At 44.9% G+C, this 71,395-nt stretch overlaps 1 protein-coding gene and 1 long non-coding RNA gene across 3 annotated transcripts; both read left to right on the forward strand.

The window, feature by feature from the left end:
- Positions 1 to 5,208: 5,208 nt before the first annotated feature.
- Positions 5,209 to 40,743, forward strand: PDGFRA (platelet derived growth factor receptor alpha). 2 transcript variants are annotated; one of them, XM_064449437.1, is made up of 23 exons: positions 5,209 to 5,231; positions 12,894 to 12,954; positions 14,355 to 14,669; positions 17,690 to 17,953; positions 18,680 to 18,810; positions 20,174 to 20,345; positions 20,449 to 20,638; positions 21,153 to 21,268; positions 21,749 to 21,875; positions 22,834 to 23,027; positions 23,460 to 23,554; positions 23,654 to 23,786; positions 27,950 to 28,054; positions 28,752 to 28,862; positions 29,128 to 29,281; positions 30,401 to 30,567; positions 31,724 to 31,839; positions 32,414 to 32,536; positions 33,150 to 33,261; positions 35,048 to 35,147; positions 35,269 to 35,374; positions 36,064 to 36,299; positions 37,357 to 40,743. In XM_064449437.1, the coding sequence occupies exons 1-23, from the start codon at positions 5,217 to 5,219 to the stop codon at positions 37,502 to 37,504; spliced, it is 3,291 nt and encodes a 1,096-aa protein (XP_064305507.1). In that variant the 5' UTR covers positions 5,209 to 5,216; the 3' UTR covers positions 37,505 to 40,743. The 2 variants fall into 2 exon arrangements, with proteins under 2 accessions (XP_064305507.1, XP_064305508.1); XM_064449438.1 differs by lacking the exon at positions 5,209 to 5,231 and adding an exon at positions 5,604 to 5,728.
- A 10,757-nt stretch (positions 40,744 to 51,500) lies between these two features.
- On the forward strand, positions 51,501 to 54,544 carry LOC135313263 (uncharacterized). The gene is made up of 4 exons (XR_010372879.1): positions 51,501 to 51,579; positions 51,723 to 52,803; positions 53,630 to 53,730; positions 54,085 to 54,544. It is a non-coding gene; the product is annotated as an uncharacterized LOC135313263 (long non-coding RNA).
- The last annotated feature ends 16,851 nt before the right edge of the window (positions 54,545 to 71,395 follow it).

Raw genomic sequence — 71,395 nt, forward strand, 5'->3', positions numbered from 1 at the left:
GACTAACCTCAAGCTTGTGTTTGAGCACAGGAAACACACAGTGCTACAAGAAGAATGACAATGTGATTCACAGCTCCTCCTAATGCACCTCCAGCACCGTCTTGTTAAGTAAATGTAAAATGAATGCCTGAATTTAATGACTAAGATAAATTACTAAATTAATTTCCAGGTCTGGAGCTTTTGGCTGGCTGTGTCGACACGGGTGCTGGTTCTTGCAATTTCTAATGGTGGGTTAGGGGTTGACCTGTTTTGGAAAGTATTGGGTGAAACTCGTAACCTCCACCGCCTCCACACAAACCCCAATTCTGCAGGTTCTTTTAGGAGGCATTAATGGCCTTCCCTCCTCTTTATCCTTGGGATCTGTGAGACCCATGCTCAGAATCTCTCCATGTCACAGGAACAGAGGGATGGTGTTTTGCTTGTTGTGGTATGTTGGAACATGTAACATCCAGGGAGGAGAGGGATTCTTTTAGAAATCCAGTGACAATTTAGAAGCCTTGGCCATAGCTCCAGTTATTCTACAGCAAATCATCCCAAAGGGATGTATTGTTAATCACTAAGCATCAGAAGAAAAACCTGTTCATGGGATGAAGCAGAAAAATTACATCCTGTGTCTGGAGCTGGGTAATACGGGGTAGTCAGTAAACAGATATGTTGGGTCTCTCCTGAGTTTGCCCCTTTGTGACACACAGCCCACCTTGGTGCTTCTGTGCCCACGGGAGGGATGTATGGTGGACATCGTCAGCCCAGGCACGTGCCAGGCCTGAGGCTGACATCGACCTGCACTGGCCTGTGCCCATCCTGTCAAGGATGGCTGACTGTTATGTCCAGGGCGGTCTCTGCCCCAGCCAGCTCCCCCGTGCAGATATCAGGGCTGGGTCCCCGAGCACAGCAGCCCGAGGGGGCAAAGCTGGTGCTAATAGTAAATAGACCCAGAACGAAAGCAGCCTGGTATGGCTCTGGTTTTGTCCTGCTGTAATCCATTAATTGCTGGAGCTTGAAAGAACAAAGGCAGAGATAATGGTCTCGGGAGTTACGAACCGAAATCAAACCTGGGCTGAATCAGCAGAGGAGGTCCTTTGATTTTAGAGGGAAAACTTCTCATTTGTGGCGCGGGAGGAATTGCTCTCTCTGCTTTACTTGCAGCATGCCACATCCCCCGAGCTGCCGAGACCGGCCCACGGCAGCCCGGGGCTGTGCTGCGCTGCGCTGGACCTGCAGGGACAAAGCTCTCAGATTCTCGGGGATGGGAGGACGGCCCCTCTTCCCCATCCTCTCCTAAACCCGGTCGATCCCTTAATTAACAACAGAGACCCCAAAGGTTGGCGGGGCGTGCGGTGCCCCGGCTCGGCGGGGCTCGCTCCTCCTGCGGGCTCCGGTGCCCTCTAGTGTCGCGGGGGGCGGCGGCGCTGCCCGGGGACCCTCGGCCGGCGGCGAAGGGCATCTCCGGAGGGGCCGAGGCATCGAGGCATCCGGCATCGAGGGCGGCTCAGCCTCCCCGCCCCATCGGTGCGGCGGCGGGGACCGGGGCTCCGCGCCCCGGGGTCTGGGGGGGTCTGGGGCAGAGCCAAGGGCGCGGTAAGGCGCGGTGAAGGGCTGGCTGGAGGAGCAACCCGTTTTCCCCTTGCCTTCTGGGCTGCCTTGCCTCACCCCTAAACCGGAATCGGGCCGCTTCTGGAGCAGAGCAGCGTGTTTATCCTGCCCCAGTCAGAAAGTCAGGGCGGGAGCAGAAGGGAAAACAAAGTCTGTTTTTTTTCAAAGAATAAGGCTTCCACGGCTGTTTTGGCATCTTTTAATAGTGGAAGCAAAACAGCTCGATGCTGCGGCAGCCACAGCTTCAGCGGGAAATGGACGGGCATGGGGAACTACCTTAGCCAACTATGTGGGGAATCAAAATAAAGGCCGGGGAGGGCAGGCTGGGCAACGTTAATTTCTTTTGTCTGGCTCCCTGCTCTCCCGGTGACACGGGATCCCTGCTATTCAGAGCCAAATTCTGTTGAACAAACAAAATGAGGGAATCTGGTGTTGCAGAAAGAGGGAAAGAAAAAACCCAAACTAGTAGGTCTGTAAATGCACACAGGGCCCTCCTGCGGGCAGCACACGCCTCCCGGGGGGGCCGGGGGGCTTGGCGGTCCCCCGATGTGCTCCCCTTCTGTCTCAGGAAGCCCTCACCACTGTGTTCTCGTCCCTCTGCGATAGATGCAAGTACAGATTTATACAGACAAGCGATGAGAGGCTGCTCTGCTTCCTCCCTCTCTCAGGGATTTGAGGGGGGTCTGCTCCAGGCTGGAGCTGCTCTTCAGCACGCAGGGGTTCCTGCTCCAAAAGGTAGAAAGGGTGAGCAGGCTGCGGCTGACCCCCGCACCGTGCATTGCTGCAACGTGGGTAACGGTAATCAAACCCAGACCTGCCTTCCCACCGAGACAAAAGGCTGCGGCCCCACGGCGGGACGTCCCGCGGGCCCCGGGCACCCCCTCTCACCCACCCCTGTGCTGCAGAAGACCCCTCGGACCCCACGTGAGCCACCTATTAGGCTGCCTAACAGCCCCAGCCCGCTAAACGCTACCCGGCTCGCCCTTGGGAGAGAGCCGCAGGAATGGGCTCATTACTTGCGGCAAATTGGGACTCCTCCCGGGTGGGGGGATGCTGAGCGGGGCGGCTCGCAGGCTCCCAGCCCCCCCGGAAACCTCCGAGAGCGGAGCCAGCTGCCCTGCAAAACCCGCCCCGCAAAAACCCGCCCCGTCGATGCCCGCTGCCCGGACCCTGACAGCGCTGCGGGCCTGGGGGGGGGACGGGACGACACCCACCCCGGGGGGGGCGGGGGGGGCAGGTTGGAGCATGAAAACGGGAGAGCAGCCCTAGCCCGCAGTTTTGTTTAAGATGTGCAGCTTCCATCTGTTGCCGCATAAACACGCGCTAACGGCATGCCTCATGCTCCAGGCCTTCGGGGGGAGGGGAAGGGGGCTGCAGTGGTGAAAATCCAACATCCCCCCGCCCCAGCCTGTCCTCTCGCTAACCCCGAGTCCCCCGCGCCTCCCTGGACGGGACCCCCCTGCGCCACACGGGGCAGGGGGAAGAGCTCAGCAGCCGTCCTGCAAGGTTTATTTTAACTACCACCTCCGCTGCGCGGGCCCGACCCTCAGGCACCGCAGGCACCTCGGGGGGGATCGGCCCAGCAGCAGCTGCCCGGCCCCGGCCCTGCGGGCAGAGCCGGGTCCCCCCACCCAGGGCGGCGGGCGTGGGGCCGGCGCGGCCCGGCCCTTAGCGTGGGGACGGGAGAAGTCACGTCGCGAAGGTGTCGCCGGTTCCCCGAGGGGCCCTGGGAGACGGGGCACCGCCGTCCCCGTCCCAGCGCCAGGCTGGCCTGGCAGGCAGCTTTGCCAGTCCCTGAATTCGCAAGTTTTATTTTTCGCTGGGTCTTGTGAGATCCCACGTGGAAGCCGTTAACGACCGCTCGATAATGATCATGACAAAGCCATTATTCAAATGAGGCAGGTAATTGCAACCAGAAGGCGCCTTCCCCTTCCTTTTGCTCCTTTCTTTTTGCAAGAGGTACTCTTGCATTACATCCCATCCCGAGGGTACCTCGCCAGGAATCACCTCCGCCACCCCGCACGTTAGACGGGATACGTTCACGCCGGTAAAGCAGGGCCCAGGGCCGGGCGGCATCGCTTCGGAGCTCACAGGCAGCTGCTGCCGCCGGTCTGAACCGCACATCCTCGCGGGGCTTAGAGCCCGCAGGTCCGACCCAAGTCGTGATAGGACCTTTCCCTCCACAAATTAAGGGGTGCAGGCTGCTGGGTGAGCTCTCCCCCTCGCCTCCCTCCAGGTGGAGAGTTCCAGGTTGCAGCGGGTTGTTTTCCAGGGTTGTTGTTTTTGGTGTTTTGTTTGTTTGGTGGTGGGTTGTTGTTGTTTGTGTGTGTGTGTTTTTTTTCCATGCTTTTGACTCACTGGGAGCCTGTTGTTTATTCACAAGCATTACGGTATCCTGTTAGCATTCCGACCAGGGTCTGCTCACAGCTCTGACTCCGATGATTTCCTGGAGGAACATGTGGAAGCAATAGCGGGGTTGTGCACTCACCCGAGCCCGAGGATGCACTAGTGGAGGGCGTGCAAAGGGGCCGGGAGCGCCGCCGGGGACCCCGCGGGCCCGGCCGGGGCACCGCAGCCTCCGCGCGCTTTTCGCGGGAGTCCGTTCTCCTTTCTGCCCCTGTTCCCTTCGGGGCATCTTCGTTTCAGAGTTTTAATTCTCCTTCGTTTAGAAAAGAGAAAAACCACCGGATCCTGGCGCTTGACTTTGAGGAGAAACTTTTCTTTTGTTTAATACTAAAAGGAAAAAATGGGGGGGGGGAGAGGGGCCAGACTCAGGAGGGGAGGAAGTGGGAGAAGCCCTGGGGCGCTGGGGCGCCGCTCTCGGCCCGGTGCCCTCCCCGGGAGGCAGGCGGGCAGGGGAGCAGGCAGGCGGGCAGGGGAGCAGGCAGGCGGGCAGGGGAGCAGGCAGGCGGGCAGGGGCCTCCCCCGCCGCTCCTTTCCTGGGGCTGCACTGCCCCCTCTCCTGCGGCCGCCGCATCGCCCCGCCGGCCCCGCTCGCCTCTTTCCGCACGGAGCCTGCAGCAGAAGGGCTGCCAGGGCAGCTCCCTCGGCCACCCCTTATCTCCAGCAGATAGCGACGGCCAACAAAGCAGAGATACCCGGTGGTGGCTCCCCGGCGGGGATCAAAGCTCCGTCTGGAGCGTGTTCAAAGAGGACGGGCTCGGCCGTGCGCTGCCCTCGCCTCCGCAGGCACCTCCGGCCCTCGCCGTGCCCCCCGCCTCGGTTATTACTGGGATTTCTTTGCGCTGGGCAAAGCAAAGGTGGAGAAGAAGAGAAGAGCTTTCCCGGTCCCGTCGGAGCAGCGGGGCTCGGGAGGGCTGGCTCCTGGCGAAGATTACCTTTCGTTGTGTCTTTCATTCACAAATGCTAGTGATTCGGCTCTCCCCCTCTCTCTCAGTGCCTCCTGCTTCTGGCTGGCTCACTGCCGTCCATCCAGCTCTCTAGCCCAAGCCCGAGCTCAGTGGTGTACAAAGGACACGAGGAAGCCGAAAATTCGTTTCCAGATCAAACTCCCATCCATAAACTCACACTGTGACCGCGGACACCGAGCTCGGCGCCCCACCGGCCTGGAGGGTCTGAGGAGGGAAGGCTCATTCATGAAATTGGGAGCACTCGGAGTTTGCATGAAAGTTTTTTGGGTTGGTTGATTGTAGTTTTTTTTTTTTATTTTTTTTTATTTTTTCCCCCTGCCGTGCAAAACTCTCCGCTTCCCCCTTTCCTCCCCCTCGCCCCTGCCATATGGCTAACCTCCCCCTCCCCTGCAAGGCTGGTGAAATCTGGAGGCAGAGACTGGCCCCCCTGCCTGCGTAAGAGCCTCCCGCCGTCGCGCCCGCCTCCGGCCGCGGGGCTGGGGGCGCCGGGCGAGCCAGGGCGGCTCTTATTCTGAAGGGGCCGGAGGGGGGGCTTCATTTCCTGACAGCTATTTACTTAAAGCAAATGATTAGTTTTGGAAGGATGGACTATAACATTGAATCAATTACGGGACGCGGTTTGTGAGACCATTACAGTCGGATCGGGAGGGAGGGCGAAAGGGAGGGAAAGAGCGCGGCTGAGAGGGGAAAGTCACAAAAGACGTGGACCTATTTTGGATATTTTACAATCTGCAGGACTGGGGCTGCGGATTATAAAGGAGAAGGTAAGAGGTGAGGGGCAGTTTCCCCACCTTTTTCTTTTTTTCACCTTTTCTCCCGCTTCTTTTTTTTTTTCCTCTTTTCTTTCTCCTCCTTTATTTATTTGTTGTTGGTTTGGGGTTTCCCCCCTCCCCCTTTTTTCCCCGATGCTCTGAGCCGGGCGGCGGTGCTCCTTCCCGCGGGGCGCGGGGGGCGGCGGGCGGGCGGCCCCCGCGGAGGGGAGCGAGGAGCCGGCGCTCGGCGGGCCGTCGGGGCGCGGCGGCGAGCAGCGCTAATGACAAACACATTGGGACGGCGGGGGCCACCGCGCCGCATTCCTGCCGCGGGGGCGGGAGCGACCCGCCGGGCCTCCGCGGGCAGCCGCGGTGCCCGCCCGGGGGGACCCGCACCGACAAAGTAAGGTAGGGTCGCGCTCAGAGGCTCCCCATCTTCTCGCATCCCTTGCTGCCTTCACCCCGCCGCTCTCCCCTCCCTTCCCCCACCCTTTGTTTTTCACCACCTTCAGATTCTCACTTCCTCACCTCACTCCCCCTCACCGGGTAGCCTAAATTGCCCCGAGACCCCGGGCGGGGGCACAGACACCCCCTCCCTCGCACTCCTCCCAAGGCAACACTGTCTCCATCCCTGCGCGCCCAGCCTTTTTTTTACACGTCTCAGAGGAAAAGAAGATGCTGAATGTAGGCAGGACTGGTACCTGGAGCCTTTCCAGCTTGCAGCCCCCTCTCGCAACGGGAACGCCAGCCCTGCCGCACGCCCCGCCGGACCGCTGGAGCCCACCGCCTCCTGCCCCGGGGGAGGGCAAAGCCTGCGCGGCCACCGTTTGGATTTTGTCAAGCGCGGAGGCTGCAAACTTGCCAGCCTCTGCCAGGCTGGAGTCCCCTGGAAAAGTCCTAAAAGCAAGTAGGAAATGGCTTTTTGGCCGTTCGCGGCATTGCTCAACATTTTTGGACGCGGATCCCGCGGCCCAGGAGCCGTTCCAGAGAACAGGACTTGGACAGCTTTTTCTGGAGCCAGCAGCGACACATCTAGCGAGGCGGCAGCAGCAGCCCCGGGGCGCAGCCGCCAGCCCCCGGGGCTTGCCCGCATCCCGGCGGGCGGCTGCGGGGCAGAGGCGGGGGCGATGCCCTGGCCCCCGCCCGCGCCGGGGGCACGTTTCCAGCGCCCCTCGACGGCATTTTCGGCGCGTCTCTTGCAGCGCTCCAGCTCCCCGGAGCTCCTCCGGGGCCCGAGGCCGCATGCCCGGGGCAGGCAGGGCATCGCCTCGGCGCGGGTGGAGACCGACGGAGCCGTCCCCGGGGCTGTGGGCATGTCGCTCTCCCTTGGTACCCACCCATCGAGCCGGGGCACAACGTCTGTCCCCCCTGCCGAGACTCCCGCGCCCTCGGGGTCTGTGCCTCGCCCGACTGAGAGGGCTGGAGAAGAAGCCCCGGGTGGCAGTGCCAGCAGAGTTAGCCAGCTCCAGAGGGAAACACGGGTTCGCGCTGCCCTTCTCCATCTCCCCTATCCCGCTTTTCTTTTTCCTGGCTACCTCGCATTAAGAAAAAACCAAAATCGCTCCAGCTTGGCAAAAGCTTTCCTATTGTTTCCCAGACAAACAGCGAAGTGGCTGGGAGCTGCCATCTCAGCTAGGTTTGCTTGGTGTCCCGGGCAGCCTTTGACCCGCAGTGGCTCTAGCTGTCGGGCTCCGCCGAGGGGCCGCGGACAGAGGGGTAGCGGGGCTTCCCCCCTCCTTGGGGGCTGCCGCTTGGGCTCCCCGTGGGCAGGCAGGGTCTGGCAAGCGCCTGCAGCCTGATGGGGGCTGGAGCGTGTGCATGTAACCCCCTCCCACCATCTCCACCCCAGCCCTGGCTGGCTGCAGGCGGCTCGCTCTTTCCCCGACAGGGAGCACCCGGGGAAGGGGGTGGCTTGTTACGCCCTCGGCATCTCCTAGGGCCGATGCAGAGCCCAGCTGGGGTCCCAGCTCGGCTGCCATAACTCTGTGCCCCTGGATGGGGCAAGAGGCAGGTTCAAAGCAAGGAAACGGGCATCAAAGGTTCCTCTGTCATCGGCTGATCAAAATATGAACTGTGGAGATCTGACTTTTAACTCTGGGTCTGGAAATGCTAGGGAAAGATTTCCCAGCAAGGGACTTCAGTTTTAGCTTCTAGTTAACAAAGAGCATTTTAGAAAGGCCCTCAGCCAAACAGTGGTTTAGCCAACCTCAAAACTTTGGGGGAAAAAAAAGTTTGAAGAAAAATGAGACCGCACAAAGCACTGGGATTTAGGAGTCCAGAGGCAAACCAGCTCTCCCAGCCTGCAGGCGTTCTCCCACTGCTTTAGAATGAAACCCCTTGTTCTGGTACTCCTCGCCAGGCACCAAGGGGCAGGAGGTGTGCCAGTCTGTCTGCCTTTGGACACTGGGGCCATCTTTGCTGTTATTTGCTTGTTGAAGTATGGGAAGTCTTCATGTGCTGTGAGCGTAATATTACATTTCAAGCAAGTATTACATTTCAAGCGAGCAGGAAGTAATAAATATTTTAATAAAATACCTCTCCACATTACTACAGTATCGAGCTAGGTTTTGAGTACAATGTATATAGACAGAAAAAGCCTTGCATACCCCAGGCCCTGCAGGTTATTTCCAGCTATACTGCTTGGTCTACAAATGAGGGTGAAATGTATACCCTTATACAAGCCTCGCCTCGCTTGCATCCTTAGATCATCATGGCCACAATGGCACTACTTCTGCATGTGAACTCTGAAAATTTTAATAGAAGATGTTAGCTTCACTTGTTTTAAAGAGCAGGGAATAACTTCTGAGATGTTATTTTTCCTGGTGGTGGCAAGAATTGGTGATAATTTAAAAAAAGCAAGCAAGTAAGCAATCAATCCTTTCTCTCCCTCTTGCCTTGTGCTCCTGCTTGACTCATCCCTTTCAAGCCAAAAAATCTTTGCATGGGCACCTAAGGGAAAAGTTTGCAACAGCTAGGCTTCCTAGCCCCTGAGGTCAACAGAGATGGATCGGTGTGTTCAGACACTGCTTCTGAGCACTTGAGTTGGGCTCTGAGGTGTTCTTTGGTCTGATCCTGAGAACCTAAGTGAGATCTATTCCTTGGAAGTACCAGTCTTTTTGTCTGTTTCCTGAGACAGTCTGGAAAATAGTCTTTGGACCGAGTGGGGAAATTTAGACTTTGTGGATTTCCCCCCCACCTTTCGTTCCTGGAGTGGTGGAGTCTGTCCTTGAGGGCTAGGCTGAAGAATCAGGGCTGACTGGAAGGCTCCCTGGGTAACTGCATGTCCTGCGTGTCCTGCAGAGCCCGAAGTGCACTGCAGGAGCCCAGCACTGGGCTAGTAGTGGTGTGTAGTCCTGCATACAGGCTATGCTGGATGCAAAGACTTATAAAGGGATGTGGAACAAATCTCATTTTAGGACAAAATTTATGCCAGTCTTTTCCACTGAAGAAACTTCCTTGTGTTGCTTGCACTTTTCCCCAGTAAAACCTTCAGACCCGCTGGTTACCACTGCAGGGCAGCTCTGCTCTTGCAGATAACTGAGTTTGCAATTTGGGAATTGAGAACCAAGAAATATTGCAGGAGGTCCTGGCTGAACTTTTATGTTCAGCTAGTGACATGTATGACAAGGAGGAAATGTTCCTCTCTTTTCCTGGGCTGGTGTTAGCTCTTCCTGGAAAAGATCAGTCTTCTCAGAAGGACAGACTGCCGCTCTGACAAGATCACCACCAAAATTATCCTGCCATCTCGTAACAAAGATAATCACATCATCGTGTGGCAAGCTTTGTAATCCAACTACTGTTGCAACCCTTATGTAAACACAGAATAATAGGCACCAGTTTGTTTTGTTTTTTTTTAATAGGTGGACTCGCATGAGATTAAAATATAAGAAATTTGAATTTTAAGTTGTTTCAGGGGACCCAGTTTAGATTCCATTAGCTACGTTGAAGACTAGCGCTTCTGCTCGACAAGACATTTGGCTCATTAATGTGGATCAACATTGCCATCCTGTGGCCAAGAGGATGAACTGTAGTGACTGGGCTGCTGGCAGGAGATGTCTGTTAGTCTCCGGTCTTCTGGTAGATGGGCTAATTATCTGTCCTGAAAGAGGTCTTTGATTTACAGCAGTATGAAAAAAATACATACAATTGGCTCTTCTTGGTCCACCAAGGTGCTTTCTCCCTAGGTCATGTAAAGAAATCACCTAGGAGTAGCATCATTTTCTAAACACGTATTTCCATTGGCTTTCCGGATGTTGATTTTACTTCGTCTTCTATGGTGCAGTCAATGAAACCCTTCTTGGTAGGAAGCCAGTGCTTGGCAGTGAGTGTTTGGAAGATTGACTCCTTGCTGATAACAGTTCTTCAGATGTTCTTTTCCTGATTTTTTTATCACTGAAGCACACAAAAGAGATATCAAAATTTCAGTCAGATCCTTTGAGAAGCCAGTGGTCAAAGTAGATGCAATGACTGTTTTACCTCGGGCAATCAGCCTCCCCTGCAGAGTTTGGCAAACCCTTCATGGCATCACATAGCTTTCACTATAGAAGACCATGTTTCTATTTTAGCTAGCAATGTTCAAGGTATGCAAGGAATTAAGGTTGGCTCAAACTTATGTTGTATGTCTGCTGTCAATACTGGTCTTCAGCTTGCGTAAATCTACCGCCTTCAGTGAGGTTACACCAATTTATGGCTTGATGGTGCAGTGATAGGAACTGAACCTGGTGTATTTATTCAGGGCTGAGATTTAGGTGATTTGGAACAAAGAGGACTGCTCTGTCATAAGGAAGGTTAACAAGGCAAATAAGTGCATACAAAAAACTTAGGTGATCATAAATAAACAAAAAAATGGTAAGCATTGGGCGTTGTGGGAATGAGTACACTCTCTTTTGCCCAGAAGTGTGAAATTGGACCTGCATTAAATGTTGACTCCAGCACTGGTGGGTGAGGATACGTTGGCGATGGGACTCCAGCATGCTTAAGTTGGATGCACAATGTAATTAAATCCAATTCAAATAGGTTTTGAGTACAGGTGATGGTGAGTCCTTAGTACATTATTCTGTCTTTCACAGTGAGGAAGGGTTGCTCTGGGTCTTGCTGAGATTAACGGGTCATTGAGGAAAGATCAAAGCTCTGGGTTGTGAAAGAACAGCCGGCTGGAAAACACAAATTTAGTTAAGTCCTTGTGTTTTTAAAATGCAACGGTAGATTGAGGCACTCAGCTCTTATTGATTTCTGTGGCAGCCCACCCAAGACAGCAAATTGGAAATAGCACTTTGGAAATGCCATCACCTGTACTTATATCAGTATAGTCACAGGGCTTCCCTCCTCACTTACACACACAGCTCTGCAACGGGGTAAGGCCACTTCAGCAGAGCTTCTGCGGACTGATGTGCAAGAGCTGAGCTAGCTTTGTGTTTTTTTCCTTCTGTGCTGCATCACTTGCACTGAATAGTCTGCAAAAACAACACGAAAGGGGGAGAGATCTGCCTTTTCAGAGAGAAAAGGCAGAAGGAAACTTGGCAGCCAGCGGGGTAACATTGTCTGGTGGATCTTGGGAGGTTAGGGGTCAGATCAATAAAGCAGACCATGGTGAGTCTTTCAAGATTTACAGTGGGTTACTTTATCAGAAAAAAATTACAGGATATAAATGTGATAAAAATGAATAAAGAGGCTGAGCCAGAGGGACTTCTTTGATGTCCGAGAGTCTGTTATCAATGGGAGACAGATACATAAACACATGGCAATTATTGCTAATTGAAGAATAGGCAAAATGCCTTGTCTCTGATGGAATGTTGTCAGCTGAATTGCCGAGGTTGTTTGTACATGGTTTTGGGGGTTGGTAGTTTGTAAATTTTCTGATCCTGCTTCTGAGACCTTTATGTTTGATTGGTGCGTCAAATGCTTTTTGCTTTGCAGAAGTGCGCTGTCTGCTCTGCATGTTGCAGGAGGAAAGAGGGACTGGTTCAGAAACCCTCCTTGGCATCTTGTACGCATTTAACTCCCATAGTCGTAATAACTGGATTACTTACGTGCTTTCCTATCTCAGCATCGGGAGCTGAATTCCAGAGGGTGAACAGAAATTCTCCAGAACCTTTGAAAAGTAGTCCCTGTCTTGGCACATCATCCTTTATTTTACTCCTTGGTCTGTGTTTCAGATTAGGGGTCCTTCCGTGCAGACATTTTTTAATCTATATTGGCTTTGGGCCAAATCCAGTTACTATTAAAGTCACCAACAAAAAGTCCATTGATTTCAATGGGAGCAGGGGTTGTAGAAGCTCCTCCTTTGGAAATTATCAAGCAGGCTGCTTGAGGGTTTTAAGCAGAAATGTCATTAGATGGCACAAAAATTACATATATGCTTATTGCTACTGCTGCCTCTTCAAGACTGATGCCTTAGGATTATGTGTTTGAAAGCTCAAATTATCGCATATGATCCATGACTCTCTACACTGGGGGTGAGGGGAAGAGATGTTCTGTGAACGGCAGTGCTGGCCTACAGTCTGTTGTGGATTTATTCCATTAGAAAATTTCAGCATGCATTTTAAATAGCATGTCTCTTGATCAAGGAAATTCTTGCTAAATAAGCAATAAACACTATTGTATTGCATTGTGTTCAGAAAGCTATATATACTCATATGTACAATGGCAAAACAAAAATATCACTCAGGATTGTACTATTTGTAATAAAAGTAGCTTTTAAATATGCTTTTTCTCCCATAAAAGCTGCTTCTAGCTAAAAGACCAGAACTTATTGTATAAAGCCATTGCATCCTCACTGATGTCTGTGAGGGTACTACCTATGTGCAGGGCTGTTTCTGTGGCCTCAGTCCTGGAGGCTGCCATGGGCATCAGAGCTGCTTGAAGGGTATTTGAGAGAGGGATGTACTAGGACTTGGCTCCTTACACTGCCAATGGAGAGGAGGTGTTATGATGCCTTAGCTGCATTCCCCATGGTGGTGATGTGTCCGTGGCCTCACGTACCCCGCGGGAGGCAGTGGCACATGCCTTAATGGGCTGTGGGAGCGAGGCGGGGTGCCTGAGCTGTTTCTCTCCGTGGCACCATGTGGAGTGCTGGGGATGCTGCGCTAGGGCACTGCGGGAAAGAGGTCCTGCAAACTCTCATTCCTGTTGTCAGTCCATTAACTGGATCCCTCTTGCCTTCTCCTTTCTGTTTCAGTTGTTGGTAGCTATGGGTACTTCCCCATGGACGTTCCTGATACTGGGATGTTTTCTCACAGGTAATGTTCCTCAAGCCTCTAAGCCTCTCCGCTCCTACTCCTTTGTAAATCCTTATTTAAGCTTGCTTTCCTTGTCCCCATGATAACAAATGCCAAATGGTTGCCAGTTGGCTACAGGCTCGACTTTTCTGGCCATCCCTTTGGTAGGCTGAGACAAGAATTACTGAGAAGATGGTAATTTTGCTGGCCCGTGCTGGCCACTTTGGCACCCCTACAGCTGCTATAACCTCCTTCCTGGCTTGTCTGCCTGTGCAGGGAAAGTGAGCCTGCCTACCTCCAGCTGTCTCCAGCAGCGTGGTGCAGGCAAGGCTGCCTGTGTGGGCTCCCCGCATCCTCCCACGCCGCATCACCGAACCGCACTCGCCAGGGTTGCCTGCCGAGCATCCCAACATCTGCCGAGCGAATGGTGCCGGGAGGGGAGGGCAGAGTTTGTCACAGGGTGCCAAATATAGAAAGGGCCTGTAGACTGAGATAACACATGCAGGATTGAGAAACTGGTTTCAAAGACAGTCTGGGTTCCTGCTGCTGGTTTATTGCACAGAAACCACTTTCACGCCATGGGCCTAAATGTCTGTTCATCATGGACTACCCTATCTGTTTTGCATGGGTCATTTCATAGACTGAAACAGCAAATCTGTTTCCCTGGTGGATTCCTCATTTTTTCCTGTAGGCCTTAGGGTGTGGATCCTCTAACTTTCCTTCTGGGAGTTGGACCTGCACCAGTCCCGCTACAAATTACCTGGGCTTACAAATCTGAGCCTCTAACTGTAGATTGCATCTGAAAACCTGTGACACCTACAACATCTCGTTCAGCGAATTGCAGTTTTATTTGGCTATAAACCTCTGTACATTTTGGCTAGAGGTTGACCTGATACACAAATTTTGGATCTAAGCCCCTGCTCTGGCCCTTTGCAGAAATAGAAGCCAGATGTAAAATGCAGGTGCTGGTCTTGGGAAGGGGTTTCTAACTTTCATTTGCAAGCTTACTCAAAAGCTGACAGAACTGCTGTTTTCCTGACCGTTGCTGTAAGGACCTGTAAGATGCCCGTGACCCAGCAGCCAGGGTGTGGCATTCACTGGTCCACAGCAGAGCTGTGCCCGCATTTGGGGCTGGGAAGCTGAGGTGTGGATTGGGAGCCATCTCTAACTTCACCTCTGTCTCTCACCTCTTGACCTGACAAACAGACGTCAGCAAGCAAACACTTAGCATTTCAAAGGGAAGTGGTTTGCCTTCCATTGGGCAAAGCTCTGACTATTAACAAGGGCAAATTTCCTGGTATATCAGCATGTCTGAAATGGTCAGAAAAACAGCTGCTCTGGATCCACTCTGCTTTCTTTCACATCCCCCCGCTGAGGCTGTTCTGTGTGATCATATGCTATTTATTCATGTCTTTTTGCAGGACCATTCCTAACACTTTGCCAGCTTCCTCTGCCGACTATTGTTCCCAATAGGAATGAAATGGTGGTACAGCTGAATTCCAATTTCACACTCAAATGCTCTGGAGACAGTGAAGTGAGCTGGCAGTACCCAGTGACCGAGGGAAGCCACAGGATAGACATTAGACATGAAGAAAACAACAGTGGCCTCTTCGTGACAGTGCTTGAAGTAGGAAATGCCTCAGCCGCTCATACGGGCTTGTATGTTTGCTATTATAACCACACTCAAGTGGAGGATGGGGAAGTGGAAGGGAAGGACATCTACATCTATGTTCCTGGTAAGTGGGGGATGCCACAGCCATACCTGGAGGTTTGATGGGAGGGCTGAACTGTGGATGTTCAGAAGCAGCATATTGCTGGTGGCCATTTGCTGCCAGAGAAAGAGAAAAGACCCAGGGCGATTTCCTAACGTGTAAATCCAGACCAGCCCCTGTGAGTCTATGGATATGTTCCTCTTTCTTTCGATTAGTTTTTACTTTTTTTGGTAAGAGTTTTAGTTCTCAAGAATAGGGATGAATTTGCAGCTTCAGAGCTGAGGTCTTCTGACCATGAGAGGCTGGGCAGTGGACCTTGGTGGGTAAGCCTCAGCTCAGCTGTGGGAGTGTGTCCAGCCTTCAGGTTTGCCTGGCTCTGGGCAGGGATTAACATCAATGTTGGTCTTTTCAGGCATGATTTGGGTGGATGTTTTGGGATGTGTACTGACCAAACCAGTGCCATGTCAAGCAGCTGTCAGATGAGGAAGGCCATATCTTGGTCTTAACCTGAATTAGGCTTGAACCAAGAACTGGAAAATGCTCACATGTGCACAGGGCCTGGGAAGCGTAAAGCAACAGAAATGTCTTGGTGGGGGTGGCTGTCACAAGGGAGGGTGAAACGAGAAGTGTTACTGCTGGCCAGTCTGACGCAAGATTAAAAATATGGTGCTGCCATGAAGTGCCCTGTAATTTTCAAAGCAAACAGAGCCTTCCCAGGCTCTGGGCCACCTTTCTCTTTAGTGGTGGAAAACCCGCTGGACCCAAAAGAAATGGCATCCCTTCTTTTCTGGAATACATATCCCCAGCTTTGCCCCCTTGTTCCAACTGGAAACGCATTTAAAGGCTTTCCATGCTATCCATGGGATGAAGATCTTTATTGTCGTAGCTGAGAGAGGCAGCAGAGGCTGAGGAACAACTGCTGCCTTTGTAAAGCCCTGTCTGGATGTCTCGTTGGCTTTGGCTGGGGTTCAGGGAATGAGTGGCACAGCTGCAGGGCCAGGTAAGATCAAGCCCCTAGATTTGTAGTAAATATTTTGAAGAGGAAACGAAAGAGAGATTGCAAATCATCCTGCAAAACTGCAGTATGATGTGAAGGAGATGATGTCTGAAACTGCAGGAAGACTGCAGAAGTGGAAAAAGTCAGAAAGCACTAACGGGCCTTACTTTAGAGGCAATTTTGCAGTGGCATTAAGTTTTTGCAGTTCACAATGTGTGATTCAAGGACAGTGATTCTTCCAAGACTTACTCCATTTCCCACTACAAACATAAAGCATTTCTATTCATTCTTGAAGCAAGAAGATGCTTCAACAGAGGCTGCAGGCTTTGGCACATGTATCTCGATTTCCAAACAGGTCTAGCTGTATCAACAGAAAATTTTGTTGGTGTCCAGCAGCCTTGTAACTCACTTGTGAAGGAATACAAAGACAAGAAACAAGATTTCTTCAAGAGGGCTTTTTGGTTTGGTTTTTTAAATGCCTCTAGATATCAGCCTGCCAGATTTGCAGGGCAGAGACACCCTGTAATTTTTTCCGCTCACTAACCATCAAGTTGTCATAAATGCAGAAACATATCCTTTTCTCCAAATTAGAGAGAATGTTTCTGTTTGCACTATAGACTTTGTCCTTACAATTGTTTTTCCTGCAATGAATTAGGAGGGCAATGGGTGGCAGCAACCCACTTTAGCCAAGGAGGATTATGTTGAGACTTCACACAATATCCTATTTTCACTAACACAGAAAACCAAGCTAGGTGAATCCTGTTTCTGTTTTAAATTACAGTGGGAAAATGAATACATGGAGTTGGCAGCATGTTTGGGATGGAGCGCTGTGTTTGGAATATTGCTACAAAGAGCCTGCCAGCGCAGCAGAAAGTCTTTTGTTGGAGGGATTTAGATTGCTATTTATTAAATTTTATTATAAAGCTTTGCACAGAAGCTCCAGGCTAGCAGGGATTATTTGTTTATTCCAAATGGCCAAATGGAGATAATTTGAGGGCTGTGCTTTTTAAGTTGGATATGTTATGCAATTATGTTTTAAACTCAGACTTTGGATTGGCCAGATAGAAAAGCTGGCATGTATTTTGTTGACTTTAAAAGAAGTAAAACTACCAGGTGTTTGTTAGCTTTTCTTCTGGTTGAATACCATACTTTGAAAACCACATGCTGTGACCATAATTAACTATGTCTCATAACTGTAACGTTGGACATGTTAGAAATCCATGAAGATAAGAGCCTTGTACTATTTTTGATGAAATGTGGCTTTAATGGTGTTCAACATAAACAACATGAAACTAATTTCTAGTTTTTGACATTGAAAGTGTTTGCATTTTTTTCTACTTTTTTTTCCCCCCTGCTTATATATTGGTTAGGGGACAGCTGCTATTACCAGAGGAAAAAAAATCTAACTGAAGAAGGTGAGTGATTTGTGCCAATAAAAGGCAGGATCTTTAATACATTTTTGTGTGCAGTGAATGTTGCACCTCAGAGCAAAATCTTGTGTCATAAAAATAGGACATTTAAGTACAAATTCTACCTTAAGATCTTTGCTGTACATGTATGTTGATAGAATTGTGTATGATAAAGTGAATTTGTCTTTACTTTGGTCCCCAGCAGTTGCATGAATGTTTTCACACCCAGTAGTGATTTTCCTGCTTTTTGTCATTTAATATCCTTTTACCCTCACCATAGAAATACCTCAGAACCAGGTCTAAGGGGAATGATAATGCTTAGCGGTATTTTTTTTGGGGGGTGGGGGTCTTTTGTATTTTTCATTCTGCATCCTGAATTGTCACGAAGGAGCTCAAGCCCCTTCCTGTTCAGTGCTTGGGTCAAATGCCTTGGTACCTGTCACAACAAACAGCAAAACTGAGATACTGCATGCAGTTACCATGTCCTACCTCTGAAAAAGTGGAGTAATGGACTGTACGAGTTTCAGTTACAATCTAAAAGCAGTCAGTGATATCCAGTTCTTGTACGTGGACTTACTGCAAAAAAGATAGCATCTGATTACCTCTTGGTTTTGTTTGTTTTTTTTTTTTTTTTACAGACTCAGACATGCCTTTTGTTCCTTCTATACCAGAAGACCAGTTCATCCTAGTAGAAGAAGGTGATCCCACCGTTATCCCTTGTCGGACAAGTGACCCAAATGCTCAAGTGACATTAGTTAACAGTTTAGACAAGGCTGTCTATGCTTTCTATGACAGTAAACAAGGCTTCATAGGGAATTTCGCTGCAGGGTCATATACGTGCAAAACAATGGTTAAAGGCGTGGAGTTCAAGTCTGATGAGTTCCTCATCTATATTTTAAGAGGTATTTATTTTTGTTCATTAAAAAAAAAAAAAGTAATAATGTTCAGCCCAGTTCTTTCCTCACATTGTAAGAGCCCTATTGGCACCAGCACCACAGGGTTATATCAAATAATTTCCTGATGATGAGCTTCTTGCTCCTGTGGCAGTATTGCTAGTTATTTAGCTGCTAGTTTACTTAGCAGTTACATACAGTTTTGATGAGAATAGTGTGTCCTTAACTTTATCTCCTCTCCCAAATAGTTGCAAGAGGAGTTTTTTGTAATCCATGTATTTTCAACCTGTTTGCTGAAATGTAACTTAAAAGACTGGTGTTTCCCAGTGGCTTCGAATCGTAGGACCTTTGGTAGTCTGAAAAACAGCATGATTCAAATATTTTGAAGTCAAGGCTTTTATTGGCCAGCAATGGATTCTTAAAGACAGTCAGTGATTTTCAAAAAGGGAAATTGCTTTTATACCAAATGCCTTTTCAGAAAGGTGTTTGAGATAGGAACTTCTAATTGACATTTTAAGCATAGATCATTCTTTGTGGTATTGAATTTGATGCCTGTACACTTCATGCTTTAAAAACACAAAGTTTATATCAGTTTAAATCAGTAGTACTTTCACTGAATTTTCCAGGTAATTCCTCAGTAGAGGAAGTGAAATGGAAATCTCCCCTGGAAATCGCACCATGTGAAAACTGCATATTGCTTTAATCTAAGTTTGCTCTCTCTCTCTTTTCTCTTAGCTACTTCACAGCTGCCAGTTGAAATTGAAGCTCTTAAAACTGTCTACAAAACAGGCGAGACCATCGTAGTAACTTGTGTGGTCTTTGACAATGAGGTGGTTAACTTACAGTGGAATTATCCTGGGAAAGTGGTAAATATCTCTTTTTTTTTGGTTTGAATATTTGTAGTTACTTATTGGGGAAGAAGGTGGGGTTGTAAAATAGTGTTTTCTTCTACGAGTGAGGACAGCTGAGGAGAGAAAACAAAGCAATTTCTTTTACTTTTAGATTACCACAAAAGAAAGTCTGTTCCAAAAGTTACAATTTGCTGTTAGTAAGTATGCAAAGCATGAGAGGAGGGTAAGGTGTGACTAGGAGTCCATCCTCTGATGGAGGAATGCTGTCTCTCAGGTCTTGTGCTGGTTCAAAAAAAGAAATGTGGACGTAGAGAGATCTAGGAATGTGCTGGACATCTGCATAAAGCTGTGCTGCTGGAGGTCTGAACCTCTAAAATGGCTTTCTTAAACCCTGGATTTTTGGGCATAATAGAGGACAATGTAGAATCAAGTTCATAGACTTAATTGTTCCTCATTATGCAGGTGTCAATTAAGATGACTCTTACAGTCATTAGTGAGTAACTACTCACTAATGAGAATCACCTAGTTAGAAAATCTTAAAAATTTTGGACGACCTCAGAAATTTTTGAACTGGCTTAACATCCTTCTGCAGTGGAAATTTTTGTTTAGTAAAAATTTGTTAGAGCCTGTCCCAGTCAATTTTCAGAGTATCCCATGTAAAAGGTCTGGTCACTAAAGAGATGGAGTAGTTGAAGTGACTGTCTAATTGTGACCCCAAATCCCACCTTTTATTCAAGTAAATTAAGAGCCCAAGAGGAAAAATTATTTTAGAAAGTTTTGTTTGATTTTCTAAGTTACACATAATATTCTTTGCTATATGCCACCTTCCAAAACTATCCCCAGCATATTTTTTGTTCCAGGCTCTCACGATAACATGGTCTGCTATTCTCACCATCCTTTTACTCACAGAAGTCTCCTCCTTGCCAAAAAAATTATTCTTGTTTTGAGAGCATCTAGCAAGTGGTTACTTTTTGTCTGGTGGAGGGGATAAAGACTCACTCTATTTCTTGGGAACTGAACAAATAAAATTCAAAATAAAACCCCACAGCTTTTATATCTGAGGAGAAGGTAGTGTGTAAGCAGTAGAACACTCTTTTGGGCTGCTCACCCAAATTTTGAATGGTATTTAGTTTCGAGTGAACAAGATATCAGCTCTCAACCTCCTCACCATTCTGTGCCTGCCCCACAAAGGATCTATTTTCATAGACACACCTTTTGTGCCTGTGGCTGAAAAATACATCCCTGAATGAGTAAACAAGTCTTCTGCCATACAGGGTTTAGACATTTGCTCTCATGCCAGTGGCATCATAGATCCTCCGCGGTGTACTTTCAGCTCAGTTACTTAAGTAAGGTTTTTCTTTCCTTCTCCAAACTACAGAAAGAAAAAGGTCTGATAAAACTTGATGATATCAAAGTCCCATCGCAGAAGCTGGTTTACACTTTGACCATTCCTGAGGCATCAGTGAAAGACACAGGGGATTATGAATGTACTGCTCGGCATGCAACAAAGGAGGTTGAGGAAAATAAGAAAGTAGTCATTACAGTTCATGGTATAGTCTGATTTTAGTGTCCAAAAATTATTAATGTGATGGAAAATACCATTCTTGAAAGAAGCTGCACAGCATTGTTTACGCAAGGCTTTTTTTTTTACAGACAAAGGGTTTGTTCACCTGGAGCCTCAGTTTAGCCCTCTGGAAGCTGTCAATCTACATGAAGTAAAAAATTTTGTCGTCGATGTGCAGGCGTACCCGGCTCCAAAAATGTACTGGTTGAAGGATAACGTGACTCTGATTGAAAATCTTACTGAGATTGTTACTAGTTCAAACAGAGTCCAGGAAACAAGGTAAAAATATTCTCCTGACCCTTATTTTGCCATGTTGACTTGAGTTTCTCCCCCAGAAACCTGGGCACTGCTCTTGTGCTCTCTTTCCACCAGTTTGTTGCTTCTTCCTCAGTGGCATTTAAAAATAATTTATTTGTTTTCTGCTCTGAAGGGTGATGCCTAATCTGCTTCTTTTTATTCCCTCAAACCTCTCCAAACCATAGAAAACTTGGTTTCTGAGCGCTAAACCTACTCAGTCCCTCCAACATGTGACCACGCCAATAACTTCTAGCTCTTTCCACTAACATCAGGGGGTTTGTCAGATCCCTGCAAAATATAACTGTGCCCACTTTTTTCTCAGTTGTATATTGGTAGTTATTTACCATTTGAGTAATGATTTTAGTGTAAAGGCATGCTAGAAATGCCAGATGTCACTACGTTATAATCTCCACATACCCAGATTGCATATTGCACCAAAGAGATTTTTTCCTAATGCATGCCCTAAAAATACAAGCAAAACCTCTCATTTCTACAGGTTTCAGAGTATATTAAAATTGATCCGAGCCAAGGAAGAAGACAGTGGATACTATACTTTGGTGGCTGAAAACGAAGATGAGATTAAAAGATACACCTTCTCCTTGCTAATACAAGGTAAGGAGCCCCAGAGCCTTGCCCACCAGAACTGACAACACACAGCAAAGACTTGATCCACTTACACATCAGATTCCCTGGAGTATTGAGATAAGAAAGGCATAAACCAGGGTGTCCGGAGGAGTGCGTGCATGCTGAGTCCTTGGAGCTCTCCTACCCTGTTCCTGGCTTTCACTTTGACTCTGGCCTTGAGCCAAAAAGAAACTTTATCCTCCTGCCTAAGTTATTCCAGCTGACAGCAGGGATGATAGCTCATTTAGTATGACATGAGGACGTGGCATAACCGCAGCACTTCCTTTTTGTGGCTCTAGCTTAGGATCCACTCTGTCCTACAGGAGTTAAGGACCTCCTGGACAAGTCCAGGTTTCTAGCTGTTGCTAAGCTGTCAGCTAAACAATACCTGTCCTGTTTTCTCTGAAATTTCAGGCTGCATTTGTAGACCCTGATGAGTATTTTAACAAACTCCTGTCTCCTTCCCAGTTCCAGCCCTAATCTTAGACCTTGTGGATGATCACCATGGCTCTGCGGGAGGGCAGACGGTGAGGTGCTTGGCAGACGGGACCCCGCTTCCTGATGTGGAATGGCTGGTTTGCAAGGACATTAAAAAGTAAGAAAAGCAGGTGCTTTGTTATCTAAAATATGACTTGTTGCATCCTTGATTAGCTTAACATTGTTAGTTATCATACCATGTTTTCCTCATCAAGGACCAGTGTTATACATGTTTTTTTTTTATTTTTAGAGGCATGTTGCTTGTATTTCAAGAGAGGTTGTCAGTGCCCTTCCTATTGCATCCTGTAGGAGAAGATACAATGTATTGATTCAGGAGGTTTATCTCATAAAAGAGAGAAGCGAACTCAGCAGATTTCACAGTCACAGTTTGAATAAGGATCTCAGGGAGTAGCTGTGCCTCCAACCAGGGAGTTCTTGTCATTTCATAGATAGCTCCATCTGCCTCATTAACACTCTTGCTTGCCTCTAAATTTTCACTTGTAGTTATTTCCCCCCTAATTACAATTTTCACTTTCAAAGTATTTTAGACATGTGGAGTAATTACTCAATTTTTCCCTAGTTCTAGACTGGCTCCTTCTGTGGCTGCCGGGAGGCAGGGTTTTCCCTGGCAAGTTACCCACCAGGGAGAAAGAGACCACACCTCCCAGGTGTGTTCTGCTCTCATTTTGCCAAAATCTCTTGCTGCCTGGTGAGGCGATAGTCCTCCTAGCCCTGCCCCAGGAAGCCTTATACAACACTAAGGATTCAGGGAGAAATAGAGGTCTTATTTCCTACTATACGTCTATGGGTTACATAGTGAAACCAAGGTCTATGTGTACCAGACCTGCTGGGCTGCATTGTCAGGCCCTCAAAGTGGCAGCAGTAATGAGGATCATAAGGCAAATTATTCTGAGGGAAGAAAGATGTAGACTTTTGACAGAGGTCATCTTAAGCATTTCTGGTCTTTAAACTGATCATTGCCAGAAGAAATAGGGAAAGGTTACTGCTGTTCTGTTCACTCTTCTTTATCCATACCTACTCCCAACTTCCATTTCCCCTGTCATTCTCCTCTACAGGTGCAGCAATGACACTTCATGGACTCTTTTGACTAACAATATCTCTGATATACACATGGAAGCCCATCTGGATGAGAAAAACATGGTGAAAAGCCAGGTGACCTTCCAGAAGGTAGAGGAAACCCTGGCTGTGCGATGCGTGGCAAGGAATGACCTTGGTGCTGTTACTCGGGAACTGAAGCTTGTGGCTCCCAGTGAGTTTGCTTTGTCCTTCTGTGAAATTACAGCAGCCAGTCTGACCCCTCTCTACCACACACCAGTTCAGCTTTAGCAGATAAAAACACAAATTGTTGCACTTAAAAATAAATTAAAATGGGTGGGACATCTGAGGGTGACGCATTTTACAGGTCTTTATGGTGCATCTGTTTTTTGTTTATTATGTGGTTGCATGATTAATTTTATCACTTTATGGCCACTGGCTATGGGAAGTTCTTCTAGACAATCTCTGCATTTGGTTTCCAAGCTCTGGGCTTGGAAAGACTTTACAGTCACCAGCCCCAGGAACTACTCCTGCCACATCTGCAGGACACAGGAACTGCGATGGTAGGGGGAGGTGGATGTCTTATGTGTGTGTCATGTTCCTCGTGGCTCAGGAGGAAAATATGGTCTGTCTTTTTACTCCACAGCCTTGCGATCGGAACTAACGGTGGCTGCTGCAGTCTTAGTGCTCTTAGTGATAGTGATAATTTCATTGATTGTCCTGGTCATCATATGGAAACAGGTAATGTAGAAAAGTATTTTAGTTTGGATGTTGAGCCCTGTTGATCTGCTTTGAAGGCCCAGAACTAATGGTTGGTTTTGCATTAATTGTGCTTTGCAGAAGCCAAGGTATGAGATAAGATGGAGAGTCATTGAGTCTATCAGCCCTGATGGCCACGAATATATTTATGTGGACCCAATGCAACTGCCTTATGACTCCAGATGGGAGTTTCCTCGAGACGGGTTAGTGCTTGGTAAGTTTCATCTAAGGGACTAATCCCATCCTTCTCTGGGGAGAAGGACATTTAAGGACAACTCTAAGGTCTCTGTTACTGGGATCTGACATGTAACTTATGGCCATGAAGTCCAGAGCCTCTCTGTACCTGTCTGTTCTCCTTCCACATCCTCCTTTTCCCCTACAGTGGTGTCAGCCTTGAGCTCCTTGAGTTAGTGCCTCCCGCCCCTCCGTTCCAGCTCTTCTCCGCATGCCCCGTGTGCAGCGCCCACCTCCACATTGCTTAGGTGGCCTCTTCCAGTGTTAGATTTCCTCTTCTACACTTACTTCTGCTAAGGCACCCCCAAGAAGTGCATGAGCATTTTTTACTTGCAAGACATTTATATACTTATGTGTAGAGACCAAGGGAAATACGCAAGTAGTTATGTAGTTTTATTATTTTTTCAAGTATTAATCCATGATGTGCATATATCAGTGCTGAGTAACCACATAACTTATTTTTGTGGCTACTGTCCTTCTTCCTTCCCTTTCTGCTTGCTTGCTTTGTTATCCCTGCATTGGAGTTCATATAGATTTCAGTAAGTAATTACTTCTTCAGGGCTGGCCCAATCTATCATTTATATCAATCGAAAGTGTAATGATTATAGACAATTTTAATGTTCTATCCAGATAGTGTTTTAAATCCACTAGGCATCCCTCTCTTGGAGGCGTCTGTGCACCAGGTTGTATACACAAAATACAGGATCAAAAAACTAAAGATTTTTTTGTTTGATATATTTTAAGAAAGACACACCCCTAATGTAATTCTCCTTCCCCGACCACAGAGAAAGAATTGATGTTAATTCTTGAAAGAATCAGCAGAAAAATTTCTGGTTCAGGAACGATATCCTTTAATTAAATTCATGTTGCTAATTGAAAACTAGAAGAGGGTGGATATTTAATGGAACTATTTTATTACAACCCAGGCTTTAATTACATGCCTAAATAGGATTTGTCAGATCCAAGTTGTTAACAGACCACCACTGTGACTTTGTCTCCTTCTGACTCATGAGCACCAGCCTACTTCAATGGCTTCCCATTTACAAGCATATTCAGAATAGTCAGTGCTTTAAAAACTAATGCTATATGTTCTTTTAGTGATCTGGATTGCACAAGTATTCTTCTTGCCACGGTTAACATTTACCTGCTGGCAGTTTTGCCATATGAAGTGCTTGCTGGTGGGGAATCTCTTTTGTTTCTGGGGCTGATAATTCTGGTTTGTGTGGGTTTTCTCTTATTGAAATGGGAGAGGGCAGCAAAGCAATTACACCTTCAGCTCAGAGAGGCTCTGAAGCAGGATACAAAACTGTTTTGGCTCAGTCAGATGAACATTTCCCATCCTAGCTGTGTAAGCCAGCTGGCATTTATTTGTTTTTCTAGCTAGTCGTGCCTGGAGTGCAGTGCTGCGTTAAATGCCAACTCTGAATGTTGGCAGGATGGAGCTTCAATTGATAAATTTGGGTTACACTGCAAATTTCCCTTTGCTATCACCCCTCCACAGTGCATGTAGAGCGCTGCTGTTTAAAGCGCTCAGCAGCCAGCACAAGACTAGGCGATTTGTAACAGCCTGAGAAATGCGATAATGCAGTGAGGTGTTTGAACGCCACTGCCTTCTCCTGGCTCTGCTGAGAAGTGGCAAGGTCCCAGCAGGACCTGGACCTGCTCCTTCAGCTGAGGTGGCCAAGGGCAGGGCCTTTTAAGGAGCGGCGTTTGAGTGCTGCTGTTTCTCAGGACTTGGGGTTGGCTGTAGAGAGGTGGCATAATTGCTCCCATCGCTTCCCAGCAAGCCACCCATTTGTCCTGGTGGCCTTATTAAAATGAAGTGCTGGTCTGACACAGAATCAGACCCATCCCCATTTGCAAAAGGCAAGTTAAGACTCAAGTTACACAGTATTTAGGCATGTGGTACCTAATTTCTCATGAGTCTAGAAACTGGATGTAGGTGATAAAGCTTGTCACTTGTTTGGCTTTTGATAGAGACTGAGAGAGTTATGGTTTAATTTGGGGTGGGCTGACCATCCAGGTTCAATTTTAGCCAAAGAAGCATCCGGCTGAGAAGGCTGTGTCTGGTACAAAATCACAGACTTCACCTTTGTGGTTTTGTCCCTCGAAGCAGAAAAACAGCACTTCTCCAACAAGCTCAGCAGATAAGCTCTGTGGATGGGTAGCAGAGGCTGAAATAGCTCTTACCCCCAAGTGCTGTTTCTCTGCTAGTTTGAGGAGCCTTGAGCTGCTCCTGTTTCTGCATAGCCCTTCCGTGGTGAAGAAGCAGCACTGCTCCTCTGGCAGGCAGATCACAGCGGTGCCTTTATACTAAGAAAAGTAAACACACCCCAAAATTTTGGGCTCCACTGAAGGCCACAACATCAAGAATGTGATGGCATTAGAGATGCCTCCAGCTCTTAAGCAGTCAGCTCCACCTGGCTCCAAATTTCAAGTGTAAAACACATGGAGCTTGGGCTACGTCTGTGGAGAGGGGTGAAAAGGGGAAACAGCAGCGATCGCTCCCCGCTACTCCGGAAGCGCTCTCACTGTTTCCACATGCACCCCGGCTCAGCAGAGGTGACAGAGAGGGAGATGTGTGCCTTGTGCTCAGCCAAAAATATGGTTTGGGGAGGAATTGGCTTGTGAAGACAAGAAGATCAAGGAGCATCAGCAAATGCCATCACATTCTGAAGGGCTGCATCCTGCCATGTGGCTCCCAGACCTTTGGTCTGAAAAGTTTCAGGGGCCAAATTTCAGACTCAGGTTGTTTGAATTAGTCTGAAATTTAGTGGCAAGCTTTCTCACATCCTGACTGGGAAGAATAACCTTTGGAGTACAGGAATCTTGAAAATAAATCACATAGTTTTTGTGTGCATGACAAACTACACTGTCATAGTCTTGGAGAGGTTCTTCAGTGGCAACTCAGCTGAGTATACTTTAACTGCTTCTTGTGCTTGTTAATGGTGCAGATAGAGTTTGGCTGGAAATTTTCTTTTAAAAGTGTGTATACAATAAAAGTGGGGGCTGTTGCTAGAGGATAACAGAAACATATGTCATTGCATGCCACGTAACACCTTCAGAAGTGTAAAATGTGGCAGGTTCAAACTGCAAATATCTTATGACAAAATGCCATATATCTCTATAGTAAAAGTCACTGCTTATTCTTCCTGTGCTGAAAGTTAAAAAGTAACATAAAGTAAAATACAGAGCTTGTCAGGAATATGAAAATATCCTGGCATCTGGAGCTCATATATGAGTTTTTTCACTGAATAAGTGTTGCCTTAACAAACATCCTTTTCAGTATGGAACCTATGAAATATAGTATTTTGGAGTATGTTTGTGCAGTTCATATTTCTCTAAAATCTCAATCAATCTGTACACAGTTCTTCTGCTCACTGTATCCGTATCAGGACACAGGATATGATAATCCAAAATTTTTGTCTAAATTGATTTGTGGGAAGAGTAAAGCGTGTATAAACATTAGCCATTTCATTACAGCACTTGGAAATTTGCAATAAAATTTATTCAGGCATATGAAACACACTTGTACATTAAACTTCAGAGGAGTTTCCCCTCATATGTGATCAACATGTACTTCAGCTTCTTGCAGATCACTGATGGTCCAGCCTATTTCTAAATGTACTGTTGATGTGCTTCAGTCTATCTTACTGCTACATGTACCCAGCATTGATAAACAGCCCAAAATTACAGCTAAGGAGCTCAATTCAGATTTTTAAGTAAAGGGCACAAGTGTACGGTGGTCAGGTGCTCACTGAGGCAGAGAAGTCAACTCAATCATAGGAAAATCAGTGTTTAGAAAGGATAAAGAGAGGGTGGCAAGGCAGAGTGGGAGATGAATTTGAATGAATTGAGTTGTTCCTCAGAGTCCCTTTCCTACAAGCTCCCATGTGCAGATGTGCCCCTGGTGTTTTCTTGCTTGTTTTTATTTAAGAATTGTACTTAATAACAGCATTTCTTTAAAATATATTTGCCTTTTCTGCTTAGCATCAACAGCAATAATAATAATAATACCAATGGTCTAGCTAAGCGAGTGTGCTTTTTCCACACAAGAATCACAGCCTGTAGAAGAATGGCAGTGGGAAACAAGGTGAATTGCTGTAGCTTTCTGAAATAAATAATGCTCTCCTCTGTGTTCAGGTCGAATCCTTGGTTCTGGTGCATTTGGAAAAGTAGTTGAAGGGACTGCGTATGGACTGAGTCGCTCTCAACCGGTGATGAAAGTAGCTGTGAAAATGCTGAAACGTAAGTTGTGACAGTCCCATTTCCCAAGCTAGGTAAGGCACGGTCCCACAGGGTTATTTAAGCATTGCTTGTGTATAAAATAGATTCTCCATATCTGAAGTTGAAAATGAACTGTGGAATGACTGAAGTTGAAAACGATACTTTAGATTGTTTCATGATGTTTCAAGACTGGAATTATCCAGGCTTCTGAAAACATCCATGGTTTGGTTTTAAAATCTGTGTGGCCCGTAGCAGCCGCAATAACTCACAAAAGATAAAATAACCACGAATGTTTGTGAGCAAATGAAAGCAATACAACAAAGGAGAAATAGGCAGGTCTCATGTGAGAATCTTAAGTTCACCGAAGATTTCCTGGTTCATGAGAGCTGAGAATCGGATGCAGTGATTCTGGAGGAACCATGAGGAGCTTCCTTGCGTTGAAACTAGCAGCTTGTAAAGTGCCTCTGTGCCACCTGGGCAATCCGCTGTACCCCTGGAGAGGGACAAACAGACTGGGTCAGCTATTGAGCTGCATCAAACGAGTCCTTTATACTGATTTGTGACTAGTCTTAAGAAAGCCCATTGTCAAGTAAAGGACAGAGTCTTCTTTAAGAACCATGGTAGCAATGCTCTAATGAGGCAAGCGAGGAGAAATAGTTTATTATTGTGAAGAAGGCGATTGCTCTCACTGAGTGGATGGTGTGGTTTTTTTCAACAGCTACAGCTAGATCCAGTGAAAAACAGGCGCTCATGTCTGAACTGAAGATAATGACACATCTTGGCCCCCACCTGAATATTGTGAATCTGCTTGGAGCTTGTACAAAATCAGGTGGGTTTGGCTGGCAAGATGGAGGTTTGCTGTGGAGCCACTGTTCACACAAATTTCAAGTAAAGGGCTTAACGATAAATACAAACAAATAAAAGGTTTCACAAGCCTACTTGATATTTGGTAGCAGTTGCAGTCATAACTTAGTAAATAAAAATGTATTAACCTACAATATTTTAAATGTTTTATATTCTATTTTATACTATTTTTGGAATATTTTCTTTAAAGAATCCATTCACCAATGCATTATTTTTCTTTATTTCATCAGGTCCTATTTACATCATTACTGAATACTGCTTTTATGGTGATTTGGTGAACTATCTGCATAAGAACAGGGACAATTTCCTAAGCCGACACCCAGAGAAACCAAAGAAAGATTTGGATATCTTTGGGATGAACCCAGCTGATGAAAGCACAAGAAGGTGGGGAAAAAGGAAAAAAAACCCTGTGATCAGCAACTTAAGGAAATGTCATTACTAACCCTTACTCATTCCTCTTATTCATTGGTTTAGAGCCCTCCATAATTGCTCTCATTAGACTTTCATTTATTAGGTTTCGTAGATCTGGGAAGGCTTCAGCACTGTTTGTTCAGTCTCCCTGACATGCCCTAGATGCATATTTCCCCTGTGTAGAGATGCTGGCAGTCCTAGGACCACTGACGGTTCTCCATGGACATCCTGAGGTCCCAAAGAACTTTTCGATTAATAAAGCATGGCCCAGTGTTCCTTTTTTTCTGTAAAAACATCCCTTTGCCCCTATCCACCCAAGTTTTAAAAGTAAAGGGCAACTACCTGGTTTCCTTGTTTCCCTGCCTGGGGAATTTCCACTGTCTAAATCTCCATCCCTTCAAACAACCTGGCAGAGCTTGTTCTCTAAGCTCAAGTACTCTCCTTTATTTACCAAAGGCTTAGCCAGCCTCAATAGTTTCCTTATAGTTAATGTTCATTCCATAAATTTTTCCAGATGACGGTCGAGGAAGATGTCATCATATATTCAGCAATAAAGCAATGCCATAAAATTAGTCAGGATTTAGAAGGTGAGCAGAGATTCCTTAAAAAAAAATCAGACAAATGGATCAAATGACTTGGTAGCTGAGTACAGCCAGGACTGTTCATGTGAGCATGGGTTTGCTCAGCAGGACTGGATTTGTTGCAAACTGTCTGGGTGAATAAATTACATCTATCCTTGAACCTCGAACTAAACTATACCTTGAACTAAAAGCTTGAACAAAAATACTTGAATTCAGTGGGACTTTGGGAAGTTAGACAATATATGTTTACATACCTGGCTGTTGACAAAAGGATAGGTTTGAAGCTCATGTGTTTGACTACAGTGATACGTGGTAGCATGTACTAATATGTGATAATACATGGTTATGTTGTACATGATCTTTATGTATTCCCTATCGAGTATACAGCTCTCATATTTCACAGCAATACAATCGTACGCTGTAAGAGAACTGTTAGATCTACAGGATGCTGTGGCAGGGAAGTCACCTGGGCAATACTGGCTGATACTCCTGTATTTTCTTCCAATTTCAGTTATGTGATATTATCATTTGAAAACACTGGAGAATACATGGACATGAAACAAGCTGATACAACTCAGTATGTGCCAATGCTGGAAAGGAAGGAGGGGTCTAAATACTCTGATATTCAGAGGTCTGTGTACGATCGGCCTGCTTCATATAAGAAGAAATCTGTGTCAGGTAACGTAGAATAATGTAGAATTGTCCCTTCTGCGTACATCATTAATAAAAATAATGCTTGCATAAATGCATATCTTATTTTTGCCCTCTATATAGACGTAAACTACCCAGCTGTGTTCTGCAAGCGTGTGAGCGTAAGCTATAAGCTAAAAGCTTATGCTTGCGTTCTTCATTACGCTCTGAGGATAGCAGTGTGTGCTCCTGGAGCAGAAGGAATTCAGTTGTGTATTTGTTTCCATGCTGAAGTGCTCAGCGGCTGTGCTTTGCCACGGGGCTGTAGGCACTCTTTGGAGGCAGTGATTTTATCAGTCTTGTAAGATTTTGAGCAATAGCAATGAAAAATAATAAGAGTAAATTTATATTGCTCTGTTTCCACTTACATTTCATGTTAACTGACACTTAGCAAATCCACAACACTCCCAAATATTTTCCTGGATTATGCAATGAAGATAATGAATGCATCCCATTCCCTGGCCCTGTTCTCAGAAACCAAATATGCTTTGCTTTAAAAATAGGCACCGTCACTCTGCCTCTAGGCCTCAGAAACTGAACCATATCCAGTCCCAGATTTACATGGCAGACTAATGTACTCATATTGTGCTCTAGGACAGTCGGGGTAAATGAATCACTGAATTTTGACTGCTTTTTTGCTGACATCTTTCATAAAAAAATAAGAACTGTTGCCATAGAATTCCTGACCCTTTTTGCTGGTATTGGATTAGCCCCAGTGAATACTTGCTGGGAAACATAACAGTGTTCAGCAAAAGTAAACGAATAAGAATGTACATGCATGCACAAAAACATAATTAAGGCACCACCTCTAAATAAATGTTTTTGTATCCCACACTGAGTATTGTAAACAACCTATAAAACACTTCAGTGGGCCTTTTCAACTTCACCTTTTCCTGCAGTTCTCTGGGGAAAAAAATACAGACAGGAGAAAAAACAAAACCTACATTTAATACTGGATGTTTTTAAGAATGCAATATGTGTCAGTGAGTGATGCAGACATTAAAAGTGGTTAGTTCTTATGAAAAGACTGGTTTGGTCATGGTACTCTGTTAAAGTCATTAGCTCAGAATCTTGATAGGTAGGGGAGATGGATGTTGCTTTCACACTCCACAGCACAAATATGTTTTTGTCTCTTTTTCAATAGAATCGGAAGTAAAAAACCTCCTTTCAGATGACAGTTCAGAGGGCCTCAGCCTACTGGATTTGCTGAGCTTCACCTACCAGGTTGCACGGGGAATGGAATTCTTGGCTTCTAAAAATGTAAGTAAATAAAAAAGTAAGTAAAATATAAGAAAGTGCAGAAACATCTTCATGTCCAACTATGGGATTCAATTTAGATTCTGAAAACATGACACAATATAATATTCTTTCTGGGGTTGTAGAGAGCTTTCTCACTTACCTGGCAACTGAGATCACCATGGCTGGAAAAATCAAAGCAGCAGTCCTCTTCTCCCATTGCGGCCTGTGACATTCATGGAGGCAGCGTGCCAGAGATGGTGGTGGATCTAAGTAGGGTCTGGGTGGAGGGTCCATACAGCCACAGGCCAGCATGGTCAGACACATAGACATATCATTAGTACGTGATGGGTAGAAGGGGAAAGAGTGGCACCGCTTTTGTCTGCTCCCCACTGCAGTACACCTGCACGAGCCTTCGCTGTTTCAGAGGACTGGTGCCTCCCTGCCTGTGCTAACGGGGCGTTACAGGTGCCTGTTGAGGAGGTCTTGTTAAGACTGTGCCCAGAAAGTCAACAGATCTTTTTCAGGGAGCTTTGCAAGGAAAATGGCCCTTGTGGAATTGGCACGTCCTTGAACAACTTAATTTCTCTCCATACAGTGTGTGCACCGTGACTTGGCAGCTCGTAATGTCCTCCTGGCTCAAGGAAAAATTGTGAAGATCTGTGACTTTGGGCTGGCTAGAGACATCATGCATGATTCCAACTATGTCTCCAAGGGCAGCGTATGTACTTCTTAACCTCCTGAGCTCTGCTTTAACTGAAATGAGAAGTGTCAGTTTTAAATGCTGCTGGATGTTCTTGCCATTCATTGTTGGTTACACTAATTGACAGTTGGGATGGATGCTCCTGAGAACAATTTCTCTTCAATTCATTAATTCCTGTAACTGTCCTAATTCCGCTTTAAAGCTGAAGAGTACTTGATCACACTTAGTAATTCAGAGGTTTACATTTTAACTGGCAAGTTCTGTGACTGGATAAATTATTCAGGAACTGTCACTGTGATATGTAGAGTAGTGGTGCATCAGTCAATTATGTATCACACCTAGATTGGCCATGCCAGCTGTTGTATCATGCCTTCAATCAGCCTGGTCATTTGCTAGTAATAACATGAATACAGTTGTGGCTTAATTAGTTTTTGTGGGGAGCATATAGTAACATTCCTTATAATCCTGGTACCTCTGTGTTATATGGAATTAAAAATAAACACTAACCAGGTTAACACAACTTTTCTGGTTAGAGAGGAATTAATCCTGGCTATCAAACAACAGCTGTAATGGAAAGCATTTCTACAATGACTTATCTTTGTTGTTTGGGGTTTCTTTCTTCCTGCTACAGACTTTCCTCCCAGTTAAATGGATGGCACCTGAAAGCATTTTTGACAATCTGTACACAACATTAAGTGATGTCTGGTCTTATGGCATTCTGCTGTGGGAAATATTTTCTCTTGGTATGTACTGTGGACATTTTCTTATGTGTAGTGATTAAGCTTTTTCAGTTCAAGCTGTTCTACTTAAAGTATTTCAGATTCTACAGTAAAAATATATCTGTGAAATCAACTGTTAATTATTCTTCTGTATGGGGTTTCAGATCCCAACATTAAGTGTGAGGTAGAACATCTATACTCTCCCAAAATTCTCCTTAGATTTTTTTCCAAGGTACTTTTTTTTTTTTTGCTAGAAAACTGAAAGCACTGAGTGAAAAGCTTTTGGAAAAACTTTTGTGGAAAAATATTGGTATGCCGGCCCAGGATGGATTTGCTGACTAATACAAGAAGGAACATGCTTTCCTTTTGCAATGGGGCACCTGGGGCTGCAGTCAGCCCAGTGGCTGGTTTGAAACAATCTCTTAATATACGTTTCAAAAGATCTCATCTTAGTCCCATTACAGAATGAAAACAAATGTCAATCTTCTGGGACGCTGATTTCTCGTTTCCAGGTCAGCAATGTTCACACAGTTGTTTATGGCAGAGTAAAGTGGTTATGACAACGTATAGCAGTTACAGACAATGTACAGTTCCCAGTTGGGAACAGGCTGGCTCTTTCCTCAGCCTGATTAATTACCCTCCTGGGTGGGTGGCTGGCCTGCTTCAGTAAACATGCATCGCCCAGATTTACTCTGAGCAGAATTAATCACGCCTGTATGGTATCTACTACTGCCCAACAGCAAGCCCAAAGCTAATGTCATTTTCTAGAATAAGTTGTCATGTAGCTACTTCTCAGAAAACAGCAGTTGTGCCAGTATTTACGGTATTGATTCCTGTAATCTCTGAGCATCATAGGATCCTCTAAATATCCATTCACCAGCATCCCTGGGAGGAATGGGAGTGTTGTTGGATAGCTCAGGAACTGAGGCACAGCTAAGCATGTTCTTCACTGCCCTGCCTGTAAGGAATGGTTCTGAAGTCCAGTTTTAGGTGAAAATCCTGCTTTTGAAAGGGCTGAGGTTTCTGGTGTAAATAAGGTGTTCCTCCTCTGCCTGAGAGAGATGATGTTTCTCAGAAAGCAAAACATATCCTTGGCAGCATTTATTAAGAAAGTCTACTTCGACATCTTGCTGCAACACTGACTTTAGCTTGAATGATCCTTTTACACATCAGCAATGCCTGTATGCTGTGGTCCCAAATGATCGCTCAACTGTATCAGTTCGGGGGCTGAGCCCAAACTTCGAGAACCCATGCACCCGATATGTTAGTTGTTGTCTAAAGCTAGCTGCCTAGGTGGGAAGACTTGGGTATGGAGGGGACTGGCTCATGCTAAGGCTTTGCCCGTACAGTTGCGATGAGGTGAGTAACTCAGGCCACGTCACTCTCAGCTGTTAGGCAGGTGTCAATGGCAATGAAACCAGACAGAGCAAGTGACTTGCCTAAGGTCACACAGAAAGTCAGTGGCAGAGCAGAGCCATGACCTCAGATCTGCCAAATGCAGGCTGATGACCTGTCCCAGGTATCATCCAACTTCTGTGCCCAGTCAATACATTCTATAAACACTGTAAAGGGATTTTTTTTCTAAGTAGTACCTACTTCAATCTTTCCTAGCCAATGTTTCACATCAGGGCTTAGTGTGGTCATCAAGACAATAGCCCTGATGTGAAACATGAGCTGGGAAAGATTAATTCTGATGGCATGTCAAATTATAACATTAACACTTTTTGACATGAACAGCAAGACAGTATTTGGGAAATCTGCATGGGTAGTCAAATATAGATTATTACTTTTTCTTCTCTTTTCTCTACAGGTGGCACACCATATCCTGGCATGATGGTTGATTCTACTTTCTACAATAAGATCAAGAGTGGATACCGAATGGCCAAACCTGATCATGCTACCAATGAAGTGTATGTGTGCATTTGGCTTTTCCACTCCTGGCCAATCTCCAGACAGTTTTGGGTTTAGTTTCTGTTTCGTTACTCATTTTTCTTTACAAGTTGGTTAAATTGGTTTCCATCTTGTCTGCAGGTATGAGATCATGGTGAAGTGCTGGAACAGTGAACCAGAGAAAAGACCTTCTTTTTACCATTTGAGTGAAATTGTGGAGAGCTTATTGCCTGGAGAGTACAAAAAGGTTTGCTGTTTGGAATTTTCTCTGTGTTTTCTATATACGGTTTTAGAGGGAATTATAAGTGTCGTTCTAGCCGGCAGAGCCATGAGCACTGAACTGACATATCCTAACCTATGTGAATTACGTGATTTGGACAGGGACATTGCATGTTCAGTTTCCGCATGCAAGCTTACTGAGAGAGCAGTTCTGCAATATCAGCTGGGAAGCAGAACTCTGTATTTCTAATGAAATCCTACCAGCTCAATTGTTCTACTAGAGAAGGGGTTTTATATATTTTCACAGGATTTTCTAGGCAGTGAAAGAATTCTAGAAAGGGACTACTTGGCCCATGGATATAATCTCCCTATCTCCCACTTTGGGCCCTGACAACAGCAAGTTTTCCCCTCATGCTTCTGATACCTCTGGATGAGCTCTGCCTGTCCCATCATTCAGTGTTTCATTTCCCCCCCTCTCCCTACCCCTTTTTCATATCTGTTTTTCTGCTCTGTGCTGCCACACTCACTCCTGCATCGTCTAAAACTTATATGTCACTTCTCCCTTCAAATCATTTGAAGATGCTGGGCTTCTCTATCCAATGTTGCTGGCTCATAGGGCAGAATATTTGCTGGGTTAATGAATCACAGCTACCCTTCTGAAGAAAGGCAGCCTTAGTCAATAGCATCTAATAAGGGGTTTGAAATGGATATTTTCAGAGCTATGAGAAGATTCACCTGGACTTCCTGAAAAGTGATCACCCAGCTGTCACACGCATGAGAGGGGACTGTGACAATGCTTACATTGGTGTCACCTACAAGAATGAAGACAAGTTAAAGGACAGGGAGAGCGGATTTGATGAGCAGAGGCTGAGTGCTGACAGCGGGTACATCATCCCCCTGCCTGACATTGACCCTGTTTCTGAAGATGAGCTTGGCAAAAGGAACAGGCACAGGTAGGTGCAGTTTACAGATGATGTAGCCCACAGTCACTGTTCGGGGTCATGTTTGGCAATGTGTATTAGCACTTTTTAGCATCCTACTCCACAAATGCTTTCCTTAGCTCTGTTGAAACTACTTATTGGGAAAGTCACATGTAAATACGGTAGTGTGACTTGCCACAGTATTTTCATGGAAAAAACCTAATTTTGCTTCTTTTGTGACTGCCAGGGGAAGGGGACTGCTGGATGGCTGCTCCTGTGTCCTGTGTGTCACTGGGACTCCCTTGTTAACTTGGACAAGTCCCAGCAGCTGTCTGGTGGCTCTGTGGGCACATTTTGCAACACAGCTTGCCCCTACAGCTCAGTGCCTTGGAGCTGCATATAAGATCTCAAGGGATTGATTTGTTCTGTGTGAGACCAGCTCCAAAATATGGAAGAAGTTGTTTTTAATACCTTCCATAGTATTCTTTCAACTGACAGCAGCGTATCCAGGACTTTTTACTGGTCCTTGTCAGCCTGCATGACTGATTCCACTACAGCACAACTGTACAACTCCCTTGCTGTGAATGGCGGGGGTTTAATTCAGCACTTAATTCATAGAAACCTAGAAACTTTTTTTTTTTTAAATATTTTTGTGCTATTTCAAGAGGGGCGTGAATGAAGTCTCTAAAAAGCATTATCCAGATTAAGATTTATTACCTCTCTCTGTTATTCTTATTATTATCTTATTGTCTGTTATTGTTACCTTATTTTCACCTGACCTCCCTAGATTTACGTAAGTGACCTATTGTCACAGCAGCATCATAAATCTATTTCTCTAACGAGTCTCTGGCAGAAGGTACTCAGAGGAACATATGAACAACCTGCTCCTTTGAATTCCAAGGTGGTTCATTACTCCAGATACCTCATTACTGAGACAGAAGATGTGCCATGTCCTAAGAAATGGGCAGTCAGAGTCGCCTAAGATTGCACTGTGGGTCAGAAAACATGTGGGTGTGGGTGTGTTCAGTTCTGCTAGAGACTCAGCCACATTCGCCGTGGATTTTACCTCTGAGGTGTTTGTCTCTTCCAGTTCCCAGACATCTGAAGAAAGTGCCATTGAAACTGGTTCCAGTAGCTCTACTTTTATCAAGAGAGAGGACGAGACCATTGAGGACATTGACATGATGGACGACATTGGGATCGACTCCTCAGACCTGGTGGAGGACAGCTTCCTGTAACCCCACAGACACCTTCCAGCTCTGCACACGGGGAAGCTTGCTGTGTCGTCTACAGACTTCTGCTCCACAGAGAAAACCACTTTATTGAAATGTCAAGGATGTGAAGAGGAGATGGATTTGTACAGAGAAACTCCCAGCGATGGGCAGAGGAATCAGCCTGAGTAGGAATGAAAGAGACATGTTGAAGATGGATTTTTTTAGTGTTGCTTCTTGCAGTACTTCAGTAGCATCTCAGTGTTGTTTGCCATTTGACCTTGTAGGAGGATGAAGGAAAAGGCCACAAACAGACCAGTTTTGTGTTTCAAGGGCATTCATATAACTTTGATGGATCAAATTTCCACTGCAGCAATACTTCACCATTGTAATTATGTAAATAACTGTCTACTCAAGGATCTTTTGGGGTGCACATTGAACATTTGCCATGGATTTTAGAAAAGATTGTTCATGAATTTTGTGTACTTCCTCCCTCAATCTCAATGTCAGCTGCTGTTGAACTATCATGTGAATTGAAGAACATGCAAAAACCACTTTTGGACCAAAAAGATCTAAAACCACATGGGACTGACCGGTACTACAAAACATGTAACTTTTTACCATTAATGCAAGTAAAGAGGAATAATAATAATAATTATTATTATTAAAACCCAGTCTATAATAGGTGTTAGAAACCTAGTAAGGCTTTATTAACTATAGAAGATAGCTGTTTTCAAGAGAATACTACTACTGTTTTCAGTAACACTAAATGTATATTTTATAATTCATTGTCCTTCAGTAAAAGCACAGTCTCAAGAAACTTTTTGAAGTACAAGAAAAAAGTTTATGACCTGAAAATTTTAATGAAACAATTTTTTTCTTCAGCTGTACACACTATGGTAAAGGCTCTGGTTAGGTAAAACTACTTTAACATGGAGAAAAATTTAAGATTTAGTTCTCTGTCATGAGCTGAGTAGTTCTTCTAATCAGATATACTAGCCCTCTGATTAAGTTAGGTTCTAAAAATTTAATTAAAAAAATGTTATGCCAGATTTCCAAGGTGGTTAAGAATGGAAGGTTATGATAAACCACTAGCAACATCCCAATATTAGTGTTTCATTGATACTTAAAAGAAATATTATCCTGGGTTTAGCTGTGAAGAATCAATTTGATATTTGAACTGCTTAATGAACAAAGATGTCTCTCCCAGCCTGCAACTCCAGATTAAATAAGCAGAAATAATTCTGCAGCAAATAGTCTTGTCTTAGTTTTCAGGTTTAAATAGGAACAGAAAACACTGACTGTTATCTTTGCAGACTGTAACAACAAATGGTAATTGCTTCCAAGAGTGTTTTTCAGAAGAAGGTGCATGAAAAGGAACCTGCTTTTAGCCTGCAATAGTTGTTTTTTGACACCACTTACAGGAACAAAAAGTATTATGATTACTGCTATCACTGTACGATATGTTATTGAGATATGATGCTTCGGAAGACTTACATGTGAACAAAGGTACATCACTGAGAAGGGCCCCATCCTTTCTGGTGCTCAACTTTCAAGCTTAATCTTAACTCAGTGCGATGAGCACCTTGCAGGGTGTGCTCAGCCTCTGGCACGACACAAGCAATGCAAATGCAGTGCACACTCATCCCTGTGTTGCAGTATTTTTCCTAGGAAGTGTGAAAGCCGGACCAGCAGTAACCGACAGAACAAGCTGCCACGTTAAACTACAGTTTAACTTGAAATGGCCCTAAGAAAAGCTACCCAAGTCCCCTTGACTTAACTTGTTGTGGACAGTTGTGGATCAAATGAAAGTAAATGTAGTATTGTCAATGTTACAGGCAAATAATTCTGGTTCTGGGTTTCAAAGTGTCACCAGCTGAGGCCACCACGTACAAGCGTACTGTAGATGTGAAAACAGGACTTGAAGCGAGGCACCCATATTTTCAACCCTGATGGAGGCTGACAATCAGAAAGAACTGTGAGTGATGGTATATCCTCCATCTCTTGCAGTCAACAGATCAAGACCGAATGTCTTCTTGGGAGCCATGCTCTAACCAAACACATGCCACTGAGCTCTGTACGGGGACAACTGTGAAACATAAAGACTCTCTGTACAGCCAGGACAGATGGAGATGATATAGTCTCCCTCCAGCTATGAACTATGAATTGAGGAAACACAAATTGTCTATTGGATATCCCAGATATCTGAATGGCCACTTGAGACCACACATGCCTTAATTTGCATGTGTAGTCATTACAACGACATATGCAAATTAGGCAAGCAATTTCACCTGCATTTTTGCACATGGCCTAGTGTTCTTCAGGGTTTGAAAATCAGCCCCAGCACGTTTTATTACACCAGTTACTGGAATCTAAGGACATTTTCATGCAGTCTCCCTTTTCCCTCACCAGTTTCATTCTGTATGTCACAGCGCATCTCGGGGCTAGACCCAAATGGTGGATGTGAACCAGAGCTGGCTCACTTTCCAATGCATGATGATGTTGATTCTCCATCCTGTCATGAATATCATATAGATGAACTGCATCTGTGGCAGGGGTCTAGCCAAACCCAGCTCACTGCAGGCTTGGAATCAGATAAGCTGGCCTGGAAACTGGAATGAGAAGCAGAGAACGAGAGGGATTTACTGGAGAGAGAGAAGTGTGAGAGGATGATTTGTTTAGTTTTACAATATTATCAGTATTACAGACTTTTTCTTTTATGGCTTAATTTTTGAGAAGCCACTGGAAGAGATATTCCCAAACCTTTTGCTACAGTAATTGTATAACGACAATCAGCATTAGCCTAAGAAACACAGCTTTTGATTTGGAATGGCCAACCAATTCCTTACAGCGTGGTCTGCAACTTGTACAAAATGGTCCTATTACATGATGAAGGACGTGAGATATGGTGATGTTATACATCAATATGTATATAAGTATTTTTATATAGACTTCTAGAATACTGCCAAAACATTTATGACAGCTATATCACTGCCTTTGTTTATATTTTTTTTTACTGTGATATATTCCACAGGCACGTTAACTGTTGCACTTTGAATGTCCAAAAGTTATATTTTAGAATAATAAAAAAGGAAGTGTTTCCAAAATGGTGGCTGTTGTGAAATGTTTGAAGAAAGGCAAACTGGCCAGAGTGATGGTAGGCACAAAATGTATTTCAAAATGCCCCTGTTGATATTTTGTCTTTGAAAAAAATCCTGTAAATTAAGATCTCTATATTTCAATAAATGATATATAATTTAAGGATATGTGAGGGGTCTATACTCACTTATTGAAAGATGGTTATAAAGAATCAGTCTTGCTTGCGGTTTTTTTCCCCCCAAAGGTTTTTGGTTAATTGAGTGCTTTGCAAAGCCACTGGGCAGCAATGGCAAGCAGGTCTCTGAGCCCCTCCAGTGGGCAAAGTGGGGAAATGCCTGTGGCATATGACCTGGATAGCGAGTGACATATGTGGGGAGCCATGTTGTCCCCCAAAACATGGCAGGTGCAGTGATCCAGTGGCTGCTGCCTGGATGTGCCCTGAGATGGCCACTGGGTTCTCTGCACAAGATGAAACCCTTCTTCACCTTGGCACTGTGTGTGCTGGGGAGTTCAGTGCCTGCTGGTCTGCACACACTGAGGAAAGGGGGCACATGGGGTGCAAACAGACATGCTGCACTGCATGTTTGCGATGTACACTCACCGCTTCTAGCACCAGTGTACAGCAACGGGTTTTATGCAAAGGTTGCTTTTAACAAGGGACTCGAAGTGACTTGTGTCAGTCTTTAGCCTAAATCTTTTGATGATTACAGAGGATTAGATAGCCCCACCTTGAAACAGCCATGGTTTGTCTGCCTCTGGCTGCAGGGTTTTTTTGAACTTATGCTGAGCTCACCTTCTTTATGAATCAAACCAGATTTTGTTCTATGATTCTGTGCTCCCGCAGTAATTAATTTTGCACAGTGGATGTAACTAAATGTGAATTAGAGAATTGCAAGATTTCAACCTGAAAACAGAGTTAAACTTGTCAGCTGCACTTCCTGCACTGGAGCCTGTCCTGGTTTGCCAGCAGGAGCCAGGCAAGGATGGCCGTGGGAAAGCCTTGTGAACAAGCGAGTTAGCAACCTCTTGTCCATGGAGTGGTCACTGTTGTTAAAATATGCTTGGAGATCAACTCTCCGTCTAACAGCTCCTCTCCTTCACCACTTCCTCACAAAGTAAAACCTTTCCTTGCTTCATACAGGGTACAGCAGCCTGGGCTCTTGCCTTAGAATAGAGTTAGAGCAGGTTCCTTCTCCTTTGCATCCTTGCTGAAGAGGAGTCTTTATCCTATAACACTGCAATGCTTACTGCCACCCTCTCATCAGGGGTTTGGGAAAGAGTCATGGCAGTGCTTATGTTTGTATGTCTGTCCTGCTCAGTCATGCACCTGCCCTTCTGGAAGTTCAGCAGCTGTGTGAGACATGAGGACTGATGGACTCGTTATTCCTGCTGTGCACAGTAAAGAGTGGTGGTACTAAAATCCCTCTCTGTGCAAGAGCCTGCAGCTGGGTACAGAGCTCAGATTCAGTTCTCCATCCTCATCTCCCCCTTTGCAGAGTGGGAATGCAATCTCCCGTGCCTAGGGTATGGCTGTGTGCATCCGCATCAGGGAGCGTGGACAGTGAGTGTCTCACCCTCTTGCTGAAGTAGATCCATTTTGGGCAAAAGCCTAACCCTGATAACCCATCACCACTGATAACTACAGTCTGGGTGTCTGGCAGGAGTCCTGCTCATTATCTTGCTCCCTGTGTCAAGGCCTCTGCAAGTATTTGGCTGGAAATGTACCAAGGGAGCGCACAGGCATGTGGCAGAGGCAGTCTGCCCAGGAAAGAGGAGCTGGGGGGAGAGCAGCACTGTGCCCGGAGCAGTGGAGAGGGGCAGGCTTCTGGCCAGGATGGGAAAGGAAAGGTAGGGAATGGCTTTCCATGTGGGCCCTATGCAGGAGACTTCAGTGTATGCAGGTAAACAGACTTTTGGCTAAGCTTCTGGATTGCTATGAGTGATGCAAAAGGGGAGCAGCGGGTTCATCAGCCAGAAGCGAGTTATCCACCCACCCCAAGATGCTCCTGGTGTCTCTAGGAACCTGAGGCACAGTGCCCTTGCAACTGTCTCAGCAAGACAACTGTCTTCCATTGCCTTATCTCCACTGTTAGTGGTTGTGTGGTATGGGAGCTGTGGCTGGTGTAATCCCCAGGGAAGATCAGAGGAAAGCACAGGAAAGCCTTTTGTGTGCTCAAAAACAAAGAGGGAAAGTCACCTCATGGACCTGGGCTGGCCTATGAAGTTGGCATCTGAAGCACAGTCTGTATGCTGTGGGAGCCCCATCACCGATGCCTACAGCAAGGCAAAGGGTTGAACTCGACACTTGTGGGCTTGTCAACCTGGCCCCATCTCTGTCATGCACGCCTTGGCACAGCCAGCTCGCATGAGACCGAAACACAGTGGGTGGCGGAAGAGGCACCAGCCCCTTCTTCTGCTGACACTGGTGTTCAATGCCTTTCAAAGGGAAAACTCATCTAACTTCCAACCCCAATTCATCTCCACCCATATACATAGAGGTAAGGATTTAGGACACCTTTAAAAATTCCAATTTTTCCTTACCTTTTTAAACACCTTTACTGAAATAAAGAGCCAAACTTTTCCAAGTTGGCCACAAGATGGAAGCATCAGACAAAAATCTGTTAAACAGTTCTTTTCCTCATCCCTCTTCTGTTTTTGTTCCTACAGCACCACAGATGTGCTGCCCCTGCAGAGGCAGAGCAGCTGGAGCCTCTACAGCAATAGGATGTAAAGGAATACATACGGTGTCCATCAGCTCCAAATGTTTTGTCTGGAACAACTTTGAACCTGTCATGATAACCATAGTTTTCCATAGGATGAGAACCGAGGCAGACACTCCTTTTTAAGACTAAGTATGTACTCAAGTCTACCCTTACAAAAGGGAAAACTGAAACAGCATCATGGAAGTCAGGGAAGTTACCTGGGATTTTTCTGGGCCACAGTTACCCATTTTGTTTTACGGCATACAGCCCAAATTCTGCAAAGCTGGAAACTTCACTGGCAACGGCCATGCTATCCCTGATGGAGCTGAAGGACACTGCCTTTTGCCTCAAAAAACTTACCTCTGATGGAGAGAGGGAAGGTTTTAGAACAAAATACAATTTTAATTATGGTTAGGAGCGAGACCCTCAGCTGAGACTGTGTCTGTCTCCACTGCATTCATTCTTTTGTTGATTTAGTATTGTGCTGATGTTAGATGAGGAGCCATATGCACTGTTGAGCTGAGGGACAGATTCACGTGCCTTTGTGGTATTCAAAAAAATAGAGAGTTGGGACTAATATAGCCAGACCCCCAAACTCTAACCCCCAGAAGGCATGCATGTTCAAGGATTATAGAATAATAGGATGTCCTGAGTTGGAAAAGACCCACAACGATCATCGCGTTCAACTCCTGTCCCTGCAAAGGACAACCCAAAATTCACACCGTGTGTCTGAGGGTGTTGTCCAAATGCTTCTGGAATATTGTCAGGCTTGGAGCCATGACTACTTCCATGGGAAGCCAGTTCCAGTGCTCCACCACCCTCAGGTTAGTTCAAGTTTGTAAGCTATTCTAAATCCTGCATCTATCTGATGTATCAGACACTGCTGTATTCATACTGCCATTAACACAGCTGTGCTCTGCCAGCAGGAACATCACCTGCTTTATCATTTCTCCATAAAAGTGATGCTAGGTTTGTAAGAAGAGGAATGCGATTTATTAGACCAGCTGATACAGCTGGAAAAAATGAGTAGTAACTTACATCAGGACTTGAGGTAAAGCTTGGGAATCTAAAAACTGGGCTGTCTTTTTCAGCTCTATTAATTGGCCTCACAAAAGACATCTGCATATCACTTCTGGGTGGCTGAGACAACCCCCATTGTATTGCAGCAGTAGCATGTGTCAGCTGATGCCCAAATCTTAGAAACACCTATTTAAGGCAGCTCTAACCTTTAAAATTGGAGCCATTTTGCCGAAGTAAGCCAAGTGTGTGTGCACTACCAGAAACAGCCCTGCAAAAAAGTGGTTTCCACCAGCAAGTGTACTTGGGTGTATTTGTATTTATTCCAATTGCATTTGTGAGTTCGTTGATTTATTGTTCTCAGAAGTAGAGGGGATTTTTTTGCTCACAATCTATTTGACATGCAAAATGATGGGTGCTTTGGTAGGTAAAATGCTGCTGTATTGATATGGGAACAACGTCAATGCTTTAAAGCCAATCTCCAATTATAAAGAAGAGTCTACTGTTGTCATTTAACCTGGCATGCTCTATGACACAGACCAGAGGGTTTTCCCAAATTAATTCCCATTTGAACCAGAGCCTGTCATCTAGAAAAAAAGCAGTCTTTTCTCATCTCTGTGAATCCTTGTGTAAATATCAGGTTTTGCAGCTGCTTACAAGTGAGACAAGTGATATTAGTTCAACACTCTGGGCATGCACCAAACCAAGACTTATATTTCCATACTGTTTGCTCAGAGGAGCTCAGAAAACTGTTAGCCATCATTTCTAGTCTGATCAGCTGGATGAGCAGGGGAGTGGGATTTCATCAACATATTTCAATCACTTTCAGTGTATTTTCTGGTGGCTGCCTTTGGCAGTTTTGGTTATGTGTGTACAATACTCTGATGCTCTGTGTATGAAACAGGAGTTCCTGTGGCTGGAACTGGCCTGAAGGAGGGAGGATGCCTGTAGCTAAAAAAATGGTATAATGTTTCTACACAGTATGAAAATGCGGTTGAATTTTGAGTGTTTTCCCTCCCTGACCCAAGACCTTCTCATGATTTTCCTAGCTGTGCCTCCCTGTTGGATGGCCCAGGGAGATTGTTCTGAGCAGATCAGGAGGGGTAACACTGCCAACTCCCCCGCCAGGCTTCGGTCAGAGCTGCTTGCATTTGGCTTTTACGTATGCAAAAGCAGGGATGGACAGAGGACCCTCTATACTAAACCCAGCTACAACTTAATGTAGCAACACAGAGGACTGGGCCGCTGCCTTTAGCTGCAGACACAGGGGACTCTCCATGCTCTGTTACAGCTGTGGGCTGGTCAGGAGATGCTCTTCCCGGCTGCAACGCTGCTGCTTAAAGACTTGGCATGACTGGTGGGATGATAGAATTATAGAATCATAGAATCATTAAAGCTGGAAAAGACCTCTAGGATCATCAAGCCCAACTGTCAACCCAACACCACCATGTCTCCTAAACCACGACCTGAAGTGCCACGTCTACACATCTTTTAAATACCTCCAGGGATGGTGACTCCACCACCTCTCTGGGCAGCCTGTTCTAATGCCTGACCACTCTCTCAGTCAAGAATTTTTCCTAATATCCAATTTAAACCTCCCCTGATGCAGCTTGATGCCTGTCACTAATGACCTGGGAGAAGAGACCAACACCCACCTCACCACAACTTCGTTTCAGGTAGAGCACGATAAGGTCACCTCTCAGCCTCCTTTTCTCCAGGCTAAACAACCCCAGTCCCCTCATCTTCTCCTCATAAGACTTGCTCTCCAGACCCTTCACCAGCTTTGTTGCCCTTCTCTAGACACACTCCACCACCTCAATGCCCCTTTTGTAGTGAGGGGCCCAAAACTGAACACAATATTCAAGGTGCGGCCTCACCAGTGCCGAGTACAGGGGCACGATCACTTCCCTGCTCCTGCTGGCCGCACTATTCCTGATACAAGCCAGGATGCTGTTGACCTGGCATATTCTGGTGGTGTTTTGTTGTTGTTGTGGGTTTTTTTTCTGCTGTCTTGCTAAGACTGCATGATTTGTTCAAAGGTGTATTTGACTTGGCTTTTTTTCCTCCCACCCACCCTTCTCAACTTCCCCTCTGGAGAAGTGGGCTGGGAGGTCTGCTGCATCCTTGCCCTGCTTCAGGCCTGGACCACACCAGCTGCTGCCAAAGGCCAGGGTTGAAGGGGTCCAGCACCACTCCAAGCTGCTCCTGAGAGTCTGCATAGCTAATGTGCTTCCACAGATCCTCCCTGGATCCTCGGCTGTTCCCCTGGCAGTGAGAAACCCTCAGAATTAAATACCGTGAAAAAGCGTTGTTGAAAATGTTCAAGAGAAACTGCATTTTGAGAGAATATGCGTTTGAAAATGTCAGCATTCTGTAAAAGAAGAAGAAGAAAAAAAATGGTGCGAATATATGTTGCTTTGCTGTCAAAAACTGAGCAGCCCAAACCTGTCCTGAGCTGCCAAAAATTAAAAACTTTATTTTTTGGCTTGAATATTTTGGTATTCAGATTTTCTCCTGAAAGTGCCATGTTCACTATGGAGAATGTAGAAAGCAAGCTTTTGGTTTTTTCCCCCTGTTGAAATACGCTTTTACCTTCTCCCTCCTGAGAAGGACCCCCCCTTCCCATCCTGCATGTTATGACATCTTGTGCTGAGACCAAGACTGTGCTGCTGCAAGGACCTTTCATAGGAACAGCTGTTAGAAGTTGCCTTGCAACTCCAAGGAAGTATTTATCAGGATTTCTTAGCCTGGCAGCTTCCAAAAAAATTGCCAGCAGAGGACTGGGGCATGAGGGCTGCCTCCAGCGGGGTGCCACTCACGCTGCGGGCAGGAAACCGGCAGCGCCTGCCCAGGCATGAAAGATGCATTTTCTTTCTCTGCTCTGTCCTGCGGCAGTTGGCTATGGGAGACAGTAAAAGCCTCCTTTTCTGGGAGCATCGCTGACGCAAAGGCTCACACGCATGAGCGAGAACACAGCGGCATTTTTGTGCGGGCACATGCCTGCCTGCCTGCCTGCCCACAGGGCACTCCCCTTTATATCCCAGGACCGATGCAAAGGAGGGCTCTGAACCCCACCATGGCCTTGCAACTTCATGCTGGTCAGAGACACTGCCAGCACTGCCTGGGTTTTGCCAGCCTCCGGGGCAGGGCTCATGTATTGGGTCTGTCTGAGATGGAGTTAATTTTCCCTTTAGTAGCCCTCGTAGTACTGTGCTTTGCATTGGTAGCTAGAAAGGTGTTGATAACACACCAGTGTCACTGCTACTGCTGAGCAGTGCTTGTACAGCATCAAGGCTGTTTCTTCAACATTCCTCCCTCACCAGTAGGCTGGGGGTGGGCAAGATCTTGGGAGGGGACGTAGCCATGACAGCTGACCCAAACCGACCAAAGGGATATTCCATACCATATGATGTCTGCTCAGCAATAACAGGTAAGAGAAAGGAGAGGGAGGAGGGGGGCATTTGTTATTATGACGTTTGTCTTCTGGAGCAACTGCTACATATACTGAAGCCCTGTTTCCCAGAAAGTGGCTGGACATTGCTTGCTGATGGGAAGCAGAGAATAGTCTTTTGTTTTCCTTCGCTTCTGCATGTGGCCTTTGCTTTTGCCTTATTTAACTGTCTTTATATTGAGCCATGAGCTTTTTTCCATCTTATTTTCTCCCCCCACCATCCTGATGAGGAGGGGAGTGATAGAGCAGCTTGGTGGGCACCTGGCATCCAGCCAAGATCAACCTAACACAGGTTGTAAAAGACATCACCTCTGTCTGTGAACCTGCCGCATGTTAATCTTGAGACCATCTCAGCTAAGGGAGCTCTGCTGCACCAGCACTAAATTTTGTCACAATGCTTCTAAGGTTGTCTTCTTCTGCACCAAAGACTGAGCAGGGGGCTTGTGAGAGTGCTAAGTCAGCAGAAGGGAAGGGTTTTCTCACATATCTACAGAATGGTGGTGATGTAGCTCATGGCAGACCTCTCTCCTTGTCTCCTCCTCTCTCCAATAATATGTGTCTTGTCCCAACACCTTGTCTGCCACGCTGTCCCCAGGCTCCTGTTGTGTTCCTCCAGCCACATGCGTAGTGCTGGCCTTACTGCTGAGACCTGTCTGGCTCATGCCACAGGGGAACAGTCTACTGGGTCTGGTTTGGTAGACCCCTCCAACAACAGCAGGTGGGACTGGATCAGCTGCTGATGAGGGAGGTAGAAGGACCCCCATACAGTTGTGTGTGGTGGAAGAGGGAATGGGACCATGGAAGCACTAGGACAGGGTAACTATCATCATATAACACACCCTACAGTCCTAGAAAGGCTCAAACCCTGCCAACATTGTCCAGGACAAAGCACCTCTGTCTTCATTCACACAGGAGCATTGAGCAAGGATCTGGCCAAGACCAGTAAGTCCAGAAGTGTGACACTTCTGGACCACCTAGAGGGACAATTAAGGATTTTGCCTTGAGGAAATCACCAGGAGAACTTCAGAAAACCACAAAAGCAGCCACTTTGTCCCAGCCCTGCACTGAAGGGGGCTCTTTTAGGGCTCAGAGGATTTTGTGGTTCTGCCTTGAAGTTTCTTACTTCTAGGTGTGCTTACCACTGCTCAAGACACCCTCCCTGAGTTTTGTGCATTGACACCTCTCTTCTAGTGAGTGGTCTGAGAGCTTTTTTGGCACTGTCCAGAAATTAGAGGATAGGTAACCTGAAAATATCATAGCAGTCCACTGACTGATTTTACTTAAGTCAAACAGCTGCCAGAAGGCAATAGCAGTGGTAGTTCCCTTACTATAATATTGCTGTTGGCAACCTGGGCTGGATTTGAACAGCTGACAGCTGATCCTCCTGTCGATGCTTCAAACCACCCGTTCTTCTTTTTAGCTACAGTTTTATGTCAAGTAGCCATGCAGCGGCTAAAATGCTCATAAATTATGATTTTACGATACTCCTATATTGTTGAACTTGATGTGATGTCATGAGATTGGGTTGTTTATATATATGTAACTGTACCTTCTTCTCTCTTTGAATGGTCAAGAACTCCAAATATAGGTCATCTGTTGCATTGAAATATATCCTCTGCATCTTTCATGAAATTAAAATAAACATTTTGCTTATTTTTTTATTTCATTAAAACACCTGCCAGAAAGTTTTGAGAATATTTGGAAGTTTTATTTTTTTAAATGAATCTGGAATAAACAAGGTGAGAATGGGTTTAATTTAGTAAAAAACCCCTCATCTTTATAAAACATTTTAACAATATCAATGACAAATCAATTATTCTCTATCTTATGTGACTCACAGCCTAGGCTGAGATCAAATCTTTTTAGTAGAGCAGGCACATCTTGAAGACATACCATTTTTGCTAACCATTGAATTTTTCTGGCTTTAGTAGTTCTGCAACTAGAAGTGCTCAAAGGCTGGACACAAATACTGGTGTTTCAAAGCAACAGAGAATATGATTTTGTCGCAGAAGTTATACATCTTTCAAACTTTTCATTATGTTAACTTGACTACATCAAAAGGGTTTGTTGAAATTTTATTTAAAATATAGACATGCAGTTTCAGCATGTGACCTTAGTTGTCACTGATTGTGTAGAATAAATTCTGCTAAATACACAGATTCACAGCTATATGTCTGCTCAAAAGGGCCATAGTTTCTCTCTGGAGAGAAAACTTTGCATGAAAATTAAATTATTGTTTTGGATGGAGTAATGAAAGCAAAAGCTGCCAGGTAATAAAAGGGCCCTAGGGGAGCTGGAGGAGCAGGGACTATCTGTACAGTTCCAGTATACCCATCCCCACCACGCCCCCCAGCTCAGGCTGCAGCAAGTTCAGCTCTTTTTGCAAAGAAATTGGCAGAAATGTTCCTTAGCATGCAACAGCTAGAAAGAGGCAACTGGCACATGCTTGCCTTTCCTGCTTTCCTCCCTCTTAATTCTGCAAACAGGTCATTATGGAAGTCACAAACCAGCAATACTATTGTCCTTTCTTGTCCTTCCTCTCCCTTAAGGCCACATCACCTCCATGATATGTTAGTGGTCGGTACTTTGGAAAATCAGTTTGATTCCTTCTTCCTGCAGGTGCTGTGACTCATTTGCCTGAACAGTGCTCTGGAGGACACAGATGCTTTACTTGGTGCTCACTGCGGTACTTTGCTCCATGCTTACTGGAATACTTTGAATCAGAGCTCGGTCTTGGGTTTAAAACCTACAGATTTCGAAGGGACATACCTGTGAGTGACTGTTGAGGAACACAGCTAGATTGTCTCTTTAAAAAAATAAGTATTTTGATGCAAAAGCTGCCCATTGGAGAAAAGAAAGAAAAAACAGAGAAACAGTATTATCAAAACAATAAATAGACAATATGCACCAGCCCCCCAACACCATCTCCAGAACTTGAGTTCATGACCCCTCGGTCCTTTGTAAATGGATGTCCATTCCCATCTCTGCTTCCAATATATTATCAAAGAGTTATCCAAGATGTCCTCATGCACTGTTTCATCCCTATTCACCTTCTGGTACAAGTCTGGAAAGATTCCTACTGACATAGAAGGATTTTGACTCCAAGTCTGTCTTGATTATATAGTGTGCAATATACTTCTCACTGGCTGACCTTATTAGCCCTGATAGATGTCTAGGGGGCAAAATGATGATGGTGCTCAGGAAAAAACCTGAAGCATTGCTGTACTGAATAACAAAAAATCATAGGCTGGTCCTCCAAGGCATGATTTAAAACCAAGGCAAAACATGCTGGGTTCTTTCAGTGCCATTTGGTGGACTTTCAGGTTTTGCTTGCTTCACGTGATGATGGTTATCTGCAATGGTGAGAGCTAGCAATGCACTGTGTACAAATGAAAGTGAAGAAGCTGTGATGCCAGCAGCTGGGACTTCTCCATCCAATGCAAAGACATGGCAAAGCAATCTGATACAGTACATAGCCAGTCCAACTCTCCTTCTGCTAGCACAGAAGTCCACAGGAGTTCACAGAAGATTTTAGGGCTGCTTCTCCAGAACTTCATTCTCTGGGAAAAAGTAGTATTATGTGCATATTCACCTGATTTGGCAGGGAAAAAAAATTCCTTCCTTTTGCCTTTTTCAGTTTGCTAGTAACTGTAAAAATGAGAATCCCAGAAGCTGTTGCTAAACAGTACTAGAGTTTTCCTGGATGAGGTTTAATAATTAATAGTAATTTGACTAAAACCAAAAGAAAGTTCAAGGGCTATACTCAATAGGAGATCCAGGAACTGCCTTCAGTCTCAAGTATTCACACTTATAAAGCAGAACTTCAAGAAATGGTGATTAACTTCTATTTTTCTCCCCCATTTTCACAAAGGCCAGATTTATAATCTGCTTATATGCAGTCATTTGCATGTAAGAACATAAATACCCGTATTCCCTTATCAGGTTGAGTTGTTTGTCTGCTTTTTGTCTTCTGCAGGTTCAGACGTCTGTGTGTACACAGTTGCAGGTGTATGTGCAGGGTCTGGTTTGGATCTGATACTTCTTTCATCTCATCCATTCCTAGGGAGGCAGCGTTGAGCATTTCATATCTCTGGAGTCCGTTTCCTTTAGCGGCTCCTTGTCATTTCCTAGCAGGGTTTGTCTCTGTATGTGAAGGCACAGCTGGAGAGGGGTGGCGTTTGTCCTTTTTTTCCTACAGCTACCCAGTCTGTGTGCGTGGAATCTGTCAAGGAGGCTGCAGGCCTGGGTCACAATGCGGAGCAGTAGAACAGGGTGACCTCAAACTCTTCCCAAGACACAAATCATCTCCCTGGTTTAAATTTTGTACTTCTTGGGGTTTTAGATGTATATTCTTTTTCACTTTTTGCTTCTTGGAAATTAAATTTATAAGGAATGGAGAACTGAGAAGCAAAACTGTGTTTTAGGCTAATGAGAAGTGGCAGGAAAAGGGCAGAAGCACGTCCACAGGTAGGGAAGGTGCTAGAGATAAAATGAACCAAAGTTAAACCTTGCTCAAAGTTTGCAGCAAAGGAGCAGCTGCAGGTAAAGAAAGGGCAATATCAGAGGCAAAGCTGGTGTTTATACAGCAGCTGTGAAATCAAGGGCAGGTACTAATAGACTTCCTTCAATTTGTATCACACTATAGCTGTCATTTAACAATAATGTTAAATAGCGCTGAAAGCTGAACTTAAAATGTACTTTTCTAGACTGATTTCACAAAAACTCCCATCCAAGCTGTGATAAAGCTGGCGCTATTTATCAACAGAATGAGGACTGGGTCCTCTAGGAAGACCACATCTTACCATGGGAATCTCTACCTTTGTTTGCTAAAGGCATGCTGTCAAAATGATACCTGCTTATTTCCTAAAATGAACTAAAAGTAGCTTGAGGATTACACCTGTCTTTGTCAATTTCTGTCATTAAACAACTCCCTGTCTCCAGTTTCATGCTTTATTCCCTGCTGGTGTCTAAAGGATGCATGCTGACAGCTGAGGAAAGCGACTGTTGTGAAACACTGGCACTGCCTGTGGGGCCGTGATCAGCAGCAAGACTAACTGGTGAGTCTGGGTGAGTTGTTTTCTTTTGTTTTGATCAATCATTTAGCATGAGAAAAATGTGGCTTTGGCGGATCTGGCACTGCTCACTAATTGGGCTGGATGTGCAGATTGACTAAAGCACATGCTTATGGTTTGGGAGATCCAAGTTCAACTCTGCCATCTGCTTGAAGCCTTGTTTTCCTGCCGTCCTGGTTGTGCAGGCTCTGGGTTGAGCAGGGCTGGCAGGTGCACAGTCTCTCTCGCTGAAGCTGTTACACTTTGCATATGGAGATTAAATATTTATTAGCGCTGATGGTCCTGGGTGTCCCAGCTCCCACCTGGGTGCCCTAGTCACTGCACTGTAATGCTCCCTCTGGAGCAATCAATTCATGTTCAAATGTAGTGTGCGAAGCGAGACCACATCAAGGGGAGAGACTGAAGAAGCTTTTCAGTGCTGCACAACAGTTTGCAAGGGTAAGACAGTCTCCTGGGAAAGGGATGCAGGTACAAAGCTCCTTGTACAGAGGAAAGCAGGGCAGAACTGCTGTTTCCTTCACCCTGAACATGCGCTGAGCCTGTGGCTCTGTGGGGTTCCCCTTTGGGTGTGGAGACTTCTCCAGTCTCTGAGCTATGCAAAGGGCTGCAAAAAGCATTTAAGAAGCTTGACCCTACAGGGAGATTTTAAATCCTTTGCACTAGGGTCCTCACCTGGCTACTTTGAGGGATCTCTGTAGATCAGATGAGCTGGAAACAAGTGGAGGAGATACTTGGGAAAAGAGGCACAATACCTGGTAGAACAAGACGAACTAGAAATAGCTGCATTCTTTTTTGGCTTTTATCAATTCAGGTGAGATGCATTAAAGTATTTCTGGGAGCTAGAGACCACCACAATCAACAGCACAACTGCAGAACTGAATCCTTCCTTCAAAACCTCACAGGCCATAGTGGGTAAATATAGTTCAGACACAAATATGTTTTCAGATGAACAGTGTTCTTTTAAATCTTTTTTTCTCTCTTCTAAGAGTGCCAAGTAGTGCCAGTTTGGAAGTAATTTCTGAAATGTGGACATCTGTCTTCTAGGATCTGTACTGAAAACACCATCTTTTTTCATATGGCTCACCAAACAACCCATTCATTAGTAACTAGTTTCAGTCTGTAATGACTTTGGGTCTGATTCATAGTTGCAACTCTTGAGCTTTGTGCCATTGTCAGTGGGGTTTGCATTAGCATAAATCTGGGGTGCAGAAGTGAATCTGGCCCTCTTTCTGGTCAGACTAACGATTTTCATATGATGTTTCACAGATCGTCATCAATCCCCAGAGCCCTTCTAACGTCTGAGAAAGAAAAAGCTGCAGAATAATATCTACACCATAAAATTGCTCTAAAAATAACAGCTAATCTCCTGTTTGAGATGTTAATTTATAGAAGGAAAAGCTTTGGAATAAGCCCCAAACCTTGTAATTAAGTGACTTTTTTTTTCTTGAGATATATAAGCAATTCTTCAGTCCTTTGCTGAGAAAGTCTGTGCTGTGTTCTACACCCAGATCTTCCAGAACTAGCTAGAAGGTATTCCACACCAGTCCACATGTAAGAAAAAGCTTTTCATCAGTCTGAAGTAAGGTATAAACAACCTCAGGAAGTTTGGAATATGTTATTAAAACTGTTCTCTAGTATCCTTGTTACAGGGTGTTTTGGCATCATGTCCTTTGGAGTAAGCTTGTTATGTAAGTCACTTGTTGGCTAGCCTCTGATCTGTCCCATGATCGCTCATCACAAAATCACATCCTTTTGTAAGTAGGGTATGAAAAGAAAGACAGTGTGCTGCTGTTCATTTAATGATTCATCTGTCTTGCTTTCCTCCTGTTCTAACCCCTCTGTGTTTCTAGATTTTAACCTGCCTGTGTCTTGGGCATTTCTCTTAGCTTTCTCCAGCCTGTGACTTGGGCACACCTGCACTCAAATACATCCAGGCTGGCTTTGGGCACCTCCCTGAGTGCTGCATCAGGGATGTGCTGGGCCTTGGCCCTGCTCTAGTCAGGGGAGAGGCTGTGGCACCTGATGGGAACGATGCACACCAAAGCCGGCTTTAAAAAAATTAAGGAAACTGAACAGCAGCCCCTTTACTCCCCTGTTATAGGGCATGAGCTGAGCCTCCCAAGGAGATGGCACTCTCCAAGCCCCACACACTGCCCCATTGCAGGGACGCTGCTGAATTCAGGTTTTGCAGAGTGAGGTGATGTAGCCGTGCCTAAACTGCTGAAACCAAGAGGTATTTAAACGCTAAAAAGGGAATGGGGCACCGAGATGTCTGTGTTTCCAGCTTCCAGTCAGTGCCTCTGCCTCTTACCTTACATTTGACATATTAAACTAAAGGATGTCACAGGCAGACCCTTGTGCCTAGGGAATTTTGAAGATCAACATCAGTCTTGGAAAATGCTGCAAGGCCCTGTAGCTGTGGATGTGGCAAGTGCTGTATTTATTATTGCTAAGGAAGTACAAGTATAGCGATTACAAGAAAATATGAAACTATGGAAACATGAATATGAAGCATTTATAGTGCTGTATGAGGAAAAGCATCAGGTAGTTATTTTCTTTGATGGCATATCTTGAAATGAATAGGTCCATGTGTTCCTAGGATAACATCTGATACCTCATTTGTTCTCAAGAGAGGTCTTCAAAAGTCTTCAGACTTTTGCCACAGGTCTGTAATTATCTGTCTCTTTAAAAGTTCCTTCCCCCTGCCTTTTATCAGTTGTGCTCCTTACCCTGAATAGAGCAAAGATTGTAAACCACCCTGCAGATTAAGTAACGGGGCTGAAAACAGCCGGGTGATGGGCACAGCAGAGCATTGCCACTACCAAAGCAAAAGTCAGCTCGGACTTGCAGTGAGGTTACCAGAAGTGCCCAGAAGTCCCAGAATCAGTACAAATTCAGCCTCCCTCAGGGCTTCCTGCACTGCCTATGGGTTCATCAGGTCCAGCAGTGCTGGTGGTGGTGCTGCAGGTGCTGGGGTTTGTGGGGTGCGGGAGCGGCCACAGGAGGAAGAGGAGGAATACAGGGGCCAAGTAAACCTCCAGAAATCTTCCTGTGGTTTCTAAGGTATTGCTAAAGTTTGACACACTTGTGCAGGAGCAACAGGAATAAATACATTGATGGTAATGAGTATGGTAAAGAAACCCGTGAAGGGGACCCTTCCAGTGTTTGCAGATACTTTTTCCAAAATTGCTTTGGAGGTGGAACTGACCCTAAATATTTCTTTCCTCTTCTTTACACAGAGACATGTGTAACACATTGTTTTGAAAGGGTTATTACAGAATCACAGAATCACAGAATGGTAGGGGTTGGAAGGGACCTCTGGAGATCATCTTGTCCAACCCCCCTGCTTGCTCAGGCACACCTGAGGAAGGGGGCACAGGAACGCATCCAGGGAGGTGTTGAATATTTCCAGGGAAGGAGACTCCACACCCTCCCTGGGCAGCCTGTGCCACTGCTCTGGCACCCTCACAGGGAAGAAGTTTTTTCTCATATTGTGGTGGAACTTCCTGTGTTCCAACCTGTGCCCATTGCCCCTTGGTCTGTCGTTGGGCACTATTGGAAAGAGCCTAGTCCCATCCTCCTGACACCCACACTTTAAGATATTTATAGGTATTGATGAAATCCCCCCTCAGTCTTCTTTTCTCCAGGCTGAACAAACCCAAGTCTCTCAGCCTTTCCTCATAAGGGAGATGCTCCCGTCCCCTGATCATCTTCGTAGCTCTCCACTGGACTTGCTCAAGCAGTTCCACGTCCTTCTTGAACTGGGAGGCCCAGAACTGGACACAGTACTCCAGATGTGGCCTCACTAGGGGGGGAGTAGAGGGGGAGGATAACCTCTCTCAACCTGCTGGCCACACTCCTTTTAATGCAGCCCAGGATACCGTTGGCCACCTTGGCCACAAGGGCACATTGCTGGCTCATGGTCAAGTGACTATTAAGTGGCTGACAGATGCTATGTCAGGGTTTTTGTTAACAGAGCTGTAGCGAGGGTGAGTGAGGAGCAAGAAGTAGGAGCAGAGAGGCTGGAACCCTGTGTTGGGATGGGTGGTGTGGCTGGCGAGGAGCATGGGTGACTGCGGTGGCCAGGAGGGAGGGCAGCAGCATTCATCACTGTGGAAAGTGGAGAAAGCCTACTCAAGGAACACACCGGCAGAGGGAGAGGTGATACAGCACCCAAATATCTAGTCTGTCCTTCTGGCAAGTTGAAGCCCATTGGTAAAAGCTGCTATGGTTGATATATGCTATAGTTATGAACTATCTATTGTCCCTCAGAAATTAAGCATGTGTTAATGATATATTATCTATTAGTAAGTACTATCCTTTACATAACACAGAATTTTTCTGCTCTTTCTCTGGCTCTACATTTTGCATCCACTGAAAGATGCAGGTCTGGATCTACTTATTTGCTTATCTGAATTGCTTTTGCTGCTTTTGCTACCACTGCTATAAATTTCCTAGGAAACCACCCTGCAAAGCCTTGGTGGAAAGTCAAATCTTTTTGGCTGATGGCACCATAAATAACAAGTTTCTTCAAGGTCAGTCACATCAGAGGTGTTGTTCAAAGCTTTTAAAATAGCTAGCCTAGTGCTGAGTCAAACATATTTTTCTTGACTTGATTTGTATTAAAGGCCTGAGCTACAAACCTTACTCAGGCAAAATGCACATTTCTTTTAACCAAGCACTTGACTCCTGTTGTGTCCTGGTTTTGCTTGCTTTGGTTGGATTTGGAAATCAACTTGCATAATATCCTGACCCACACAGACAGTGGGACACTAACCTTTAAACCAGCCACCCTTGCTCACCTAGTACAGGTAGCAGTTATCACAACAGACACTGAAGCAGCAGGGAGGAGAACTACCTGGCCACAACCAGCTCCTGAACCTTGGGCACAACAGAGTAAGGTCATCTTTGGGACCTGCCCATTCTCCTGGTACAGCAGGGTGGATTTCAAGGGTGCAGAGGTGGCCTTAACTGCATGTAAGGATACACCTTTCCCCAGTGATATGTAAGATTGTCCCAGATGAAGAGAGTGTTTCACTTAATCCTTGTTATCCTCATGTTTGGTACCAAGGGGCTTCGGGGCATAATTACTGCCATATGGTACCAGTGGGTTTCCACAGGTAATTAACTCCATGAACTCTGTCTGTTCAAGCAACTCTGCTTGCCAAGAGCAGTCAGATCCTTGTAAAAAATCCCCCCCCAAACTGGAGTTTGCAACTCCAGCCCAGCTACCTTGTCCGTGGCTAATGCATCTTCCAAGACCCTGAAGTTTTCTCACTATACCAGAAGTTGCTTGAAATGTAATTTCAGAGAGCAGGAGGGTGAAGGGAGGCAACAATAAGTGAGGTGAAAAATGAAGGTGGCCCGTTCATGCAGCACAGATGTTCCCAGAAGGTCCCGCAGCCCCTGGAGCTGTTCTGACCATAGGACTGGGCATGATGCTGGGGCTCCTGAGCTCTGTGACTGTGCGGAAAGAGCAGAGGATCTGGCTTGACTCTCAGATTGGTGTTTACAGGGCAGGCAGAGGAAAAGTGGATGTTATACTTGAAATGTTATGAAAATCGCTGAGAAATAATGCCTGTAAGAGGCAGTTCTCAGAGTCTATTTCTGTTCACAAGGGACAAAAAGGCATGCAACAGAACCAAAAATTCTGCAAATCCATTTCCTTTTATTTTATCACTGCAAGGTTCACGAACTGAAAGAGGAGTTTGAGAAATAAGACTCAGTTTCCAAGTGGAATTATTAGGTTTAACTTTGTTTTTGTACTCAAACCTTTTTTTTTTTTTAAGATAAGCTTGGATTTTTCCCTCTATACAACAATAGTTAAACATGATACTCAGTTGCTTGGCTGAGAGACTGATAGGATTAAAATCTAAAAATACAAAAGATAGAAACCAGATTGTGTTATCTAAAATATACATCCTCTCCTGTCGTGCTGGTAACTTAGGTTCACACAGTGTAAACAGAGAACTAACAAGCTCTGGTATTGTCATTTGGGCTAGGTTTTTTTTTTAACATAAACTACCTCCAAGCAGCTCACAGAGCTGTCTGAGAGATCAGGTACATAGATTTCAACGCGTCTTCAGTCCACAAGAGTTTGATTGATATAGTACAGTACTGCTATTCATATAAATATTTGAAGTTGGAAAAAACTTCTGGTTTTAATTCTGTTTTAAAAAAGCCAGTTTAAGCTAACTTCCCATAGCAGAACAGTTCTTTCACGCACACACATCTCTGTGTGGCTCTGCTTTGTGTATGTATATGTAGAACCCTGCCATGAATGATAGGTTTTGTATAGCTACTTGGCCCTTGTTGTTTCTTACAAACCAGCAGGAAGGTGGCAGGGGCCTGATCCAAAGCCAGCTGATTTTGCAGAGCCCCCATTGACTTTGGAGGACACTGGATAAACAGAGTTGTAGGACTAGTCACTTTCTAGGTTTCACATATTTCTAGGGAATTCAGTTCTTCTGCTCACAGCTCACGCAATCTGCCGTCCCAGCACAGCAGTTAGAGAGGTGACTGCCATCACGCCAAAGGGCTTGGAGACCTCATGAATTCATACAGCAGCTTTTTTGTTGCATTCATTGCTTTCTGAAAACATAATGGTACTTTTTTGTTGTTGTTGTTGTAGTTTCCAACTAGAGAGGCCTCTCATAAAAAAATATCTGAGAGAAAGGAAATGGGGACACTGCAGATTCTTGTCATCCTGGGGCACGGACAAATACAGTGAGCAAGAAAACCCAGAAGAGAATTGCCAGCAAAGTAGGAATTGCAACTGACATTAAAAATGATTTCTGAGATTCTTGGCTTGACAAATTAAGAACTGGAAACCATGTGAAGAAGCTGCAAACAAAGAAAACAACATCTAAATGTCAGAAAAATCAAGCAGCTGATTCCATAATCAGTGAAGGCAGAAGACGCAGCAAAGTCAAAGGCACGAGACAAAAATGGACTCCCAGGCTCTGGGATATGCCTGTTCTTGAGTTTTTGTTTTTTCTTCTAGCTTCTCGGGTTCTCTAACAGGACTTCTCCTTGCTGACACTCTAGCACTGAAAATACCACCCTCCTTGTTACCAGTGGCACCTACTATGGCCCTAATGAGTTCAGTTATCACAGACACGGAGGAGTTGTCTGAGCTATTCCAGTCCCAGCCTTGTAAAGACCTTCAATTCAGGACTAATAAACCCATGCACCAGCAGAAGTCAGAAACGGTTTTTCAGATGCAGCTCATGTGCCAGCAGTAACTGGATGGCTGCAGAAGCCGGTGACAAATGTGACTCACCATCCATGATGCCACTCCCAGCATGGCAGGGAAAGGCTTGGAGACGCCGCCACCACCACCTGATGTGTGTCCTCCGGCTTCTGCCAAGTGTGTTGGGAGTCGCAGCCCAGCTCCCAGTGAGGTGGGAGCTTCAAGGGCTTTGCCATTTACCAGCCTCGTTCCTCCATGGGTTGATGTAGCTTTGTCCACAGCTTTTCCAGGGAATTAGAGATTGCCTTGCAGTGGCAGTATTTTCTTTATGTTTTATTGTAGGCAGGATTTTAAACTTTTTTTGCACTGAGTATCTACCCAGGTAGGAGGTAGGAGCCTCCCAGCACAACCAGGATGGTGAGAGCCATCTCCACTGGTTTCACTGTCAGAGTGGCCTTCATCCTTTCTCCTGCACAGAATCATAGAATAATAGAATGGTTTGGATTGCAAGGGACATTCAAAGATCACCTAGTCCAACCCTCTGCCACGCGCAGGGACATCTTTCACTCGATCAGGCTGCTCAAAGCCCCATCCAACCAGGTCTTGAACACTTCGAGTGATGGGGCCTCCACAGCTTCTCTGGGCAACCTGTTCCAGTGTCTCACCACCCTCATTGTAAAAATTCTCTTCGTTATATCCGATCTAAACTTACCTTCTTTTAGTTTAAAGATGTCGCCCCTTTTCCTGTCACTACAGGCCCTTGTAAAAAGTCTTTCCCCATCTTTCTTAGCTGCCCATGCCCACACAAAGCTGGTGATGCACAGAGGAGGTAACAAACGCATGGCAGCAGTGCAAGAGACAAGGCCACCTCACTATGAAAGCTGAGGTGAAACAAGGACACTCGTAATGTTTATTCAAAGCTGTCCAGATCACGTCAGTCATACACCTCTGCCCGTTGCTTCCCTGCAGCAGCCGGCTGGTATGCTGTGATTTGCAGCTTCCCTCAGCCCCGCACCTTTGTGCCAGACACCACTTTTCCGGGATAAATTATTTCAGAGTCAGGAAGCCTGTGGAAGGAATAAAGGCTACCTCTAGTGAGGAGGGAGGTTGAAAGCCCACACAGAGTGGGTTTGTAGCCTTGTAGTGTCTTCCTGACACTTGCAAGTGAATATAATTTCAAAGTTTAAGATGGGAGGCTGTCTGCTTTAACTTAACCTTTGTGACTTTTTATTTATTTGCTGTTGTGTTTTTTTTTAATTCTGGCTTATCCAGGTGGACCCAGCCTATGCATTAGCTTGTTCCTGTTTGCCTGTGGCTTAGCTCTATATTTTAAGACTGTTTTTCTTTACAGGAAACGGGAAGCTGTGGAATGCAAAATATCATTTCAGTAAAAATAATACTGCCTAACAAACCCCAAATGATTTAGTGTATGCAAAAAAGCAGATACACCAGAAAGACTCACTTGGAAACAGTATTTGGTGAAAAACTTTTTTTGCACACTGCGTTATTTAAAGTTAGGTGGATACAATCCAGAGAGGCTGACTTGAGTTGGCAGTTTGTTACTCATCACTTATTTCCCAGCCATTGTTCCAAGCATACACAAAATACAAACAAATTCACCCTGCACCAGTGTCCCCAGCAACCCTTCTGCTTCCAACACAGTCAACCTGAAGCCATTACCCTATATAATACAGGATTGCCATGGACAGCATGAGGTCCAAGGAAAGTAGGCAGCTACTTATCCTTTGGGACAGGTTACAGGTGGTCTAAAAGCAAATCTGAATGTATCAGCCATTGCTTCTTCACTGGTGAGAAATCTTTCTTCTTAAAATGGTAGGAAGCTACTTCTTTTAGTATTATATTGAGGACTGAGAACTTAATAGAGAAGGCAATACAGAGTGTTTCTAATTACCTAGAAGGCAAGTTAGTGCTGGGGTAGGTACTGGTCTGCAATATATGGCTGCGGTCTAGCCATGGCACCGTCGCGTTTCGCAATAACTAATTTGCTGTAATTTATTTCACCTCCTCAGCGATCTGCTTGCCCCCCCTTCCCTCCCTGCCTCCCCATGAAAGCATAGGAGAAGCAGCTCAGCTGATCAAATACAAGATGAGCCAATTTGTGAATATTTTCCATGGGCAGAGGTGAAAACTGCTGCACTGCGATGTAGAGAGGGCAGATCCTTTCAGTTTGGGCTTGGGTGTGTGGCACAGTTATCACCCCTGAATGCTTTGCGCTTGCAAGCGCCGAAGGTTCATGATGATGACAGCGGTTTGCCGTTTGCAGTTCTCACATCAGCTTGCCTCCTTCGTCCCCCAGGCCCCAGGAGAAGCAGTGCTGGTGACTGGGCAGAGATGGTGAGTGGCAGAAAGGGCCTATGGCCAAGCTGCCCACCAGCTGTGGCCGGCAAAACCTTATGTGCAAGGACGTCTTCAAGAAAAGCAGGGAATCCATTTGCAAGCTATTAGTTCATTTAAGCTGGAATTAGTTCCTCACGGCAAACTTATTTGCACTGAATAATTCCACCCTCACCAGTGAACAGTTAGTTTTGTTTGTATATGGACCGCAGGAATGAATCAAGACTTTCAGCATCTGTAACTGTGTTTTGGCCACGTGGAGTAATTAGAGAAAATATACTAAATAAAATACGCTTTACCTTGCATGTTGCAGAGTCTTCCCTTGGCGGATACAATTACTTTGAAATGCAGTGATAGGGTAACATTGTTCTGGCAGAAACTCTCCACTGTAAGGTTATCAGGTTGACTTGAAGCCAGCACACAGGGACAAGAAAGTCAGCCCAGGTTCCATAGGACTGGGAGCATCCCTCAGAGCCCTACGGCCCTGGTTTGCTTGCCAGGGATGTGTGTGGTGTCACAGCAGAAAAGAAATTAAAAAGAAGCTGTGAATCCACTAACAAGCAAGGTAACCATACCGAGCATATCTCTGTGATGCAGCTGTGTCAATTTGGGGAAGATATTTACATTCAATCCATGACAAAAATCTAAAGCACACTACTGTGTCTGTAGTAGAAAAAAAGAATAATTTTAATAGTCCAGGTAAGAGAGATAACACCTTATTTTATTAATAAAGAAAAAACCTGTAGAGACATTTATATGAATGCTTATAATAAAATATCAGTGGGAAAGACATAGGCCATTAATATAGCAGATCACCATTTGTGCTGACCATAGCATCAGTCAAATACAGCTTCCTCAGAGAGTGTTTGGCATCACAATTTTGTTTCCCCTGGACATCATCTTTATGTTTTGAAAGAGGGAAAAGAAAAACCACTTTTGCCTGCTGTTGTCTCATGGCTGCCTTATGCTTATTCATTTAATTTTCTTGTTTTCCATATTTCAAAGTAAATGCATTCTTCCTGATAGTGCTTGGTTCTTGTAATGCACCGGAAAAAGATTACTGCTGGCTGGTACCTACCTTCTCTTCTGCTGAAAAGGAGCCCAAACCAGCAAAGCCTTGCACCTGTGAGTAATAATTACTCAAATAAATGGGATACTGCACAGAAAATACTAACGTGAGTAAAGATTGCAAAGCCAGTTTTGCCCTTGTGAAAACACTCCTGAGCCTGAACAGGAAAAGGCAGAAATGCAAGCTGAGAGAAGAAAAACTAGGAATGAGAAAAACGTGAATGCTGGATCTTTAAGTCCCAGAATCTACCTCCTGTACAGAATTTGGAGGTAAACAAATTGCAGGCATAGATGTTATGTCCACAATTAAGCATTGGCGAGTTAATGCCATTTAGCTACTTCAGCGCTTGATATGTGGGTACCACCGGATAATTGATAGTTACTTTATATCAGTCACACCTGGTCATGAGCACTGGCTGTGAAAATTACACCTTGGTGTTTAAAATGCCAAAAGCAAAAGAGATGCTGGCATCAAGGTGGCCCCAATAGCATGCCACATTTATTTCAAAGAGTTACAAGTGAAAAACACCCCATCCGTGCCAGTTTCTTGCTTCCAGTGGACCTGGGTCAAGTGATCACCAGGAAGAGGACACTGAAGCACCCCAATGTGAACTCAAGTTTCAAACTAATATCGACTGCCAGAAGCATCACATAAAGTCTGCCACTTTCACTGAGATACGATTAAAACTCACACCAAGATCACCAAGGGAAGGATGGGATCCAAAATCCGTGGTCACAGGTACTGTTAGAAATTTCAACATTGTAAGAATGAGCTTTTACACCTAGGGATGCTTCCCAGATCCCCAGAGTGCTCCTCACTCCTAAGTGGGAGTGCTACCCTTGTTCAGACAGGGCTGGCTCTGATCTTGCTAAATGATTATCAGGTAAGCTTGACTTGCCACATTTTCATTAGAGTGCCTGTGCAATATCAGTTTGAATAACCGCCCTTTTCATTTTACTTGCAAACAAAATGAGGCTTTTTTCAAACTGAAACCACAAGGGTAGATACAGGCTTTTCAGTAGCCTGTATTTAGCACTACCAAACTGCTCAGATTTGTTTTTCAACCATTTGCAATTTCCTTCTAGTTATTAAATGCAAAGCCTTTGTTTAAGGCAAAGTGAGAAAACAAAAATTTGGTTTTGCCCTTGACTAAACCTTTTGAATGGAAATGATGGAGGATCCCACAGGGTTTGGTTTTTTATCTTTTTTTTCTTGTCTTTTTCTATTCTTCTTTAAAAATATGAATACAGAAACATCAACAGTGTTTTATCTTGGCCTCTCTGCTTCGGCCGAGGAATGCCTGTAGAGAGCTCGGGAAATGCAGGAGCATTAGGCAAGCTTGGAAGCACAGCTGCTGTACCTCTGCCTTTCCCAGGATGTCTCCACGTCACGGCAGTGGTGGCGGGTTGAGGTGACTCATGCCGTATCTCACGGGCTGGTCAGGCAGCTGTCAGGCACAACTCAGGTGCTGTTGCTGTTTGAAGGCCTCAGTAGAAACAAGGAAAATCATCACAATCCCACTTTGACCTGATGGTCCTCAGCTATTAGGCTAAGGTACCACTTCAGAGGTCCAGCATGGTGGAAATGGGTGGAAACGAGGTCATTTCCAGAGTATGTCTGTGTCCCCCACACTCCCTGCTATCTCGGTGTGAGACTGGTAAAAGGCTTTTTGCTAAGTTCCTTGGGTTCAGCAGCTGAAACCCTGCATTAAGATATACTTCTGAGTTGTGGTGTTGGGCCCAGCTGTCTCCAGAACAGAGAGAACTGAGAATGCTTTTTTAGCTAGAAAAGGCCTTTAATTGAAATTTTATTCAGTGTAAATCAGTCTTGCAGAAAAACTAGCTTTGACACACTAACTCCCAGTGACTTCTTTCATCACAAAATACGTTTCTTTCATATGAATTTCATCCTTTCAATTGGTGTTTCTTATTCTTACTCTAAAAGGCACATATTTGTTGCTTTATTCGTGCAGTTCAATTGCAACAATGTAATACTAAGATTATAGAGCAAAGGTATAGTTTTTTTCCTTCTTTGTGTTCAGTTTTGCTTCTTGGTATGGAAGCCTGTACACCTAATACGTATGTATGAAAAGCGCTGCTATGGAAGATTCAATTTGTTTAAAGCATAGACATTGATTTGTGACTCTTTTCTTCTGCTGTAGTCTTATCCACTGTATTAATGCAAATCAAATCACATTCTTTGTGAAACAATAGCTTTTATACACGTGTATGGCATTTTTATTACAGCTCCATTTCATAAAAGGTATAGATTTACTTTAGAAATTCAACTTCCACCTTTATTTTTTTTGGGGGGTAATGAAGAGTTTAGCCCCAAACAAGTGTTTTCAGACTAAGTTTTGTTAACCCTGAATAGTCCTGGTTGCTTAAGTGTTAGAAAATATGAAATTTCAATTCAGGGGAGCACTGTCACCAGTGCTGGTAGCATTTGGTCCAGGTCTCCATTGCTGCAAAACTCTGAGGGAAGATGTCAGTAGATGAGCTTGTATCATACTCGTATGTGAATTGAGTTGTGAGGTATGAGCTGGGCATTGCTTTGAAGAGGCTTGTTTCTATACCTTCATGTAAGTCCCAGATTTCAAAACCTTTGTTTTCAGAAAATATCCTTCATGCTATTTAATGACTGCCAGCCTCTGAATTGCTTTCCTTTTGGCGGACTCCAAAGTTTCCATGACACCGGGTTACGGTACCATAAGAAGTACACCGTACAGATTCAATTACAGCCTGAGAGAAGAAAGATGAATAAGATGGAAACTTGCAGCCACGGAGAGAAAAGCTTCTGTGTTTAAACAGAATCCAGAACAATATACTTAGGAAAGGAAGGGTTTTACCTTAAATGCTGTGAAAGAATGGAACAGCAATTGCCTGAAAATAAAATGAGGCTGCCATGTGTTCTCTTGTGTGTGTCATTTTTATAGAGTGTATCTTTTTCAGAAGCCGGTTAGAAATGAGATACTAATTTGCATGTCAAGCAAACTGTCTTAATTTCCTTGTTCTTGCTTCCCTCCTAGGGTGTTACTGCCTGGTATGTGTTCTAACAAACATGTTTGTCAATGAAGAAATCACCACAAATGCTCAAGCTAATGACAGTGTTAGCTGTTAGTTTGGCATCCTGCTCTGACTTCATTGGCAGATCTGTCTGTAATGATAGCCAGCAACACATGTACTCAGAACACATAGACAGGGTCAGGGAAGCCGTGCAATACGCTATAGTCCAATATTCCTCTTCACAGTCAAATTAACTTTGAATTTGAAGTGTTTTAATATTAGCAGTTCTGATGGGGGCTCTGTACCTGCACGCACTCCAGGTCTGAAATGCATAGAAAAGCCAGTCATACAGCTCTAATTTAAAACAACTTTGCTTTTCATAGCATTAAATTCTGGGAAAACCTAAATGCATTGTAATTATAATAAATCCATTGGATTTTCCAGCCCATTAAAAATACAAATGAGAAAAAATAAGTTCCTCCCTTCTCCCCCTTCCCCAGAGGGCAAAGGGTTTTTGAACTGGGAGACAAACGGATATTTCAGGAACTGTAGGTGGTAATATTAATGACCCTGCCACTTCCGCTCGAAAGCATTCTATTGTAGCAAGTATAAAACAGTGAGTGCATACTGATTTATAATCAGTAATACCACATTGATAAGGAAATACCTTTTTCAAGAATAGTTTTAATTACTGGCATAATGGAATTGCTTAAATTAGGAAAATCCGAAGGGGGAAAAAGGGAAAAAAAGAAAATTCAAAAGGAGAGGGAAAGAGTTCAAAGGCAAAGCCACGCCACCATCTCAGAAAGAGATTGTAAACTAGGTAATATCTTCTCATTTCAGGGTTCACTGGAGTTAATAATCTTGAATGTTCTGCTCATTCCTGGATCTTCATGGTCAAGTAGCAAATACCTAATCAAGACCCTTTGATGTGAAGCAACATTAAAATGCATTCTGCACACCAATATTAATACCGTCTTTCACTTATGGCTCCAAAGTCTGGGTCACGTTTTCACGCTGGACACTGTGTAAGCACCTTTGTCCACCCTGGTTGAACTGCTGCCCTCTTTCAGCACAAAGCTTCTAGATGTATCGGAAGACGCTCCTTGCAGATCGGCTTTTGGTTTAATCAAAACAGATGAAGCATTTGTTTTGAGTGTTTGTCCTGGCAATGTCAGTCTTCTGATGTGCCTCTGCATAGTGAGAAAGTAGTAGTAAGATATCATAGAGAAAAAGTAGCGTGGGTGAGAGCATACCCTTGGGTACACCTCCATGTCCATGTGTTTCCAGCCTTAAACTATGCTGGCTTATGGAAATATGGTGTTTATGGAGCATGACCCTTGTATCAACAAGGGTCGACTTTTCCAAACTATATATATGAGTTGTACAGCTTAGCCCCGTTCCCAGTAAGACTCTTCACCTTCACTAAAACAACGAAGGCTTACCTTGGCCACCTGCAGCCCAAATGAGAATCTAACCGTCAGTCTATGAAATAATCTTCCTTGGGCTTATGGAAGTATGAAAGTCTTAAAAAGCCTATTCAGAAATCTGTTTCATTTACGTAACTGCATATCTTTTGCACAAAAATCAGATATTCTTGAATCCTACCTGTAAGCACATCTAGCTCACCTCGAATAGCATCTCTCAGACACCACCCTGACTTTGAGCTTGAGGCAGTGCCCCTTTGGGGGGACGTGCTTTGCATTCACCACCACTCAGTTCAGAAGTTAGAAGTGCATTGCAGCAGGCTTATTTCAGCTGAAAAGATTTGGGATTTTTTTTTCAGTTCCGGACACCAACCACATGACTTATGGTAAATGCTTCTGCTTTTTGGGTTGTCTGGGCTCTTTCTCTGCCTTTCATCCAACTGTGTGAACTCTTTTCACTAAGAGTCCTGCTTAACTTGATGTAGGTAGCAGTGAGAGCCAAGGAGGGCTGGTGGTGCCCGCAGCTCTGCAGCAGGGTGTCCCTTTGCTCAGTTGCAAACCTCCCTCCCATGTCCCTGGGCAGGAAAAACACCAGGCCCTTGCAGAGCCCCGGGCACAGTGAGGGCAAGAGTGCCAGGGCTGCTGCTTTGCAGTGGTTAGCAGAGCTGGAGAAGCACCACGAGAAATGATTCAGTAGTTACATATCATCTCCTTTCTGAGCTGCACCAGAAAGCACCTCTTTGCAGGGTTACACCACAGGGCACAATCTACCATAGAGCTGTTTACAGTAATATCCCTGGTGATTCAGGCAGAAAACCCCTCCCAGCAAAGTTTTCCCATTGGAAGCAGAAGCCAATGGATTTCAGATGTTGTGTCATGTTGCACATGGCAAAAAGGGTGAATGTAACTACTGACCCTGTTACACCAGATCCTAGCTTCAGTAGGCATCTACTAGGACACACCAAATCCTCAGTGAATAGTCAATACTGTTGAAAAGATAGATGTACCTTGAATGTCTTTTGAGGTTGAGCCTGAAAAGTCCAAACTCTTATAGGAAAAAAACCAAAAGGATGGCCTCCAAATATAGGTAGTCTACACATGTAGTTCCAAACCATTCTTGTACTGGTTAGTCTAATCCTTGCTTCCATAAAAATCCCCCAGCTATACTAAACATCCAGTTCTTCTACAGACGATGCTTCTCAAAACTGAAAGGCACTGGAGGAATTAATTATAGATGAAAAGGATATATCTCATCTAAAAAAGTAAGTATTGGGTGCTAAGCAAACAGGCCACATTTTTTATTTATTTAAAATAGCAAGATCCTCTGTCCCTGAGGGTGATAATAAATATTTCACTGCACAGGCTTTAGGTAAAATTGAAATGCTCTAATTGAAAGTCACTTAGGGCATGTGTATTGAAAATTCACTTTCCAAGAGGGTAGCAGTGGCTTTTCGTGGTGTCAAAACACAATTTTGTAATTTTCTAATCCCAACAGATACCTATAAACAAGAAGCTGTCCTACAGTCAGCCACCACTTTTTGTTCAACCTTCCTTTCAAAACCTTAATTTTCTACACATCTGTGTTGGTGCAGAGGTACATTAGCAATTACAGTCACTTGCAGATGTGTGTTTTATAGTGCGTTGTAAAGATTTTCCCCCTAAACTTCCTTTTGCTCTGCAGCATGTGTGAACTGAACTGAATGAATTTCTCAGTGTCTCACTGGGCTCAGCCGTTGAGAGTAAAGGCTCTTCCTCTGTCTTTGCTGATGCTTGTGCATTGAGCATTGTTGCTGCATTTCTATCTTTCACAGATGGATTGCTAGGAAATGTGTGAAACTGCTTTGGGCACCAAGAAAACAGGGGCACCAAGCCAGGACCATAAAAGACTATTTCCAACAACTGCAGCTGCAAGGTGCCTTGCTCCACACTGAGCTCCACTCTCCTACCCTGGCTGGCGCACTTCTTGATCTAAGAAAGGGGGCACATTTCAAGTACAAGCAAGTTGGGGAATTACAGTAAAAACACAAAATGCAATCTCCTTTAAAGCATATGCAGATTCTTTGCTTAGTGCTGCAAATCTATATATTCCCACACCTCAGATGAGCCATGAAAGTGCTTAGACCTGAGCATCTTCATCAGATCCCTCCCCGCTCATGCAGAAGTGCAGAGAAGGCAAAGAGCAGTACATAAATACCAAAATTAAAGAGTAACTGGATTTCAATTCCTTTTAAACCCTATTTTTCACTTCTTATTTCTCACTATTTGACTAGAGTGATGGTCCCCAAAACAATTTGAGAGAAGACATTGGGAACAGGAGAGCAGACGAGCCAGCTCAGCATCAAGCTGTAAGGAAAAACAGGAATTACCATGCCATCTCAATGCCCAGCTGACCTGAGACACCTCACAAGTGGAAGCAAGCAGTCCAAATCTGGATGTAAATTGGAAGCGTGGGAGGCTATGAAACCAGCTAATAACAAGCTCTAAGAGGTGTACCTGTCCCTGGAGAAAAGCAGAACTGGGGGATAAAAGAAACCTTGCAAAATGGTAGCCAAATGACAAAATTACAAATACTATTTGAGCTTTTAAGGAATTCTTAAGAAAACAAAAAAGAATACACCTGATGCCAATAGGAAGGTCATAAATGCAGTCTATGTTAGTGTCAATCATACTGTAGCAAGTCCAGGGCATCATTTGTCTGTGTTACAGTATCATCATCACTGTATTTTCTGCATATTGTAATTCATGTCATCATTCTGCATCTGGAATGCAAAAAGCCAAGGACACCAAACTGGAAACAGATGGTATTCTCCACCTAGATTAATATTTACATTTCTAGCCACTTATTCTGAAAGAAACATAGCAGAAATGGAAGGGGCATCGGGAACTTGCAAAAGTGAGCAAAGTACAGGGAAAACTGCCCTGGTAAGAAAGCTGGATTATAGAGTAAGGAAAAAATATGGAAAATAAACTGGTAAATCCTGTTTCATATTACAAGGACAAGAGAGGGAGCCAATGGGACTGAAAATCAGTAATCAGAAAACTAATTAAATCACCATGCTTTGTCTTTACACAATGCATAATTAATCTATGTCACAGATGTTCTAGAGTCAAGAGAAATTAGATGATTGTATACATAATATGAACATCTGCAGCCATGTGATATAGGATGGAAGCCCTCATGTTGTACGTTATCATCCAGGTACTCACTGCTGGAGTTTTAGATCAAACTTCTCCTACTAACAGGTTATTTTCTATCTCTTCTGGGTTTGTGGTATCTTTAAAGCAGCCAGCAGACAGCTGTCACACTGAGCTCCTGATGTCCTAAACTACTTGGCCTTTTCTGACCTGTGCCATTTATTCCACTTTGATTTAAAGATAAGTATATATATCAGCCTCACACAATAAAAATACTTCCCTGAAAGAAAAAGAAATATGACTTTTTTTTTGTGTGTGGCTTAAAGCAAAGATTGCATTTTAAAGACTTTGATTAAATATATATATATTAATTCTGCGTTTATTATACAGAATT

The sequence above is a fragment of the Phalacrocorax carbo genome, chromosome 4 (assembly GCF_963921805.1).
Source record: "Phalacrocorax carbo chromosome 4, bPhaCar2.1, whole genome shotgun sequence".
In the NCBI taxonomy this organism is placed as follows: domain Eukaryota; kingdom Metazoa; phylum Chordata; class Aves; order Suliformes; family Phalacrocoracidae; genus Phalacrocorax; species Phalacrocorax carbo.

Excerpts from the sequence above, each read along its gene's own strand:
- PDGFRA (XM_064449437.1), top strand. Across the intron at positions 20,639-21,152 it reads AACAGAGTCCAGGAAACAAG|GTTTCAGAGTATATTAAAAT; the intron begins GTAAAAATATTC and ends TCATTTCTACAG. Across the intron at positions 30,568-31,723 it reads TAAGAAGAAATCTGTGTCAG|AATCGGAAGTAAAAAACCTC; the intron begins GTAACGTAGAAT and ends CTTTTTCAATAG.